The following is a 72,089-nucleotide window of genomic DNA, read 5'->3' as shown; positions in this document are numbered from 1 at the left end:
TTGCAGATGACATACTGTTCATCTTAACCAACCCAGAACAAGCTCTCCCAAGCCTAAAAAACACCTTGGAAACCTTTGGATATTTTTCCAATTTCAAAGTGAATACAGCAAAATCAACTATATTGAATGTAACGCTACCTTTGGAAATGATTAAAAAACTCCAAAGGACCTCCAATTTCCCTTGGTCAGAGACACGCATAGATTACCTGGGGGTTAAAATAACTAAAAATCTTGGAAATCTCTATGAAAGTAACTTTGTTCCACTCCTTAAAGACATTACTTTAGCATTGAAAACTTATGACCTCCCAGTGCTCTCTTGGTTCGGTCGCAGAAACCTTATACAAACATATTTGGTGCCCAAGATTTTATATAAAATGCAAATGTTACCAATATTCCTCCCAGACTCTTTCTTTAAACAGATTAGGATAATGTTTTCAAGATTCATATGGAAATATATGAGACCCCGCCTGGCGCACAACCTCCTAGTACAGAGAAGAGAGCATGGAGGGATCAACCTACCTGATATTTCCCATTATTACAAATCAATCCAACTAACCAAATGGCTAGAATTAACTTTCCCATCGAAAAACAAAATAGTGAGGAGCCTGGCACAAGCTGCGTACGGAAATCATTTCCTGAAGGATATGTGGCTACCTCCGCAAAAACTCTTCAGGAAAGCCTCCTTTGACCCCCTCTTGAAAGGAGTATGCACGACCTGGGACGCCCTCCGTGCTGAGTTAGCTCCCCATCCATCCCCAGCTGCCCCCTTAAATCTAATCCCGAGTCTCCTAGGGTTAAAACTTGATACACACACAGAAAAAATGTGGACATATTTTGAAAATCTATCTATTGCAGACCTTTGGCAGACACGCATATCTAAAAACAAACAATACATGGAGAATCTTATCTCGCAAACCGCAATTCCGCCCCTCAACTCCCTCTCTTATTTACACCTAGACAAAACCCTGGAAAAATTCAATCAAACATACCCATCCTCTCGCCAATACTCAGAGCTTGAGCGCGCCATGCTAACATCTAACAGTTTCAGTAGAAAACTATCTCTGATTAAAAAGAAGTTTATCATGTCCTAAACGAGAGTAAAACCAGCCTTTATCCTCTCATGGGAAAAGGAACTAAATATAAAACTATCCGAAGAGGAGCTGAGGAGTGTTTTGAGCAGTTCACATGGACACTCGAAATGTGTCAGGCTACAGGAAAACCATTATAAATTGCTGACAAGATGGTATAAGTCTCCAGAGTGGCTTTTTGCCTACAATTTAGCTGACTCAAACCTCTGTTGGCGCTGTGGTAACCAGGTGGGCTCCCTATTACATATTTGGTGGTCCTGCTCAGCAATAAGACCCTTCTGGGACCAGGTAGAACTAAAGATACAAGAAGTTTCAGATAGCAAATTTAGGCTATCACCAGAACAGGTAATTTTAGCTATGCCTTCCTCTAATTATAAACCCTCCAAGTCCAACCTAATCACTCACCTCATAATGGCTGCCAAAGCATTGATCCCTACAAAATGGCTACAACCCGATCCTCCGACAGCAAGACAGTGGCTAGCTAAGGCAAACGAACTCTGTAGATTCGAAGAACTAACAAGCTGGGCCTCCAGATCACATCACAAATTTTCATCAATATGGAAACCGTGGCAGACTAAAATCATGCCCTAGCGTCTGAGGTGTAATGTGACTCCCAGGTCGACCCCAAGACTTTCATGAAAGAATCAATACTTGGAAACTTTGCGGTTGGGACGGATGCCTATTTAGGTGTGTCGCTCCTTCCTTCCTTCCTTCAAGAAAACAGAATTTCTGCCTAACCCTCCCCACTCCCACCACCCTCACCATCCATCCCTATACTCCAATTTCCTATCCCGCCCCCCCCCCCTCCCCCAATCCTTTCCTCTCCCCTATCCCCTACCATAACATTATAAAACCTTGGTTTTTGTTACAACATTGTTACGTGCTTTTTGGGAAATGTACATGCTCTGTAACCAAGTTTTCTGCCTTTCCTAATGCTTTCCTCATGTATGTTATATTTCCTTATATTTTTAATAAAGAAAGTATTAACAAAAAAAAAAAAAAATGACACATTTGCAAAAATATGAAATTTTATTTTTTCTCCTCTAAATTGAATTAATTCCTGAAAAAAAACTGTGGGGTCAAAATACTCATGACACCCCTCAGTGGATCCATTAAGGGGTGTAGTTTTTAAAATGTGGTCATTTGGGGGGGTATCTATCATTCGGACACTCATGAGCCTTTGCAAACTTGGCTTGGTGCAGGAAAACAAAGTGCTCCTCAAAATGCTGAAAAGTAATGTTAAATTTGTACGTCATCTAAATGGTTAAAAAAAAACACAAGTTTTTCAAACATGCACTCAAAATAAAGTAAGCAGATGGAAATATATATCCTATCAAAAATGTGTACAGTATGTTTGGACATATTTGAGATATTACAGTTGAAAATGTGAAAAAATGACAATATTTTCAACATTTTTCCAATATTGGTACTTTTAATAAATATACACAAATGACCGGTCTATTTTTACTACCTAAATGAAGTACAACATGTGGCGAAAAAACAATGTCAGAATCACTGGGATATGCAAAACCTTTACGAAGTTATGCTATGTTGAACGAATTTCCAGAATTTGGCTCCGTCACTAAGGCGCAAACAGGCTTTGTCACTAAGGGGTTAAAGACAATGGGGTGGGGGTGATACAGGAGGTACAAGGGGGAAGAACGATAAGGCATGGGGGAAAACAAGCAGTATAGGAGTTACATGTGGGAAACAGTAATTACAAAGCAAATGGGGAGGTGCAGGGGTAGGGGTTGTATGAGATAAGCAGAGTGGAAGTTGTGGGTGGCCTTGAACAGTAGACTTTTAGTAGATCAGCTACATGCATGTTAAACACTGCTCTATTCAATATCCTCTAAAACATGTGTCTACGTGGAATGGATACACTGTAATTTTTCCACCACTAAATTGTAGGCAGAAAATCTGCCATGTGTACAGTAGCAGCATTCACGGCTGCTGGGGCTCAGCGGCGACTTCTGCTGCTGTTCCCGACTCTGTAGTACTGAGCTATCAGCAGCGGGGATTTTAAAATCCCCGCCTGCTGGTAGCTCTGATTGTGATTGGCTGAGCAGTTCAGCCAATCACAATCAGAGCTACCAGCAGGCGGAGATTTTAAATCCCCGGCTGCTGATAGTTCAGAACTACAGAGCCGGGGACAGCTGCAGAAGCTGCGGCTGAGCCCCCGCTGGTGAGTATAATTTTTTTTTTTACAAGGTGCTATTCTGACCCATTATTTCCATACAGGATAGCATATGGAACATGTATGTCTCCATCCCTGCCTATATCACATTTTGTATCCAGCCAGAGGTAGGCCAACAGGGTACTGGTACCTTCAAGTGCTAAGTTTTCTCCAAAAAATATCCTTTTGCTTACATCAACATTACAATCACACATAAAAAGTTTCATTCAAGTCTGATGACTTTTAAGTGCTTGAGTTTTTTTGACAATGAAGGTATTAATGTGCACAATTCTCAATTAAATCTACTTGGCTTCAAAAAGAAATTCCAAAATAAAGTAGAAGCAGAAGGCATTATAGAAGTATCCAAGGAGTGGAGGAAGCTGTTGAAGGAAAATAGGTTTAAAATGTTAGCATATTGAGTGGACATATTTGAAATCACAAAAAAGTTAAAATGTTGCCAAAGGATGTCATTGATCTTCCTTTCGACTGCTCATTGATACTGATGCCAATAATGAATGAACATATCACCAGTCCAGCAATGAGAGCAATCAGTGTAAAGCCCTGGATGGCCTATTTGAATAACTATGACTACAGAAGACATGTCTCTATAATAGAACTACAACGTCTCATATAAGAATACAGGGCCATCTTCACACTGCGGTTTACTACCCCCCACCCCATCATTTACCTCATAGAGCCACTACTTCTATGCTCTCTCTGGTTTCTGTGTCTTTCCTTTGGAATAAGAAATTGATCACACTCTGAAGACCCTTGGACATCTGACTCCGAAGTTTGACTGTTCTGTAGATCAGGTACGAGGAATGTAGACCTGGAAGACTTCCCAAGGCAATTCTTAACCATAGGGGTTTCTCACAATAATATAGTTGCTGAGTTAAATGGCTAATTAAATATAAAGTGTTATATATAAAAGTGGCAGAAACTAATTTCATCACTGAGTAATAAGATTCCAAATTGATGGATAAATGACTGCTCATCTTCATCTTTGTTATGTGCTGATATAATGAGGAGAAGAGAAGTACTGAGGAGATGCAATAGAAAAGAAATGGGGAAAATTGTCCCATAATAAAACTATAGATAAAATTCCCCTTAATGCAATTCATAGATAGAATATACATGGTTGCATTGTACATTGCAGTTTTGGTCCCCACAGTGACACTTATCAAGCAGGCTATCAGGTAATTAAACACAGAAAGAAGTACTGCAGCTCCAATGAAATAAACAGTCCTGTGTGCTATCATCCCCCTCAGATACAGGAACAGTCTGCTGTGGAAGTTGGAGATCTTCAGGCAGAAGACAATGGAGAGCAGAGATGTTAGCCAAAAATTGGCATTTGAAAGTACAGTATAAATCACGCCTATAGTAATCAGAGTCATAGGTGAATCCAGGTTGCTCAGGGAAAATATATCCCGAATCACAAAAAGAGTATCAGCACCTTGAATGCACATTCTTGCAATCGCAAGAGCAGTTACAACGTAGTCAACAGGAGTCACTGATCTTCCTTTCCACCAGTCCGTGACATTGACTCCTATAATAAATGAATGTATCACCAGTCCAGCTATGAGAGCAATCAGAAACAGGACCAAGAAACCCAGATACAGGATGTCAGTGTCACCATCTGTAGAACCAGCCATCTCTGCTGTGCTGTGAACCTCGCAGTGAAACAAAGTGTCTTTACTGAAGGTTAAATTACATCAAGTTTTCCGTATAGTCAAATTTTGATATATTTACATTTGGAATACAAACTACATCACAGACTCTCAGCAGAAGCAGAACATTACACCGGTATAACTACGCTTCTGCACTGCAGTGTTAACAAATGGTATAAGTTATCAGATTTACTGCTTTATAAAACACTAGAGTAAGATGGAAATGTCAGTGTTATAGCAGCTGATGTTATTGTCAGGAATACGGAGGAGATATGTTCATAATGTTGATAATTTACATAAATTAGTTGATTTCATGTATAATAACTATAGTCTCATTACTGATCAGTCACTGATGAATGCAACATGTGTTGCAGAAAATTCCACAAAGTGGTGAAGTTTGTACACATACTATTTTGGGGTGCATATATGTTATTTCTGCAGATGACCCCGTCCATATATCCTGTGACATATTAGCATCATTGAGGGTGGGATCCTCATTGTGAGACAGAATAGAGAGATGCTCCATAGAACCAAATCCCATTCTGTCTGACTAGAGAGGTCCTTGTATTACAAGCACGGTCATTAAACTAAATGACCTCCATCAGTAGCGGGTTTCTTATCACCCTTCAGACCTACCAGGGCAGGTTTTTTAAATGTGCCAATCATTTAATTTCAATTCATTTTCCAGTCGCATTCCAAGAGCCATAAACTTTTTCATTTTTTCATTGACATAGACATATGAGGGCTTCTTTTTTGTGGGACAAGTTGTATTTTTTAATGGCATCATTTTTGAGTATTTATAATTAGAGATGAGCGAACGTACTCGTCCGAGCTTGATGCTCGGGCGAATATTAGGGTGTTCGGGATGCTCATTACTCGTAACGAGTACCACGCGATGTTCGAGTTACTTTCACTTTCATCTCTGAGACGTTAGCGCGCTTTTCTGGCCAATTGAAAGACAGGGAAGGCATTACAACTTCCCCCTGTGATGTTCCAGCCCTATACCACCCCCCTGCAGTGAGTGGCTGGGGAGATCAGGTGTCACCCGAGTATAAAATGCGACCCCTCCCGCGGCTCTCCTCAGATGCGTTGTGAGTCACTTGTGACAGAGATCAGGGACAGTGGTATCGTGTTGGAGCTGCTGTAGGGAGAGCGTTAGGAGTTAGTGTAGGCTTCAAGAACCCCAACGGTCCTTCTTAGGGCCACATCTAACAGTGTGCAGTACTGTGGAGGCTGCCTTTTGCAGTGGTGCACATTTTTTTTTTTTCCAAATCGGCCGTGCAGAGCATTGCGCCCTGCAGTAATACTACAGGGACAGAAGTGGTGGTTAGGCAGGGAGAGTGTTAGGAGTTAGTGTAGGCTTCAAGAACCCCAACGGTCCTTCTTAGGGCCTCATCTAACCGTGTGCAGTACTGTGAAGGCTGCTGTTAGCAGTGTTGCACATTTTTTTTTTCCAAATCGGCCGTGCAGAGCATTGCGCCCTGCAGTAATACTCCAGGGACAGAATTGTGTAGGCAGGGCCAGAAGACATATTTTATTGATTGAATATAGGCAGTGGGCCTTTCCTTTAAAAAAAAAAAGGGCAAAAATTCTATTTGGCCTGCCTCTGACAGTCCTCAGCGTTCTGGGTACGTGTGTGCTGGGTGGAGAACGTAAACAAAAATCATACGCAGCCAGCTACGTTTAACAGCAGGCTTGCGCCAATTTATTTCCTGCCTGGGAAATCAAATCACTGGTAATACAGCATGCTGAGGGGTAGGGGTAGGCCTGGAGGACGTGGACGCGGCCCAGGACGCGGAGGTCCAAGTCAGGGTGTGGGCACAGGCCGAACTCCTGATCCAGGTGTATCGCAGCCGACTGCTGTGCGATTAGGAGAGAGGCACGTTTCTGGCGTCCCCACATTCATCGCACAATTAATGGGTCCACGCGGGAGACCTTTATTAGAAAATGAGCAGTGTGAGCAGGTCCTGTCGTGGATGGCAGAAAGTGCTTCAAGCAACCTATCGTCCACCCACAGTTCTGCGCCGTCCAGTGCTGCAAATCCGAATCCTCTGGCTGCTGCTCCTCCTTCCTCCCAGCCTCCTCACTCCACTACAATGACACATGCTCAGGAGCGGGAAGACTCCCAGGAACTGTTCTCGGGCCCCTGCTCAGATTGGGCAGCAGTGGTTCCTCTCCCACCAGAGGAGTTTATCGTCACTGATGCCCAACCATTGGAAAGTTCCCGGGGTCCGGGGGATGAGGCTGGGGACTTCCGGCAACTGTCTCAAGACCTTTCAGTGGGTGAGGAGGACGATGACGATGAGACACAGTTGTCTATCGGTCAGGTAGTAGTAAGGGCAGTAAGTCCGAGGGAGGAGCGCACAGAGGATTCGGAGGAAGAGCAGCAGGACGATGAGGTGACTGACCCCACCTGGTTTGCAGCGCCTACTCAGGACAGGTCTTCAGAGGGGGAGGCAAGGGCAGCAGCAGGGCAGGTTGCAAGAGGCAGTGCGGTGTCCGGGGTAGAGGCAGGGCCAGACCGAATAATCCACCAACTGTTTCCCAAAGCGCACCCTCGCGCCATGCCACCCTGCAGAGGCCAAGGTGTTCTAAGGTCTGGCAGTTTTTCACAGAGACGCCTGACGACCAACGAACAGTGGTGTGCAACCTTTGTCGCGCCAAGATCAGCCGGGGAGCCACCACCAACAGCCTCACCACCACCAGCATGCGCAGACATATGATGGCCAAGCACCCCACAAGGTGGGACGAAGGCCGTTCACCGCCTCCGGTTTGCACTGCTGCCTCTCCCCCTGTGCCCCAACCTGCCACTGAGATCCAACCCCCCTCTCAGGACACAGGCACTACCGTCTCCTGGCCTGCACCCACACCCTCACCTCCGCTGTCCTCGGCCCCATCCACCAATGTCTCGCACCGCACCGTCCAGCCGTCGCTAGCGCAAGTGTTTGAGCGCAAGCGCAAGTACGCCACCACGCACCCGCACGCTCAAGCGTTAACCGTCCACATAGCCAAATTTATCAGCCTTAAGATGCTGCCGTATAGGGTTGTGGAAACGGAGTCCTTCAAAAGTATGATGGCGGCGGCGGCCCCGCGCTACTCAGTTCCCAGTCGCCACTACTTTTCCCGATGTGCCATCCCAGCCCTGCATGACCACGTCTCCCGCAACATTGTACGCGCCCTCACCAACGCGGTTACTGCCAAGGTCCACTTAACAACGGACACGTGGACAAGCACAGGCGGGCAGGGCCACTACATCTCCCTGACGGCACATTGGGTGAATTTAGTGGAGGCTGGGACAGAGTCAGAGCCTGGGACCGCTCACGTCCTACCCACCCCCAGAATTGCGGGCCACAGCTCAGTGGTGGTATCTTCGGCGGTGTATGCTTCCTCCACTAAAGCACCCTCCTCCTCCTCCTCCGCAACCTCTGTCTCGCAATCTAGATGTGTCAGCAGCAGCAGGACGTCGCCAGCAGTCGGTGTCGTGCGGCGTGGCAGCACAGCGGTGGGCAAGCGTCAGCAGGCCGTGCTGAAACTACTCAGCTTAGGAGATAAGAGGCACACGGCCCACGAACTGCTGCGGGGTCTAACAGAGCAGACCGACCGTTGGCTTGCGCCGCTGAGCCTCCAACCGGGCATGGTCGTGTGTGACAACGGCCGTAACCTGGTGGCGGCTCTGCAGCTCGGCAGCCTCACGCACGTGCCATGCCTGGCCCACGTCTTTAATTTGGTGGTTCAGCGCTTTCTGAAAAGCTACCCGCGCTTGTCAGACCTGCTCGGAAAGGTGCGCCGACTCTGCGCACATTTCCGCAAGTCCCACACGGACGCTGCCACCCTGCGCACCCTGCAACATCGGTTTCATCTGCCAGTGCACCGACTGCTGTGCGACGTGCCCACACAGTGGAACTCTATGCTCCACATGTTGGCCAGGCTCTATGAGCAGCGTAGAGCTATAGTGGAATACCAACTCCAACATGGGCGACGCAGTGGGAGTCAGCCTCCTCAATTATTTTCAGAAGAGTGGGCCTGGTTGGCAGACATCTGCCAGGTCCTTGGAAAGTTTGAGGAGTCTACCCAGGTGGTGAGCGGCGATGCTGCAATCATTAGCGTCATCATTCCTCTGCTATGCCTCTTGAGAAGTTCCCTGCAAAGCATAAAGGCAGATGCTTTGCGCTCGGAAATGGAGGCGGGGGAAGACAGTATGTCGCTGGATAGTCAGAGCACCCTACTGTCTATATCTCAGTGCGTTGAGGAGGAGGAGGAGTAGCATGAGGAGGATGAGGAGGAGGGGGAAGAGACAGCTTGGCCCACTGCTGACGGTACCCATGCTGCTTGCCTGTCATCCTTTCAGCGTGTATGGCCTGAGGAGGAGGAGGAGGAGGAGGATCCTGAAAGTGATCTTCCTAGTGAAGACAGCCATGTGTTGCGTACAGGTACCCTGGCACACATGGCTGACTTCATGTTAGGATGCCTTTCTCGTGACCCTCCCGTTGCACGCATTCTGGCCACTACGGATTACTGGGTGTACACACTGCTCGATCCACGGTATAAGGAGAACCTTTCCACTCTCATACCTGATGAGGAAAGGGGTTCGAGAGTGTTGCTATACCACAGGACCCTGGCGGACAAGCTGATGGTAAAATTCCCATCCGACAGGGCTAGTGGCAGAAGGCGCAGTTCCGAGGGGCAGGTAGCAGGGGAGGTGCGGAGATCGAGCAGCATGTACAGCGCAGGCAGTGCAACACTCTTTAAGGCCCTGGACAGCTTTATGGCTCCCCACCAAGACTGTGTCACCGCTCCCCAGTCAAGGCTGAGTCGGCGGGAGCACTGTAAAAGGATGGTGAGGGAGTACGTAGCCGATCGCACGACCGTCCTCAGTGACGCCTCTGCCACCTACAACTACTGGGTGTCGAAGCTGGACACGTGGCCTGAACTCGCGCTGTATGCCCTGGAGGTGCTTGCTTGTCCTGCGGCTAGCGTCTTGTCAGAGAGGGTGTTTAGTGCGGCTGGGGGAATCATCACAGATAAGCGTACACGCCTGTCAACCGACAGTGCCGACAGGCTTACACTCATCAAGATGAACAAAGCCTGGATTTCCCCAGACTTCTCTTCTCCACCAGCGGACAGCAGCGATACCTAAGCAATACGTAGGCTGCACCCGCGGATGGAAGCATCGTTCTCTATCACCATCCAAAACGGGGACATTTCAGCTTCATCAATCTGTGTATAATATTCCTCCTGCTCCTCCTCCTGAAACCTCACGTAATCACGCCAAACGGGCAATTTTTCTTAGGCCCACAAGGCTCAGTCATATTACTTTTGTAAACAATGTTCATACGTTTCAATTCTCATTAAAGCGTTGAAACTTGCACCTGAACCAATTTTTATTTTAACTGGGCTGCCTCCAGGCCTAGTTACCACTTAAGCCACATTAACCAAAGCGATTAATGGGTTTCACCTGCCATCTTGGTTGGGCATGGCCAATTTTTTCTGAGGTACATTAGTACTGTTGGTACACCAATTTTTTTGGGCCCTCACCTACAGTGTAATCATTGTAATTTCTATGTTCTTCGCCTGCACTCATGGTACAGAAAGGTGTGTGGGGTTGGCCTACACTTTAGCTACATAAATGTAACTGGGGCCTTGTCTATACTGCAGCTACTGAAATGTGAAAGAGACTGTTATCTCCCTAAACTGCTGCAATGGGAATGTTACTGGGGCCTGTCTTGAGTGCTACTATTACTGAAATGGAACTAAGACTGCGCTCCCCCTATACTGCTGCTAGTGATATGTTAGTGGGGCCTGTCCCTAATGCTACCGCTGAAATGTTAATAATTCTGGGCTCTGCCTATACCGTTGCTAATGGTATGTCACTGGGGTGTGGAAACAGAGGCTTCACAAAGACATGATGGCGGCGAGGCCATTTCCCACCAACGCTGTTACTGTTAAGGTGCATATAACCACGGACATGTGTAGAGGACACATAGTGCCTCCAAAACATCCCCCTCCTCCTCCAACAATGAAAACATTCTTGGCAAATACCTTTGCATTGGTCCGTCTGGTGGCAGTCCAAGAATTTCACCTTTAACGACACAACAAGAGAGCACCACCACCATCCCCCCGCCACGGCCCACTTAATCCTGGCCACATTCCGAAAACCAACTACGTAAAACCGCGCTAGCAGGTCCGCAGTCACCACCACATTACCACCAACGAGGTTACTGTTAAGGTACATATTACCAGTCTGACTGGGGCATGCAGTGTGGGCCGAAGCCCACCTGTATTGTATCTGACGTTAGCTCTGCTGAGTAGGGCACTGCAATGGGATATATTTATGTACCGCCGGTGGTTTCCAGGGAGCCACCCATGCTGTGGGTCCACACGGAGTTGTAACTGCATCTGTCCACTTGTAAAGAACCCCAGTCAGACTGGGGCATGCAGTGTGGGCCGAAGCCCACCTGTATTAAGCACGACATTACTACCTCAGCTGTGATGGGCAATGCAATGGGATATTTTTATGTACCACCGGTGGGTTCCAGGGAGCCACCCATGCTGTAGGTGCACACGGAGTTTAACCTACATCTGTCCACTTGTAAAGAACCCCAGCCAGACTGGGGCATGTACTGTGGGCCGAAGCCCACCTGCATTAAACATGACGCTACCTCAGCTATGCTGGGCACTGCAATGGGATATATTTTTGTACCGCCGGTGGGTTCCAGGGAGCCACCCATGCTGTGGGTCCACAGGGAGTTGTAACTGCATGTGTCCACTTCTAAAGAACCCCAGTCTGACTGGGGCATGCAGTGTGGGCCGAAGCCCACCTGCATTTAACATGACATTACCTCAGCTGTGATGGGCAATGCAATGGGATTTATTTATGTACCGCCGGTGGCTTCCTGGCACCCACCCATGCTGTGGGTCCACAGGGAGTTGTAACTGCATGTGTCCACTTGTAAAGAACCCCAGTCTGACTGGGGCATGCAGTGTGGGCCGAAGCCCACCTGCATTAACCACGACATTACCTCAGCTGTGATGGGCAATGCAATGGCATTTATTTATGTACCGCCGGTGGCTTCCTGGCACCCACCCATGCTGTGGGTCCACAGGGAGTTGTTACTACATCTGTCCACTTGTAAAGAACCCCAGTCTGACTGGGGCATGCAGTGTGGGCCGAAGCCCACCTGTATTAAGCATGACATTACCTCAGCTGTGATGGGCAATGCAATGGGATATTTTTATGTACCACCGGTGGGTTCCAGGGAGCCACCCATGCTGTGGGTGCACACGGAATTCCCATTGCGGAGTTGGACCTGGCTGTGACTATTTATAAAAAACCGCGGTCTGACAGGGGCATGCAGACACCTTGACAGAATGAATAGTGTGTGGCACATAGGTTCCCCATTGCTATGCCCACGTGTGCAGCTCCAGATGGAGGTGGCACAGGATTGGATTTCTCATTGCTTCTGTACAGCATTGTGGACTATCGGCCTGCCCCTTTTATGGGGGGGTCGCTGCCTAGCCATGCCAACCCTCTGCAGTGTGTGCCTGCTTTTCCTCTGGCAGACGCACTTATAAATAGACATGAGGGTGGCGTGGCATGAGGGCAGCTGAAGGCTGGGCAGGGACAATTTGGTGTACGCTGTGGACACTGTCGTGCGCGGGGGGGGCGGGGGTTGGGCAGCATGTAACCCAGGAGAAGTGGCAGCGGAGTGTCATGCAGGCAGTGATTGTGCTTTGTTGGAGGTAGTGTGGTGCTTAGCTAAGGTATGCCATGCTAATGAGGGCTTTTCAGAAGTAAAAGTTGTTGGGAGGGGGGGACCCCACTCTTGCCGGTATTGTGGCTTAATAGTGGGACCTGGGAACTTGAGATGCAGCCCAACATGTAGCCCCTCGCCTGCCCTATCCGTTGCTGTGTCGTTCCCATCACTTTCTTGAATTTCACAAATGGAAACCTTAGCGAGCATCGGCGAAATACAAAAATGCTCGGGTCGCCCATTGACTTCAATGGGGTTCGTTACTCGAAACGAACCCTCGAGCATCGCGATAATTTCGTCCCGAGTAACGAGCACCCGAGCATTTTGGTGCTCGCTCATCTCTATTTATAATGTATTGCGTAACTTTTGTAAAGATATTTGCAGGGAGATTGGGGAAAAAAATAAATTCAGCCATTTGTTTTTTGTATTTCATTTTTAACATTATTATAATATTATTTTCTGAGTCAGCACGATTCCGGCGATACCAAGTTTATACAGTTTTTTTTTTATGGTTTGCTATTTTTGTAGCTAACCAAGTACTACATTTATTGTCATATTCATAAATCCCACCCTTCATTCTATCTCTCAGACCTAAGTATGCCTGGTCTAGTATCTCCAAGATCTGCTGGCGGAGTAATGAAGTTTTTGCATCTAAAAGTAGGCTCGCGTTTAATTTATTAGCCTGCTCCAATTTGTCTAATTGATCAAGAAAAGACATCAACCTGCCTTTCCCCGCCTTTTTAAGTCTAGCTCCATGGGATATAAAAACTCCCCATAGGACACATTTAACCCCTTAGTGACGGCGCTATGAACTTTCTATGTCCTGCTGTTGCAGACCGTGTATGGAGGGAGGTAGTGCTGCTATCTCCCTACATACAGCGCGGGTGTCAGCTGTTTATTACAGCTGATACCCGCGGGCAATAGCCGCGATCCGCTGAAGGGCCGATCGTGGCTACTACCCCTTTAAATGCCGCTGTCACTTCTGACAGTGGCATTTAAATCCCCCGAACACTGTTCGGGGGCCCCGCATGCCCCCCCCCCCTCCGCGGTGACATCAGGGGATCTGTGCAGGTGCCATGGCAGCCGGGGGCCTTTAGATAGCCTTAGCAGACTGCCTATCAAGCCATCCCCGTGGGGTGGCTTGATAGACTGCCTGTGAAAAAGCAGTATGACGTAATGCTATAGCATTACGTCATACTGCAGGAGCGATCAAAGCATCGCATGTTAAAGTCCCCCAAGGGGACTTCAAAGTAAAGTAAAAAAAAATAGGTGAGTGAGTGCTGCCTCTGATTGGCTCTGCGCTGAGCCAATCAGAGGCAGCACTCACTCACCCATTCATGAATTCATGAATGGGTGTGAGTGAGAGCTGCCTCTGATTGGTCAGGCTGTGACCAATCAGAGGCAGCTCATTCAGCAGGCGGGGATTTTAAATCCCCGGCTGCTGAATACTACTCAGAGCAGTTCAGGAGAACTGCCGCCGGCCGCGGCTGAACTCTGTCTGCTGGGACCGGGTGAGTATATATATTTTTTTTGTTTTTACACATTTCTGGATGAATTTCAGAGAAGGGCTTATATTTTTAAGCCCTTCCCGAAAATTCATCCCGTGCTCGCCGGCAGCCCATTGCTTTCAATGGAGCCGGCTGTATTGCCGGCTCCATTGAATTCAATGGGCTAACATCGTTCTTCTCTGCCATAGCTGTTACAGCTGTGGCAGGGGAGAACGATCTTTATGCTGACAGTGTGGGGGGGGGGGTCTCACTCTTGCCGCTATTGTGGCTGAATAGTGGGACCTGGGAACCTGAAATGCAGCCCAGCATGTTGCCCCTCGCCTGCCCTATCCGTTTCTGTGTCGTTTCCAGCACTTTCTTGGATTTTGCAGATTTTCACCAATGAAAATCTTAGCGAGCATCGGCGATATACAAAAATGCTCGAGTCGCTCATTGACTTCAATGGGGTTCGTTACTCGAAACGAACTCTCGAGCATCACTGAAAGTTCGACTCGAGTAACGAGCACTCGAGCATTTTGGTGCTCGCTCATCTCTAATTAGCTACTGTTATGACAAAATGCCCTAATTCCAATTTAAGAAATATGTATCTACCCTCGGGATCTATTCTTGCCGCTATAACTTGATGTAGCAGGCTTCTATGAATTGCCACTAACACACCACAGACTTTTCTCAGGGTGAGTGCATGATACCATTTAGTAAAATTCGAGAGCTCTACTCAAGTAATGGACCCCATTGACTACAATGGGAGACTCGAGCATTTTTGTATGTGGGACGCCGGGTCCTGATCTTTTTTTTCTTGGTTCGTGTGTTTCCCTCAAACGAGCATCAAGCTTGACAGAGTATGTTCGCTCAACTCTAGTCATTATCAATAAATTAATAAGCTAGAATATTGCTAAATACTGCTCCTCACCACAGAACCTGGCAACTCTCCAGGAAGACCCCAGTGAAGTGAGCTTGTCGGGAGGGTCCCCGGGTGGTTCTTCGTCCTATATAACCACTTCTTCTAATGTGTAGACCTCTGGTAAAGAGACACAATGGACTCACAAAATGGTGTCGGCTCTGAAACACCAGACACAGCCCCAAGTCTCACCATCAACCAGTCCATTTAACCAACGTCCCAAACTGTCAGATAAACAATCTGAAAGTACATATATACCTCCTACAAATGACGTGATCTCCTCTATGCCCACAACAAAACTACCTGCAACTGAAGCCTTTAAAAAAAAGATGGTGGTCGCTTTAAGAAATTCTCTTCAATCCAGCTTTGACTCCTAATCACACTTCTTAAAGGCAAATTTGGTGGAGCTAGATGAGAGGGCAACACATATTGAAAAGGGAGAGATCATGCACTCCCACAATGAACTGATTGACTCTCACTATGCTCTGACAGAGGAGGTGGATTCGCTTAAGATTAAAATGGCAAATATAGAAGATAGAAACCACCGCAACAATATCAAGTTTAGAGGAATCCTGGAAAATATCCTGGCAGCAGGCATTATCAAATATCTCCAAGAACTAATTTCGGCCGTACTTCCTGAGGCCACCCCATGGACTTGACAATCGACAGAGCACACAGGCTGCCCAAGCCCAAATTTATTCTGGATTCCGTTCCCAGAGACTTACTCGCTCGGGTACATTTCTTCCATATAAAAGAAGTGATCATACAATCAGCTCACAGGTTAAACCAGCTACCAGCTCCCTACTCAGAAATCCATCTTTACATGGACCTATCCCAAGCCACACTTTAGGCCAGAAAGAAGTTCTACGCAATCACTAATGCCCTACGGCAAGCAAAAATCCCGTATAAGTGGGGATTTCCTCCAAAACCTATAATCTATAAGGATGGCATTAATCATATTTTCTCCAAACCAGAGGATGCAACCTCCACTCTGAAGCTATGGAACATCACCCTCGCTGTGGAGTCGCCTACACTCCCGTCCAGGAGATCCAGGGCTCCAGAAAAGAGTCGTCCAACAAACAACCCAAACCTCTGAGACATCGAAAGTAACTAGAGATGAGCGAGCGTACTTGGAAAAGCACTACTCGCTCGAGTAATGTGCTTTATCCGAGTATCGCTGTGCTCGGGTCTGAAGATTCGGGTGCCGCTGCGGCTGGCAGGTGAGTCGCAGCGGGGAGCAGGGGAGAGCGGGCGGGAGAGAGGGAGAGAAAGATCTTACCTCCGTTCCTCCCCGCTCTCCCCTGCAGCTCCCCGCTCCGTGCCGGCACCCGAATCTTCAGACCCGAGCACAGCGATACTTGGATAAAGCAAATTACTTGAGCGAGTAGTGCTTTTCCGAGTACGCTCGCTCATCTCTAAAAGCAACCTATCCAAGGAAAAAATTAGAGCCTGGATGCCGCTCTCACCCAGGCAAACCTCCCCCCCCCCCCCCCCCGATGAACAAGCCCGCATACTGCAAGGACTTGTTGCACTACTTCCTTTTCTTAGCTCATGCAATAATCTTGCTGATTAAGTTGATATATTTGTTTTTTCCCCTTACTGTTTTGAGAAGACATACTTCAGATTCCCAAACATATTGTAGCAAACCACGTGCTTTAAATAATGGGTAAACTTTTGTCTATAAATGCTAACAGGCTAAACTCTCCATTTAAGCGCTCGTTTCTATGGAGAGAGGCTTAGTCCAACCATGCTGATATTTTATGTGTTCAAGAAACCTACTTTGCTGCCTCCGCATGTCCAAAAATTTCACAAAAAATTCCCGAATATATATTTGGCATGTGCACAAAACAAAAAGACAGGATTATTGATTGCCTTTAGGGACACTATCCACTTGGAAATTAATTCTCAGGAACTCGATTCCAAAGGGAGATAAATAATTCTCACAGGTAAACTATATTCTTCAACCTTTACAACTAACTCTGCGCAAATTCATTTCTTAAACAAAACCATAAAAAAGATGCGGAGACGTGAAGTGGGTAAACTAATTATTTGTGGCGATTTTAATCTTACACCGGACAGACAAATGGACACCTCAGCTACTCTAACGAGAAATTCCCATTCCTTACTGCCCTGGCTCCAGAAGGAGGCAGTATATCACACGTTTAGATGCTTGAATGCCTCTTCCAAAGAAAACACCTTTTATTTAGCGTGCCATAGATCTTTTTCACATATAGATCTGATATTAGTCGAAAGAGCGACCTTATCTGTTACAGCAGCAAAAATCAATACGGCAACTTGGTCTGATCATGCTCCAATTTTCGCCACCCTTTTGTGTGGACACCCTAGGGAGGGGGCTAAATCACGGAGAAACAATCTTTTCTTAATGGGCTTGCCCCACAGCTCTAAAAATATTTCAGATTCCCTGAAGGAGTACTTCGAGATTAACGCAAATCCAGAGATATCCTCGCTATCTATATGGAATGCACATAAAGCTTTTATCAGAGACATTCTTATTCAGATAGGCGCCAGACACAAAAGGAAAAGAACGGCTGAGCTCACTAATATTCTTTCACAAATCACCACCACTGAACGTATACTTCAGGATAGACCCTTAAACAAAAATCACGAAACCCTTTTCTGTTTAAGATAAAAGCTACGTACTCTTCTCATGGAAAATTTTGACAGAACAATGAAGAACAAGATCCCATACAAATACGGGTTTCCGCCTAAATTGATTGTTACAAGAAACGACAAAGTCCACATTGTCCAAAACCCAGAAGAAGGACAACAACTCATAACTAAATGGGACATCCAAATGGCAAACCTAAACAGTCCAACACGACTCCCCACAGAGTGGGACAAAGTCCCTATTCGCTGACCCTGAACTTGCAATCAGGCCAACTATTACACTCCTTCTCAAGAAGTTAAAGTTTCAAGCCAGTTAAATTAAGGTTTCTCCTACTAGCACGACACAAGAAAAGCCAGAATCTTGCAATGGCTAGACAATTCCCCCCCCCCCCCCCCCCCCAGAGCAAAACGGTGTCCTTCTGCTGTCGTATCTACAATCAGGGAAGGAGGCTGATGTCTTACCAATTTTAAGTTTGTTCCCCCTAACCTGTTTAGGTGTTTTTTCTCTCCTATGTCAAACTTCCCTTCTTCGGAGGTATACCCTGTCTGCCAACCCCCTATCTGAAATACAGCAACACAACACAGAAGATGACCTGAAGAAAAGCCCTCTCCACCGGATCAGCTGTAACCACCTGAAAATGGTAGCTATACACGCACACTTAATGCATTGGAAAAGTTTTACACTATGGTGGTGAAACTGATGTCTTTAAAGGGGTTGTCCCGCGAAAGCAAGTGGGTCTATACACTTCTGTATGGCCATATTAATGCACTTTGTAATGTACATTGTGCATTAATTATGAGCCATACAGAAGTTATTAGAAGTTATTCACTTACCTGTTCCGTTGCTGGCGTCCTCGTCTCCATGGTGCCGTCTAATTTTCAGCGTCTAATCGCCCGATTAGACGCGCTTGCGCAGTCCGGGTCTTCTTCTTTTCTGAATGGGGCCGCTCGTGCCGGAGAGCGGCTCCGTGTAGCTCCGTCCCGTCACGTGCCGATTCCAGCCAATCAGGAGGCTGGAATCGGCAATGGACCGCACAGAAGAGCTGCGGTCCACCGAGGGAGAAGATCCCGGCGGCCATCTTCAACCGGTAAGTAAGAAGTCACCGGAGCGCGGGGATTCAGGTAAGCGCTGTGCGGATTTTTTTTTAGGTCCCTGCATCGGGTTTGTCTCGCGCCGAATGGGGGGGCTGTTGAAAAAAAAAAAAAAAACGTTTCGGCGCGGGACAACCCCTTTAAAAGTAAAAGGGCTTAACTCTCCCTACAAGAGGTCCACCTTGTGGAAAAATGCAATAACTGCACGTGCAGATATCTTATGTCTGCAAGAGACTCACTTTATAAAGGAGAAACATCCAAAGTTCTCTCACCCTAAATTTCCTGTGATATTTATGTCAAACACAGAAAAGAAAAAAGCAGGAGTTCTCATAGCGATTAGAGACTCTGTTGATTTCAAACTATTGAACTTTGAAATTGATGAAAACGGCAGATATATCGTTTTAGTGTGTGAGATTAATGGTTTCCCTATAACGCTAGCCAATATTTACGCACCAAACAATGCTCAGATAAGATTTCTTAACAAAACAATGAGAAAAATTAAAAAAATCCAAAGGGGCCAACTTTTATTGTGCGGAGATTTCAATATAATATCTGACAAAGCCTTAGACACTAAGGCCTTAGTCACACGGGTGTTTTTTCCCGCGATTTGCGGATCGCATGACGAATGCGCATCCGCAAATCGCGTGGCCGGGGCCAAAAATATCGCCCAAAAAATCTGCTCCTAGCCGCGTTTCATTAGAAATGGGCCGGAGCTGTCCAGCGCATTGAATTCAATGGAGTCGGCAATACAGCCGTCTCCATTGAAAGCAATTCACTGCGGGCGAGCGCGGGATGAATTGTCGGGAAGGGCTTAAATATATAAGCCCTTCCCTGCAATTCATGCAGAAATGTGTTAAAATTAAAAAAAAATGTATACTCACCTTTCCGCTGCAGCCGGAGTTCTGCTGCGGCCGGCGGCAATTCTCCTGAACTGCTTCTCTGTACTATTCAGCCGGCGGGGCTTTAAAATCCCCGCCTGCTGAATGAGCTGCCTCTGATTGGTCACAGACTGACCAATCAGAGGCAGCTCTCACTCACACACCCATTCATGAATTCATGAATGGGTTAGTGACTGCCGCCTACATTTTTTTTTTTATTTTAACACATTTCTGGATGAATTGCAGGGAAGGGCTTATATATTTAAGCCCTTGCCGACAATTCATCCCGCGCACGCCGTTAGCCCATTGCTTTCAATGGAGCCGGCTGTATTGCCGGCTCCATTGAATTCAATGGGCAAACATCGTTCTTCTCTGCCACAGCTGTTACAGCTGTGGCAGAGAAGAATGATTTGTCTTCTATATTTTCTCAATGGGGTCGGCGCTGCTGCCGCCGGCCCCATTGAGCACATATAGAGAAGAGAACAGGAATCGCAGATCGCAGATAGGTGCGATCTGCGATTTCTGTTCTATAATTTATCGGACGAGCGCATAAAAAGCGCTCATGTGTCCGATACCATTGCAAAGCAATGGTTTTAAAAAATCGCCGGACGCATGCGCATGCGCAAATCGCTCGAAAAAACGCCCATCTGACTAAGCTCTAATAGTAAAAAAAGATCAAATACTCCTACACTAGGACCATGGCTCCTGAAGGAGGAACTCTATGATACATTTAGATGTATTAACGCAAACGCGAAAGAGTACTCCTTCTATTCCACGAGACACAGAACCTTTACTAGAATCAATATGTTTCTAGTGGACTTTTTTCTACTTCCAAGAATGAAGGAGGCCACAATTGGAAACACGTCCTGGTCGGATCACGCCCCAGTGTTTTTGACAATGGGACTGTCACAATCCGAATACATTCCAAAAACTTGGCGAAACAACCCATACTTAATGAAAGTTGACCCCTATAAAAGTCAAATAGGGGCTGCAATCCAGGAATATTTTAGAATTAACGGTTTACCCGACATAAACCCGTTCATGGTATGGAATGCACACAAGTCGGTTATCAGAGGTGTAATGATACAACAGGGATCCTGGTACAAAAAAGAAAAAACAAACACCTAACGGAACTTCTAACACAAACAAAAGATCTAGAATTGCTAGTACAAAAAAACCCGACAGATGCCATCCACCGCAAACTATTGAGTACAAGGCAACAAATAAGAGACCATCTAACACTAGAACATGAAAAACTCCTAAAGGCCCACAAAACCACTTACTAAACAGATAATAACAAGTTCAGTAAATATATGGCACATAGAGTGAAACAAATAAGAATTAAATCTAAAATACCGTATATTAAAGAACCAGGGTCTGAATATAAATTTAGCAACCCAAAAGATATAGCCGAGACTTTCAACAGGTTCTACACAAAGCTCTATAACCTAAAAGATGATAATTCAACAATCCAACCTAACGAGGAAAACATAAAGAAGTTTTTAGGCAACATTAAACTCCCGCTAATTAGTCAGAGCCACTTGGAATCGCTCAACGCTCCAATCACCAAACAAGAGACTCTTAATATAATAAAAACTCTTAAAAAAGATAAAGCCCCAGGTCCCGACGGGTACTCCAATGAGTACTTCCAAATTTTTGGAGAGGAATTGGTCGGAAATCTTACCAAAATATTCAATGAAGCTAAACGACAGGGAAAACTACCTGCGGAGATGCTCCACCTCTCCGGCAAACTTCAGGCCAATCTCGTTATTAAACAGTGATACAAAAATATACGCAAAAATCTTAGCCCAGAGACTAATGAAAATAATCCCCCTTTTAGTACATAGTGACCAAGTGGGTTTTACCCTAGGCCGCCAAGCGTCAGATGGAACAAGGAGAATAATGGACCTACTGGCTGGAGCAACGGAGGTGTGAACGCCTTCTCTGCTCCTTACCTTGGATGCAGAGAAGGCGTTTGACAGAATCCACTGGGGATACGCATTTGCGGTGACAGAAAAATTTGGATTCAAGGGAGAAATCCTTGGAGCCATTCAGGCTTTATACGCTTCTCCATCGGTAAAAGTATTAGTTAATGGCACCCTATCTAGCAGCTTCCAAATCACCAACGGTACGCGCCAGGGATGCCCACTCTCACCCTTGTTATTTGTTCTGATAATGGAACCATTTGCTGAAAAAATTAGGACGGACCCGGACATTAGAGGTATTCCCCTACCGTTTTGCCAACACAAAGTAGGTCTTTTTGCGGATGATGTGGCGCTGCTTATGACTCATCCACTACCATCTCTGAGAGCAGTATCAAGAATTATATATACATTTGGCCAAGTTTCGTACTATAAAATTAATGCCCATAAATCTCAATTACTGGGACTCAACGTACCAAAAAAACTGAAGGAGAGCATTAAGAGAGAGTTTTCCTTCTCGTGGGAGACAGGGGCAATCCCGTATTTGGGGATAAAACTCAATCTCCCCCTAAGCAACATGCCGGCAATAAACCTGAAACCTTTACACAGCTCAATACAGAAAGATCTCGATAAATTTGACAAAACAGAACCCTCGTGGTTAGGAAGAATAGTACTATATAAAATGATAATTAGAGATGAGCGAACGTACTCGTCCGAGCTTGATATTCGTGCGAATATTAGGGTGTTCGGGATGCTCGTTACTCGTAACGAGTACCACGCGGTGTTCCGGTTACTTTCAGTTTCCTCTCTGAGACGTTAGCGCGCTTTTCTGGCCAATTGAAAGACAGGGAAGGCATTACAACTTCCCCCTGTGACGTTCAAGCCCTATACCACCCCCCTGCTGTGAGTGGCTGGAAAGATCAGATGTCACCCGAGCATAAAAGTCGGCCCCTCCCGCGGCTCGGCTCAGATGTCTTGTGAGTTAGTGAGGGACAGTGCTGCTGGTGCCTGAGCTGCTGTAGGGAGAGCGTTAGGAGTTAGTGTAGGCTTCAAGAACCCCAAAGGTCCTTCTTAGGGCCACATCTACCTGTGTGCAGGCTGCTGCTAGCAGTGTTTTTTTTTTTTTTTTTTTCTCAAAATCGGCAGTGCAGAGCATTGCACCCGGCATTAGGGACAGAAGTGGTGCTTAGGCAGGGAGAGTGTTAGGAGTGAGTGTAGCCTTCAAGAACCTCAACGGTCCTTGCGCCATTGTCTTTCCTGACTGGCAAATACCTGCTCTGCCAGAGTTAATAACTCTGCTACACTAAAGTTGTGTGACACTTTTTCAGGGCCACACCACAGTTATTAAACGTATTGTTCATTGAATATCCGCAGTGGGGCCTTCCCTTTGCAAAAAAGCGAATTAATTATATTTGGCCTGCCTGTGTCAGTCCTAAGGTCTCCGTGTACGTGTGTGCTGCGTGGAGAACGTACAAAAATCAGACGCAACCAGCTACGGTTTACTGCAGGCTTGCGCCATTGTCTTTCCTGACTGGCAAATACCTGCTCTGCCAGAGTTAATAACTCTGCTACACTAAAGTTGTGTGACACTTTTTCAGGGCCACACCACAGTTATTAAACGTATTGTTCATTGAATATACGCAGTGGGGCCTTCCCTTTGCAGAAAAGCGAATTAATTATATTTGGCCTGCCTGTGTCAGTCCTAAGGTCTCCGTGTACGTGTGTGCTGCGTGGAGAACGTACAAAAATCAGACGCAACCAGCTACGGTTTACTGCAGGCTTGCGCCATTGTCTTTCCTGACTGGCAAATACCTGCTCTGCCAGAGTTAATAACTCTGCTACACTAAAGTTGTGTGACACTTTTTCAGGGCCACACCACAGTTATTAAACGTATTGTTCATTGAATATACGCAGTGGGGCCTTCCCTTTGCAAAAAAGCGAATTAATTATATTTGGCCTGCCTGTGTCAGTCCTAAGGTCTCCGTGTACGTGTGTGCTGCGTGGAGAACGTACAAAAATCAGACGCAACCAGCTACGGTTTACTGCAGGCTTGCGCCATTGTCTTTCCTGACTGGCAAATACCTGACCTGCTCTGCCAGAGTTAATAACTCTGCTACACTAAAGTTGTGTGACACTTTTTCAGGGCCACACCACAGTTATTAAACGTATTGTTCATTGAATATACGCAGTGGGGCCTTCCCTTTGCAAAAAAGCGAATTAATTATATTTGGCCTGCAGTCTTGCGCCAATTTATTTCCTGCCTGGGAAATCAAATCACTGGTAATACAGCATGCTGAGGGGTAGGGGTAGGCCTAGAGGACGTGGACGCGGCCGAGGACGCGGAGGGCCAAGTCAGGGTGTGGGCACAGGCCGAGCTCCTGATCCAGGTGTGTCGCAGCCGACTGCTGCGCGATTAGGAGAGAGGCACGTTTCTGGCGTCCCCACATTCATCGCCCAATTAATGGGTCCACGCGGGAGACCTTTATTAGAAAATGAGCAGTGTGAGCAAGTCCTGTCCTGGATGGCAGAAAGTGCTTCGAGCAACCTATGGTCCAGCCACAGTTCTGCGCCGTCCACTGCTGCAAATCCGAATCCTCTGTCTGCTGCTCCTCCTTCCTCCCAGCCTCCTCACTCCACTACAATGACACATGCTCAGGAGCGGGAACACTCCCAGGAACTTTTCTCGGGCCCCTGCTCAGATTGGGCAGCAGTGGTTCCTCTACCACCAGAGGAGTTTATCGTCACTGATGCCCAACCATTGGAAAGTTCCCGGGGTCCGGGGGATGAGGCTGGGGACTTCCGGCAACTGTCTCAAGACCTTTCAGTGGGTGAGGAGGACGATGACGATGAGACACAGTTGTCTTGCAGTGAGGTAGTAGTAAGGGCAGTAAGTCCGAGGGAGCAGCGCACAGAGGATTCGGAGGAAGAGCAGCAGGACGATGAGGTGACTGACCCCACCTGGTGTGCAACGCCTACACAGGACAGGTCTTCAGAGGGGGAGGCAAGGGCGCAGCAGGGCAGGTTGCAAGAGGCAGTGCGGTGGCCAGGGGTAGAGGCAGGGCCAGACCGAATAATCCACCAAGTGTTACCCAAAGCGCCCCCTCGCGCCATGCCACCCTGCAGAGGCCGAGGTGCTCTAAGGTCTGGCAGTTTTTCACCGAGACGCCTGACGACCGACGAACAGTGGTGTGCAACCTTTGTCGCGCCAAGATCAGCCGGGGAGCCACCACCAACAGCCTCACCACCACCAGCATGCGCAGACATATGATGGCCAAGCACCCCACAAGGTGAGACGAAGGCCGTTCACCACCTCCGGTTTGCACCGCTGCCTCTCCCCCTGTGCCCCAACCTGCCACTGAGATACAACCCCCCTCTCAGGACACAGACACGACCGTCTCCTGGCCTGCACCCACACCCTCACCTCCGCTGTCCTCGGCCCCATCCACCAATGTCTCGCACCGCACAGTCCAGCCGTCGCTAGCGCAAGTGTTGGAGCGCAAGCGCAAGTACGCCGCCACGCACCCGCACGCTCAATCGTTAACCGTCCACATAGCCAAATTTATCAGCCTTGAGATGCTGCCGTATAGGGTTGTGGAAACGGAGTCCTTCAAAGCTATGATGGTGGCGGCGGCCCCGCGCTACTCAGTTCCCAGTCGCCACTACTTTTCCCGATGTGCCGTCCCAGCCCTGCACGACCACGTCTCCCGCAACATTGTACGCGCCCTCACCAATGCGGTTAGTGGCAAGGTCCACTTAACTACGGACACGTGGACAAGCACAGGCGGGCATTGCCACTACATCTCCCTGACGGCACATTGGGTGAATTTAGTGGAGGCTGGGACAGAGTCAGAGCTTGGGACCGCTCACGTCCTACCCACCCCCAGAATTGCGGGCCGCAGCTCGGTGGTGGTATCTGCGGCGGTGTATGCTTCTTCCACTAAAGCACCCTCCTCCTCCTCCTCAACCTCTGTCTCGCAATCTAGATGTGTCAGCAGCAGCAGGACGTCGCCAGCAGTCGGTGTCGCGCGGCGTGGCAGCACAGCGGTGGGCAAGCGTCAGCAGGCTGTGCTGAAACTACTCAGCTTAGGAGATAGGAGGCACACGGCCCACGAACTGCTGCAGGGTCTGACAGAGCAGACCGACCGTTGGCTTGCGCCGCTGAGCCTCCAACCGGGCATGGTCGTGTGTGACAACGGCCGTAACCTGGTGGCGGCTCTGCAGCTCGGCAGCCTCACGCACGTGCCATGCCTGGCCCACGTCTTTAATTTGGTGGTTCAGCGCTTTCTGAAAAGCTACCCACGCTTGTCAGACCTGCTCGTAAAGGTGCGCCGGCTCTGCGCACATTTCCGCAAGTCCCACACGGACGCTGCCACCCTGCGCACCCTGCAACATCGGTTTAATCTGCCAGTGCACCGACTGCTGTGCGACGTGCCCACACGGTGGAACTCTACGCTCCACATGTTGGCTAGGCTCTATGAGCAGCGTAGAGCTATAGTGGAATACCAACTCCAACATGGGCGGCGCAGTGGGAGTCAGCCTCCTCAATTCTTTTCAGAAGAGTGGGCCTGGTTGGCAGACATCTGCCAGGTCCTTCGAAACTTTGAGGAGTCTACCCAGGTGGTGAGCGGCGATGCTGCAATCATTAGCGTCACCATTCCTCTGCTATGCATCTTGAGAACTTCCCTGCAAACCATAAAGGCAGCCGCTTTGCGCTTGGAAACAGAGCCGGGGGAAGACAGTATGTCGCTGGATAGTCAGAGCACCCTCCTGTCTATATCTCAGCGCGTTCAGGAGGAGGAGCATGAGGAGGATGAGGAGGAGGGGGAAGAGACAGCTTGGCCCACTGCTGACGGTACCCATGCTGCTTGCCTGTCATCCTTTCAGCGTGTATGGCCTGAGGAGGAGGAGGAGGAGGAGGAGGAGGATCCTGAAAGTGATCTTCCTAGTGCGGACAGCCATGTGTTGCGTACAGGTACCCTGGCACACATGGCTGACTTCATGTTAGGATGCCTTTCTCGTGACCCTCGCATTCAACGCATTCTGGCCACTACGGATTACTGGGTGTACACACTGCTCGACCCACGCTATAAGGAGAACCTTCCCAGTCTCATTCCCGAAGAGGAAAGGGGTTCGAGAGTGTTGCTATACCACAGGACCCTAGCGGACAAGCTGATGGTAAAATTCCCATCCGACAGCGGTAGTGGCAGAAGGCGCAGTTCCGAGGGCCAGGTAGCAGGGGAGGTGCGTAGATCGAGCAGCATGTACAGCCCAGGCAGTGCAACAGTCTTTAAGGGCCTGGCCAGCTTTATGGCTCCCCAGCAAGACTGTGTCACCGCTCCCCAGTCAAGGCTGAGTCAGCGGGAGCACTGTAAAAGGATGGTGAGGGAGTACGCAGCCGATCGCACGACCATCCGCGGTGACGCCTCTGCCCCCTACAACTACTGGGTGTCGAAGCTGGACACGTGGCCTGAACTAGCGCTGTATGCCCTGGAGGTGCTTGCTTGTCCTGCGGCTAGCGTCTTGTCGGAAAGGGTGTTTAGTGCGGCTGGGGGAATCATCACAGATAAGCGTACCCGCCTGTCAACCGACAGTGCCGACAGGCTAACACTCATCAAGATGAACAAAGCCTGGATTTCCCCAGACTTATCTTCTCCACCAGCGGACAGCAGCGATACGTAAGCAATACGTAGGCTGCACCCGCGGATGGAAGATACGTTCTCTCTCACCATCCAAAACGGGGACATTTCTGCTTCATCAATCTGTGTCTAATATTCCTCCTCCTCCTCCTGCTCCTCCTCCTGAAACCTCACGTAATCACGCTGAACGGGCAATTTTTCTTAGGGCCACAAGGCTCACTCATAATTTTTCTAAACAATTTTTATATGTTTCAATGCTCTTAAAAGCGTTGAAACTTTAACTTTAACCAATTTTTAGTTAAACTGGGCTGCCTCCAGGCCTAGTTACCACTTAAGCCACATTAACCAAAGCGATTAATGGGTTTCACCTGCCATCTTGGTTGGGCATGGCCAATTTTTACTGAGGTACATTAGTACTGTTGGTACACCAATTTTTTGGGGCCCTACAGTGTAATCATAGCAATTTGTATGTTCTTCGCCTGCACTCATGGTACAGAAGTGTGTGTGGGGTTGGCCTACACTTTAGCTACATAAATGTAACTTGGGCCTTGGCTATACTGCAGCTACTGAAATGGAACTAAGACTGCGCTCCCACTATACTGCTGCTTCGGAATTGTTACTGGGGCCTGTCTTGAGTACTACTATTACTGACATGGAACGAAGACTGCGCTCCCGCTATACTGCTGCTTCGGAATTGTTACTGGGGCCTGTCTTGAGTGCTACTATTACTGACATGGAACGAAGACTGCGCTCCCACTATACTGCTGCTTCGGAATTGTTACTGGGGCCTGTCTTGAGTGCTACTATTGCTGACATGGAACGAAGACTGCGCTCCCGCTATACTGCTGCTTCGGAATTGTTACTGGGGCCTGTCTTGAGTGCTACTATTGGTGACATTGAACGAAGACTGCGCTCCTCCTATAATGCTGCTAGTGATATGTTAGTGGGGCCTGTCCTAATGCTACGGCTGAAATGTTACGAATTATGGGCTCTGCCTATACCGCTGCTAATGGTATGTCTCTGGGGTGTGGAAACAGAGGCTTCCCAAAGACATGATGGCGGCGAGGCCATTTCCCACCAACGCAGTTACTGTTAAGGTGCATATAACCACGGACACGTGGAGAGGACACGTAGTGCCTCAAAAACATCCCCCTCCTCCTCCAATAGGGAAAACATTCTTGGCAAATGCCTTTGCATTGGTTCGTCTGGTGGCAGTCCAAGAATTTCACCTTTACCGACACTACAAGAGAGCCCCCCCACCATCCCCCCGCCACGGCCCACTTAATCCTGGCCACATTCCGAAAACCAACAAAATAAAACCGCGCTACTAGGTCCGCAGTCACCACCACATTACCACCAACGCGGTTACTGTTAAGGTGCATATAACCACGGACACGTGGAGAGGACACGTAGTGCCTCAAAAACATCCCCCCGCCACGGGCCACTTAATCCTGGCCACATTCCGAAAACCAACAAAATAAAACCGCGCTACTAGGTCCGCAGTCACCACCACATTACCACCAACGCGGTTACTGTTAAGGTACATATTACCAGTCTGACTGGGGCATGCAGACACCTTGACAGAATGAATAGTGTGTGGCACATAGGTTCCCCATTGCTATGCCCACGTGTGCAGCTCCTGATGGCGGTAGCACAGGATTATATTTCTCATTGCTTCTGTACAGCATTGTGGGCTATCGCCCCGCCCTTTTTAAAGAGGGTCGCTGCCTAGCCGTGCCAACCCTCTGCAGTGTGTGCCTGCGGTTCCTCGTCATGGCAGACGCACTTCTAAATAGACATGAGGGTGGTGTGGCATGAGGGCAGCTGAAGGCTGCGCAGGGACACTTTGGTGTGCGCTGTGGGGGGGAGGGGGGGGGGTTGGGCAGCATGTAACCCAGGAGAAGTGGCAGCGGAGTGTCATGCAGGCAGTGATTGTGCTTTGTTGGAGGTAGTGTGGTGCTTAGCAAAGGTATGCCATGCTAATGAGGGCTTTTCAGAAGTAAAAGTTTTTGGGAGGGGGGGGCACTCTTGCCGCTATTGTGGCTTAATAGTGGGACCTGTGAACTTGAGATGCAGCCCAACATGTAGCCCCTCGCCTGCCCTATCCGTTGCTGTGTCGTTCCCATCACTTTCTTGAATTGCCCAGATTTTCACAAATGAAAACCTTAGCGAGCATCGGCGATATACAAAAATGCTCGGGTCGCCCATTGACTTCAATGGGGTTAGTTACTCGAAACGAACCCTCGAGCATCGCGATAATTTCGTCCCGAGTAACGAGCACCCGAGCATTTTGGTGCTCGCTCATCTCTAATGATAATACTACCAAAAATCCTTTACATCTTTAGGACTATGATAATACCAATCCCACAGAAATACCTCAAACTTTTACAAACCCAAATGTTGACATTTATTTGGAAAAGAAAGAAATCAAGAGTAGCAGCCTCTATATTATATTCCTCTAGAGGAAAGGGTGGTATGGGAGTCCCCAATCTAACAGCTTATTATAGAGCTACTATAATACAACAGTTGAGAGCCTGGTGCACCCAACAAAATGATATTAGTTGGCCAGAAATAGAAAAACATTTAGGAGGGGGTGGAAACCTTTGCACAATGCTGCTTGCAGCCTCAGTTGATCCGAACATTGAGACCCCAAATTGCCCGACTATTAAAGCCTCAATGAGAACATGGCTATACTTGCTTAAGATTTCTAACTCTCACTCCCCGAGGAAACGAGTACCTCTACCTATTGATATCTTGGAAATTTTAATTCCTAATTTATCTATAAAAAATTGGAGAAAAAAGGGAATCAACTTCCTATCTGACATACAAGAAAATACTAAAATCAAGCCCTTTGATAAGCTATGCGAAGAGCAGAAACTAACTAGTGGAGATATTTTTCAATACTTACAAATAAAAAGCTTCCTGTCACTCAAAACAAACCTCACATTAACATTATCTACATACTTGTATAACCTACTATATGTACAGGAAACTCCAAAAAGTAAATTGAAATTTTGGTACGATAAACTTAATGGAGAAGCGGTGGAGGAACCGAATAAACAGAAAAAAATACACATCCTTAATTGGGAAAGGGACCGGAAGATCTCATACGACTTGGACTACTGGAATAAAGCCTGTAATTGGGTTCACAAATGCACATTAAGTGCTAATCTCCTGGAAGCCCATCAAAAAGTACTGACAAGATGGTACTACTCTCCTTTAAAAATGGCTCAACTATTTCCAGGCTCCCAAGGAGCCTGTTGGAGAGGCTGTGGTGAAGCCAGATCACTCCTACACATATTCTGGGAGTGCCCATGCGTGCAGCCTCTGTGGAACTCAGTCCCTACAATCATCTACAAGATACTGGGGATCACTCTAAAACTAAAACCACATACAGCAATCTTGCTGTTGGGTGTGGAGAATTTTCCCCGCCAAAGCAGGAAGCTTATCACCCATGTGCTGCTTTGTACCAAACTATTGATTGTTAGGGAATGGAAATCAAATAGAATACCTACAGCACAAAACCTTATTAATATGCTATCCGAGCATAGTGCACTTGAAAAACTATTTGCTATAAGGCAAAATAGAACTACTAGCTTCAAAGAAACTTGGCAACCCTGGATAGATGGGGTAACAAAAGGGCTTGTTCCATAGAGGTTGGACCATTCTTAATATTCTTAGTATCAACAAATCATAAAAACCTCGAAATCATAAGTAGATCTTCGACGTGTTCCGCTGTAATGCCAGTAGAAGAAAGTCAGATCAGACTGACAAGCTAGAATAGAGAGACGAAACATCTGTATACCTCCTTAAATCCTTGTTTCCCTCCCCTGCCCTTCCCTCCCTCCTTACCTTTGTTTCTATCCCCAAATTACCATTGTTCATATGAATATATGTCAAAGTGTTGGAAATGTGAAAACAAAAAAAAAAGGAAAATGTGATGTATAGGTTAATATTCTGTATTGTAAAACGCAGCTACTATGTTATGATGCCTAACTTCACAATAAAAACTTATTGAAAATAAAAACACCATTACGTTCCTACGACTTACCAGCATTATGTTGGTTCGGTAGGAAAAATGTTCTAAAGTTATATGTGCTTCCTATAGTGATATACAAGCTCCGTATGCTACCTATACACCTACCTACGTCCTTCAGGACCCTATGCATGGCTTTCTCGGGGTTCGTGTGGAGGCAGAGGAGACCCAGACTAGCCTATAGCCTGATGATTAAAAGGAGGGCCGAGGGAGGAATAGACCTTCCATCCATCCAGGACTTCTACAGAGCAGTTCAACTCAGATATTGGATAGATTTAATTACCCCATAGAAAGACCCACTACTACATGCTCTTGCTGAAGAAGTACATGGAGATTCCTTTTTGGAAGATCTATGGTTCCCAATTAAGAATACATATAGGGCAAAAAATTTCAATCCCTTGCTTAGAGGCCCCTGCGAGATCTGGGACGGGCTCAGTGAATCCTTAGCTCCAAAACCCTCACCAAAAGCTCCACTTCAGACCTTGCACAAACTGTTGGGTCTCCCTCGGAAGATCTGCAAGCCTTAATCCACAAAACTCCTGAAGAAATGAGACAGACTCTTCTCCCCCACCAAACCTTCTCTTTTTTGCAGATAAAGCATATCCACAAGACCTTCAGTGAATTCCAGGCAAAATATAAATCTTCCCGCCCCAAATCTCAATTTGAAAGAATTCTCAACGAAAACAACTCTAAAATGCATACAAGTTCATATTTGAGAAAACACTTTATTTCCCCACAGAGATTTACCAGACCCACCTTTCTCACATCGTGGGAAAAAGAACTGGGAATATCAATATCAAATGTGGATGCCAATCTCATACTGAGGATGGCCTATTGCCTATCTCCATGCATTCTCATGCAAGAGAGCCGTTATAAGTTGCTAGTTAGATGGTACAAAACTCCACAATGGCTATTCAGCTATAAACTAGCACCCCACAACAGATGCTGGAGATGTGACTCCGGTATCGGTTCCTACTCCCACACCTGGTGGGACTGCCCAGACATTATACCCTACTGGAGAGAAGTCGAGAAAGTTCTTAGATTGATCCATCCAAACCTAACCATAAGAGCAGATATGATCTTTTTATGGAAACCTTCACCTATCTTCCACCCTCTGAAAAACAGACTGACTGCCTTCCTTTTTGACACCGCCAAAGCCCTGATTCCATTACACTGGTTGCAAAAGACACCCCCTACCATATCCCAATGGAAGGAAAAAGCAGACTTGCTGTGTAACATGGAGGAGCTTTCGAGCTGGTCAAAAGGCTCCCATGACAAATTCCTCCAGATTTGGACCCCATGCTTGAAACTGAGACACAATTCCTAGCCCAAGGGACGCCTAAAAAACGTCTAAGACAAACAGGAGCGCAAATCGCTATGACTCCCTTCCCCTGGGGACCAGCTCTGGCTGGACATCACCTCTAAGCTACCGGGCTCATGGATACCTCGGACATTGGACCTCGGCCTTTGACTACAGTCGGATTTGGTGCCCTCGCCGCCCCGGAAGGGGTAAGAACCGCAGGACACACATTTGGGAGCTTGACTCCTCATCTATTTACGCCCCCTCCCCCTTTTTTCCTATACCCACCCCCATACTTTGTTTCCCCCTCCCCTCCCTACTACCTCTCTTTCTATAGTTACTCTTCGTTACAAACTTCGATCTCTATTCCTAGTTTATGTACCTACAGTTTGCAGGTATAATTGTTATTAAGAGCATGATTTACAGATGCTCTTGTTAGTTTTTAATTAACCTGAGTTTCAGCAAGCAATGTACACCACTATTGATTATAATTGTAAAACTGCTGATAGAACATTTGTTAAAATGAGTAATTTTCTCTATCTCAGCTCCTTTAATGCAACTCTTCTTGTATGGAACATTTATGAAAATTCAACAAAAATTGATTTAAAAAATAAAGGGATTATTGTGCCGAGTTTCGACGTTGGGCAGCAGAAACTCAGTGGAATGACCCTGCTTTAAAGAGCCAGTTACCTTATGGCCTGTCCAATAAGATCAAGGACGTACTGGTAGGATATCCAGTACCCCGCAGTCTAGATGAGGCTATTAGAGATGAGCGAACGTACTCGTCCGAGCTTGATGCTTGTTCGAGTATTAGCGTGTTCGAGATGCTCGTTATTCGAAACGAGCACCACGCGATGTTCGAGTTACTTTCACTTTCATCTCTGAGACGTTAGCGCGCTTTTCTGGCCAATAGAAAGACAGGGAAGGCATTAGAACTTCCCCCTGCGACGTTCAAGCCCTATACCACCCCCCTGCAGTGAGTGGCTGGCGAGATCAGGTGTCACCCGAGTATATAAATCGGCCCCTCCCGCGGCTCGCCACAGATGCGTTCTGACAGAGATCAGGGAAAGTGCTGTCTTGCTGGAGTTGCTATAGGGAGAGTGTTAGGAGTATTTTAGGCTTCAAGAACCCCAACGGTCCTTCTTAGGGCCACATCTACCCATGTGCAGTAGTGTGGAGGCTGCTTTTTGCAGTGTTGCACTTTTTTTTTTTTTTGTATATCGGCCGTGCAGAGCATTGCGCCCTGCAGTAATTATACATAGTCCAGGGCCAGTAGTGGTGGTGAAGCAGGGACAGAAGACATATTTATTGAATATAGGCAGTGGGCCTTTCCAAAAACATTTGGGGAAAAAAATCTATTTGGGCAGCCTGTGACCGTCCTCAGTGTACTGGGTCTGTGCTGGGGGTAGTTGTCCTAATTCATACGCAGCCAGCTAAGTGTTACAGCAGGCTTGCGCAAAATTATTTCCTTGCTCTGTGTTGGCTGTTACATCACCGCTGTATTCCAGTCCATAGTGCAACAGTTTACAGTTATTTTACATAGTCCAGGGCCAGTAGTGGTGACGCAGAGAGAGAAGACATATACAGTGTATATAGGCAGTGGGCCTTTCCAAAAACATTTGGGAAAAAAAATCTATTTGGGCTGCCTGTGACTGTCCTCAGTGTACTGGGTCTGTGCTGGGGGTAGTTGTCCTAATTCATACGCAGCCAGCTAAGTGTTACAGCAGGCTTGCGCAAAATTATTTCCTGGCTCTGTGTTGGCTGTTACATCACCGCTGTATTCCAGTCCACAGTGCAACAGTTTGCAGTTATTTTACATACTCCAGGGCCAGTAGTGGTGACGCAGAGAGAGAAGACATATACAGTGTATATAGGCAGTGGGCCTTTCCAAAAACATTTTGGGAAAAAAATCTATTTGGGCTGCCTGTGACCGTCCTCAGTGTACTGGGTCTGTGCTGGGGGTAGTTGTCCTAATTCATACGCAGCCAGCTAAGTGTTACAGCAGGCTTGCACAAAATTATTTCCTGGCTCTGTGTTGGCTGTTACATCACCGCTGTATTCCAGTCCACAGTGCAACAGTTTACAGTTATTTTACATAGTCCAGGGCCAGTAGTGTTGACGCAGAGAGAGAAGACATATACAGTGTATATAGGCAGTGGGCCTTTCCAAAAACATTTGGGAAAAAAAATCTATTTGGGCTGCCTGTGACCGTCCTCAGTGTACTGGGTCTGTGCTGGGGGTAGTTGTCCTAATTCATACGCAGCCAGCTAAGTGTTACAGAAGGCTTGCGCAAAATTATTTCCTGGCTCTGCTGTGCGTTCCGTAAGCGAAGTCAGCCTCCAACCACAGGCCAATAAGTGGCACATTTAATTACAGCGTTCTGTTTCTGCACTACTGGTAATACAGCTTGCTGAGGGGTAGGGGTAGGCCTAGAGGACATGGACGCGGGTGAGGACGCGGAGGCCCAAGTCAGGGTGTGGGCACAGGCCAAGCCAGTGCGGTGGCCAGGGGAAGAGGCAGGGCCAGACCGAATAATCCACCAACTGTTTCCCAAAGCGCCCCCTCGCGCCATGCCACCCTGCAGAGGTCAAGGTGCTCTATGGTGTGGCAGTTTTTCACAGAGAAGTCTGACGACCGACGAACAGTGGTGTGCAACCTTTGTCGCGCCAAGATCAGCTGGGGAGCCACCACCACCAGCATTCGCAGGCATATGATGGCCAAGCACCCCACAAGGTGGGACGAAGGCCGTTCACCGCCTCCGGTTTGCACCACTGCCTCTCCCCCTGTGCCCCAACCTGCCACTGAGATCCAACCCCCCTCTGAGGACACAGGCACTACCGTCTCCTGGCCTGCACCCACACCCTCACCTCCGCTGTCCTCGGCCCCATCCAGCAATGTCTCTCAGCGCAGCGTCCAGACGTCGCTAGCGCCACTGTTTGAGCGCGAGCGCAAGTACGCCGCCACGCACCCGCACGCTCAAGCGTTAAACGTGCACATTGCCAAATTGATCAGCCTGGAGATGCTGCCGTATAGGCTTGTGGAAACGGAGGCTTTCAAAAGCATGATGGCGGCGGCCGCCCCGCGCTACTCGGTTCCCAGTTGCCACTACTTTTCCCGATGTGCCATCCCAGCCCTGCACGACCACGTCTCCCGCAACATTGTACGCGCCCTCACCAATGCGGTTACTGCCAAGGTCCACTTAACAACGGACACGTGGACAAGTACAGGCGGGCAGGGCCACTATATCTCCCTGACGGCACATTGGGTGAATTTGGTGGAGGCTGGGACCGAGTCAGAGCCTGGCACCGCTCACGTCCTACCCACCCCCAGAATTGCGGGCCCCAGCTCGGTGCTGGTATCTGCAGCGGTGTATGCTTACTCCACTAAACCACCCTACTCCTCCTCCTCCTCCTCCAACGCAACCTCTGTCTCGCAATCAAGATGTGTCAGCAGCATCAGCACGTCGCCAGCAGTCGCTGTCGCGCGGCGTGGCAGCACAGCGGTGGGCAAGAGTCAGCAGGCTGTGCTGAAACTACTCAGCTTAGGAGAGAAGAGGCACATGGCCCACGAACTGCTGCAGGGTCTGACAGAGCAGACCGACCGCTGGCTTTCGCCGCTGAGCCTCCAACCGGGCATGGTCGTGTGTGACAACGGCCGTAACCTGGTGGCGGTTCTGCAGCTCGGCAGCCTCACGCACGTGCCATGCCTGGCCCATGTCTTTAATTTGGTGGTTCAGCGCTTTCTGAAAAGCTACCCACACTTGTCATACCTGCTCGGAAAGGTGCGCCGGGTCAGCACACATTTCCACAACTCCAAGACGGACGCTGCCACCCTGCGGACCCTGCAACATCGGTTTAATCTGCCAGTGCACCGACTGCTGTGCGACGTGCCCACACGGTGGAACTCTACGCTACACATGTTGGCCAGACTTTATGAGCAGCGTAGAGCTATAGTGGAATACCAACTCCAACATGGGCGGCGTAGTGTGAGTCAGCCGCCTCAATTCTTTACAGAAGAGTGGGCCTGGTTGGCAGCCATCTGCCAGGTCCTTGGAAACTTTGAGGAGTCTACCCAGATGGTGAGCGGGGATGCTGCAATCATTAGCGTCACCATTCCTCTGCTATGCCTCTTGAGAAGTTCCCTGCAAAGCATAAAGGCAGACGCTTTGCACTCGGAAACGGAGGCGGGGGAAGACAGTATGTCGCTGGATAGACAGAGCACCCTCATGTCTATATCTCAGCGCATTGAGGAGGAGGAGGAGGGGGAGGAGCATGAGGAGGAGGGGGAAGAGACAGCTTGGCCCACTGCTGAGGGTACCCATGCTGCTTGCCTGTCATCCTTTCAGCGTGTATGGCCGGAGGAGTATCCTGAAAGTGATCTTCCTAGTGAGGACAGCCATGTGTTGCGTACAGGTACCCTGGCACACATGGCTGACTTCATGTTAGGATGCCTTTCTCGTGACCCTCGCGTTACACACATTCTGGCCACTATGGATTACTGGGTGTACACACTGCTCGACCCACGGTATAAGGAGAACCTTTCCACTCTCATACCCGAAGAGGAAAGGGGTTCGAGAGTGATGCTATACCACAGGACCCTGGCGGACAAACTGATGGTAACATTCCCATCCGACAGCGCTAATGTAAGAAGGCGCAGTTCCGAGGGCCAGGTAGCAGGGGAGGCGCAGAGATCAGGCAGCATGTACAGTGCAGGCAGGGGAACATTCTTCAAGGTCTTTGCCAGCTTTATGGCTCCTCAGCAAGACTGTGTCACCGCTCCCCAGTCAAGGCTGAGTTGGCGGGAGCACTGTAAAAGGATGGTGAGGGAGTACGTAGCCGATCGCACGACCGTCCTCGGTGACGCCTCTGCCCCCTACAACTACTGGGTGTCGAAGCTGGGCACGTGGCCTGAACTCGCGCTGTATGCCCTGGAGGTGCTTGCTTGTCCTGCGGCTAGCGTCTTGTCAGAGAGGGTGTTTAGTGCGGCTGGGGGAATCATCACGGATAAGCGTACCCGCCTGTCAACCGATAGTGCCGACAGGCTTACACTCATCAAGATGAACAAAGCCTGGATTTCCCCAGACTTCTCTTCTCCACCAGCGGACAGCAGCGATACCTAAGCAATACGTAGGCTGCACCCGCGGATGGAAGCATTGTTCTCTATCACCATCAAAAACGGGGATATTTTTGCTTCATCAATCTGTGTATAATATTCCTCCTCCTCCTCCTGCTCCTCCTCCTGAAACCTCACGTAATCACGCCGAACGGGCAATTTTTCTTAGGCCCACAAGGCTCACTCATATAATTTTTCTAAACAATTTTTATACGTTTCAATGCTCATTAAAGCGTTGAAACTTGTACCTGAACCAATTTTTATTTTAACTGGGCTGCCACCAGGCCTAGTTACCAATTAAGCCACATTAACCAAAGCAATTAATGGGTTTCACCTGCCCTCTTGGTTGGGCATGGGCAATTTTTCTGAGGTACATTAGTACTGTTGGTACACCAATTTTTTGGGGCCCTCGCCTACAGTGTAATCCTAGTAATTTTTTGCCCACCTGCATTACAGCTGACGTTACATCAGCTGTGCTGGGCACTGCAATTTGATATATTTATGTACCGCCGGTGGGTTCCAGGGAGCCACCCATGCTGTCGGTCCACACGGAGTTGTAACTACATGTGTCCACTTCTAAAGAACCCCAGTCTGACTGGGGCATGCAGTGTGGGCCGAAGCCCACCTGCATTAAACATGACATTACCTCAGCTGTTATGGGCACTGCAATGGGATATATTTATGTGCCGCCGGTGGCTTCCTGGCACCCACCCATGCTGTCGGTCCACAGGACTTCACAATAGGGAGTTGTACCTGCCTGTGTCTATGAATTAAAAAGCCCGGTCAGGTTGGGGCATGCAGTGTGGGCCGAAGCCCACCTGCATTTAATCTGACGTTAGCTCTGCTGTCCAGGGCACTGCAATGGGATACATTTATGTACAGCCGGTGGGTACCAGGGAGCCACCCATGCTGTGGGTGCACACGGAATTCCCATTGCGGACTTGGGGATTCCCAGTTGTACCTGCCTGTGACTATTTATAAAAAAACACGGTCTGACTGGGGCATGCAGACACCTTGACAGAATGAATAGTGTGTGGCACATAGGTTCCCAATTGCTATGCCCACGTGTGCAGCTCCTGATGGCGGTGGCACAGGATTATATTTCTCATTGCTTCTGTACAGCATTGTGGGCTATCGCCCCGCCCCTTTTAAAGAGGGTCGCTGCCTAGCCGTGCCAACCCTCTGCAGTGTGTGCCTGCGGTTCCTCCTCATGGCAGACGCACTTATAAATAGACATGAGGGTGGTGTGGCATGAGGCCAGCGTGTGGCATGAGGGCAGTTGAAGGCTGTGCAGGGACACTTTGGTGTGCGCTGTGGACACTGGGTCATGCGGGGGGGGGGGGGGGCGTTGGGCAGTATGTAACCCAGGAGAAGTGGCAGCGGAGTGTCATGCAGGCAGTGATTGTGCTTTGTTGGAGGTAGTGTGGTGCTTAGCTAAGATATTCATTGCTAATGAGGGCTTTTCAGAAGTAAAAATTGTTGGGAGGGGGGGGGGCACTCTTGCCGCTATTGTGGCTTAATAGTGGGACCTGGGAACTTGAGATGCAGCCCAACATGTAGCCCCTCGCCTGCCCTATCCATTGCTGTGTCATTCCCATCACTTTCTTGAATTGCCCAGATTTTTACAAATGGAAACCTTAGCGAGCATCGGCGATATACAAAAATGCTCGGGTCGCCCATTGACTTCAATGGGGTTCGTTATTCGAAACGAACCCTCGAGCATCGCGAAATTTTCGTCCCGAGTAACGAGCACCCGAGCATTTTGGTGCTCGCTCATCTCTAGTCTTAGTTCATTGAAGTATTTCATCTCCTTCTGTTATAATTTGAAACACCTAAATATACCTGGAGCGTAGGTTTTGCGCTAACAAATGTGACCCCTAACATGAGGCATGACTAAAATCTTACTCCAGATCCAGTGATTTTCTCTCCTCTGGGAAGCACTCTATAAATATAAGAGATAAGAAACCTTATTCTTATAACCATATCTGTCCCTCCTTGAGGTTATGATTGTTCCTCTCTGCTGTACGAGGACGGCACCACTGTCATGCTTTAAAATCTGTGTGAAAAATCAGGCAGAGGAATATTGTGGGTGTGTCTGTATGATTGCTGTGTGTAAGAATGATCAGTCACTGTTACAATATGATGATAGAGAGATAGATAGAAGAAACTTATGTCTTTCATCTCTGAATGTCAACTGGTGTAATCTATCTGTAGGTTCTGTTATATTGTCATGAGAGGAACACAAAACATTGATGTTTGAGAGATATTATTATCTAAGTCGCTGACACCAATCCTCTCAATACTACCAAGGTTGAAGTGCACTGACTTTTCCGATTGTGACCAGACAGGACTTGGAACCTATGTTAAAGATTGTGAGATAAGCCTAAAGTGAAATACTATTGGGAAAGGAAATGGCGCCAAGGGCAGTGCATAGAAAACTGCTAAGAAGCTGGTTGAGGGGAGAAAAGGTGAAATTGCAGTGCAAGGATGTCAAGCAATGTTAAAAGAGATATAATGTGTGGTTTTCTCAGCATTGAAGAATGAATAACACTGTAAGTTTGGGGTCTACTCTTCTGTCTGTTCTTCATATGACTGTTGATAAAGGTATTCTGAGATCAAAGGAAGGGATATCCAACTGCTCAGAACCCTTAAAAGAAGTTACCAGTGAAGGGTGGTTAAGAGCCTTGTAATAATAATAACCTTTATTTGTATAGCGCCAACTTATTCTGCAGTGCTTTTAGGCATGGGAAAACACAGACAATACAACAATTACATGTGATATACAATCAGTTTAAAGACAAAGGGGTGGGGGTGATATGGGAGGTACAAGGGGGAAGGAAGATAAGGCATGGGGGAACACAAACAGTATAGGAGTTACATTGGGAAAACAGTTATTACAAAGGAAACGGGTGGGGCAGTAAGGAGGTGCAGGGGTAGGGGTTGTATGAGATAAGCAGAGTGGAAGTTGTGGGTGGCCTTGAACAGTAGACTTTTAGTAGATCAGCTACATGCATGTTAAACACTGCTCTATTCAATATCCTCTAAAACATGTGTCTACATGGAATGGATACACTGTAATTTTTCCACCACTAAATTGTAGGCAGAAAATCTGCCATGTGTACAGTAGCAGCATTCACGGCTGCCGGGGCTCAGCAGCGACTTCTGCCGCTGTCCCCGACTCTGTAGTACTGAGCTATCAGCAGCCAGGAATTTAAAATCCCTGCCTGCTGGTAGCTCTGATTGCGATTGGCTAAGCAGTTCAGCCAATCACAATCAGAGCTACCAGCAGGCGGGGATTTTAAGTCCCCGGCTGCTGATAGTTCAGAACTACAGAGCCGGGGACTGCTGCAGAAGCCGCGGCTGAGCCCCCACAGGTGAGTATAATTTTTTTTATTTTGTACACTATTTTAAAGGGCTTTTCAGGAAAGGGCTTATGAAGCCCTTCCTGGAAAAGCCATTGACAGCTACCGGGGCTCAGCGGCGACTCCTGACGCTGTCCCCGACTCTGCAGTGCTGCTGAGCTATCAGCAGCCGGAAATTTAAAATCCCCACCTGCTGGTAGCTCTGATTGTGATTGGCTAAAGCACTTCAGCCAACCACAATCAAAGCTACCAGCAGGGGGGGATTTTAAATCCCTAGCTGCTGATAGTTCAGAACTACAGAGCTGGGGACAGCTGCAGAAGCCGCGGCTTAGCCCTGGCAGCTGAAGGGATGTATTTTTTTTTTTTTTTATGCACTTTTTTAAATGGCTTTTCAGGGAAGGGCTTATAAAGCCCTTCCCTGAAAAGCCATTGACGGGATGCCGGCAGCAGGATTCTCAGCCGCAGCTGTCATGTGTGACAGCTGCGGTTGAGAATTGAAGAACTCCCTTTGCTGCATCTGCCACAGATGTAGCAGCAGGGAATTCTTTTAACTAGCGGGGGTGAAGGAAACATCTGCCGCATGCGGTAGATGTGTTCTGCATGCCCGTGGGGGTCACGGCAGCGGCAGAGAGGTAAGTTTTTTTTATTTTTTTTTTGTTTTCCACTAAAATGTTTCTTATTCAGGGAAGGGCTTATATGTAAAGCCCTTCCCTGAAAAAGAATTGAGAGGGTCGGCAGAGCATTGTTTTTAATGGAGCCCCCGGCAGTAGCCTCGGCTCCATTGACAACAAGCACGCAGCTGTGTTCACGCGTGTTTTGCTCGTACATACGTCCGCACCTAAGTACGCACAAAAACACGCTCATGTGAACGCACCCTTAATGTTACATCAACCGACCCTTATAGTGTTCAGTCAGCAAGCAGTGTGTAACAGTGATTGTGAAATAGTTGCGCAATCAGTTTTGTTATTCTTTTTATTAAGTAAGGTTAATGGCGAGCCTACTGGATTAATTGTATAGACGGATTTCCAAAAAAGAGAATGCATAGGATTACATTTTTCCCCATAACTGGAAAACCTTACCTGGCAGAAAAAATAATGGATATCATATTTGAATTCAGCACACTAAAATTACTATAAGCCGCCTATCTGCTTATCTGTGATAAAAATTGTATTGCACAGTGTTATTTATACTAGGTCTAGATGTTTGGCCATTTATCTAATTTTTAATAATACCACTTTTTATATGTACATGTGTTATTTATTAATTTTTTAAAGTTAGGAGTTGTGGATAGCGATGCCAGTCATGTAGGCAGCCGTTGACAACAGTTATAGGTTGAAACATGATACCTATTTGGAAGTTTACAGTAGGAGTTTTTATATGTCTGTTTGAGCTTTAAAAAGTTCATTTGATAAAGTTATTTTAAATTTGAAATGCACATAGCGTTCCATAACTCAGCCATGTGATTGATCACACTCAAGAGGGTAAATCCCTCCTCTAGAATGACGTCACAGTGTGTCACGATATACCCGAGACGCACGCCTCATTGTGACTAATTTTAAATGTATTTACATCTGTTTGTGTCGGATTGTGTTATGGTTGAGAAAGGCATTGTTTTTCAAAATGCCGAAATGCGTTGCAATAAACCTATGGTTCTGACTTCCTATGGAGACTCCATAATGTACATTTATGGTATCATCCCCTTGTCCCCAAATAGCATGTTTTTTTTACTTTGTTGACTGCATTTCTACTGTAAGCTCCTGGTCAGCAAGGCCAGACCCCTGGGTCGCAGACTAAGGGTATATCTATATGCTTACTTGGACTGCGGGTGTTGGTAGGATTTCCATTACCAGTATTAACCCACCGTGCACCAGGTGAGTTTATTTATTTCACGCTACCTATAGTGTTTGTCTCTCACAAGGTGCTATTCTGACCCACTTTTTCCATACAGGATAGCATATGGAACATGTATGTCTCCATCCCTGCCTATATCACATTCTGTATCCAGCCAGAGGCAGGCCAGCAGAGTACTGGAACCTTCAAGTGCTAAGTTTCCTCAATAAAATATCATTTTGCTTATATCTACATTACAATCACACATAAAAAGTTTCATTCAAGTCTGATGACTTTTAGGTGCTTGAGTTTTTTTTTGACAATGAAGGTATTAATGTGCACAATTCTCAATTAAATCTACTTGGCTTCAAAAAGAAATTCCAAAATAAAGTAGAAGCAGAAGGCATTATAGAAGTATCCAAGGAGTGGAGGAAGATGTTGAAGGAAAACAGGTTTAAAATGTTAGCATATTGAGTGGACAGATTCGAAATTGCAAAAAAGTTACAATGTTGTCAAAAGAGGACATTGATCTTCCTTTCGACTGCTCATTGATACTGATGCCAATAATGAATGAACATATCACCAGTCCAGCAATGAGAGCAATCAGTGTAAAGCCCTGGATGGCCTATTTGAATAACTATGACTACAGAAGACATGTCTCCATAATAGAACTACAACGTCTCATATAAGAATACAGGACCATCTTCACACCGCGGTTTACAACCCCCCACCCCATCATTTACCTCATAGAGCCACTACTTCTATGTTCTCTATGGTTTCCGTGTCTTTCCTTTGGAATAAGAAATTAATCACATTCTGGAGACCCTTGGACATCTGACTCCTGAGTTTGACTGTTCTGTAGATCAGATAGGAGGAATGTAGACCTGGAAGACTTCCCAAGGCAATTATAAACCATAGCGGTTCCTCACAATAAAAATAGTAATATAATTGCTGAGTTAAATGGCTAATTAAATATAAAGTGTTATACATAAAAGTGGCAGAAACTAATTTCATCACTGAGTAATAAGATTCCAAATTGATGGTTAAATTCCTGCTCATCTTCATCTTTGTTATGTGCTGATATAACGAGGAGAAGAGAAGTACTGAGGAGACACAATAGAAAAGAAATGGGAAAAATTGTCCCATAATCAAACCATACATAAAATTCCCATTAATGCAATTCATGGATAGATTATGCATGGTTGTATTGTACATTGCAGTTTTGGTCACCTTAGGGACACTTATCAAGCAGGTTATCAAGTAATTGAACACAGAGATAAGCACTGAGGCTACAATGAAATAAACAGTCCTGTGTGCTATCATCCCCCTCAGATACAGGAACAGTCTGGTGTGGAAGTTGGAGATCTTCAGACAGAGGACAATGGAGAGCAGAGATGTTAGCCAAACATTGGCATTTGAAAATACAACATAAATCATACCTATAGTAATCAGAGTCATAGGTGAATCTAGGTTGCTCAGGAAAAAATATATCCCGAATCACAAAAAGAGTATGAGCACCTTGAATGCACATTCTTGCAATCGCAAGAGAAGTTACAACGTAGTCAACAGGAGTGACTGATGTTCCTTTCCACCAGTCGGTGACATTGACTCCTATAATAAATGAATGTATCACCAGTCCAGCTATGAGAGCAATCAGAAACAGGACCAGGAGACCCAGATACTGGACATCAGTGTCACCTTCTGCAGAATCAGCCATCTCTGCTGTACTGTGAACCTCCTAATGAAACAAAGTGTCTTTACTGAAGGTTAAATTACATAAAGTTTTCCTTATAGTCAAATTTTGAGAGATGTACATTCAGAATGCAAACTACATCACAGACTCTCAGCAGAAGCAGAACATTACACCGGTATAACTACGCTTCTGCACTGCGGTGTTAACAAATGGTATAAGTTATCAGATTTACTGCTTTATAAAACACTAGAGTAAGATGGAAATGTCAGTGTTATAGCAGCTGATGTTATTATCAGGAATACTGAGGAGATATGTTCATAATGTTGATAATTTACATAAATTAGTTGATTTCATGTATAATAACTATAGTCTCATTACTGATCAGTCACTGATGAATGCAACATGTGTTGCAGAAAATTCCACAAAATGGTGAAGTTTGTATACATACTATTTTGGGGTGCATATATGTTATTTCTGTAGATGACCCCGTCCATTTATCCTGTGTCATATTAGCATCATTGAGGGTGGCTCCACTTGAGATCCTCACTGTGAGACAGAATAGAGAGATGCTCCATAGAACCAAATCCCATTCTGTCTGACTAGAGAGGTCCTTGTATTACAAGCACGGCCATTAATCTAAATGACCTCCATCAGTAGCGGGTTTCTTATCACCCTTCAGACCTACCAGGGCAGGTTTTTTAAATGTGCCAATCATTTAATTTCAATTCATCTTCCAGTCGCATTCCAAGAGCCATAACCTTTTTCATTTTTTCATTGACACAGCCATATGAGGGCTTCTTTTTTAATTGCATCATTTTTGAATATATATAATGTACTAGCTGATATACCCAGCTTCGCCCGAGTTCATTTGGTACTGGTGTTTATCTGGTGTTCACACGGAAAATCTTATGAAGTCGTGGTTACTTTAGAGATACTGAGGAAAAACATATGTTCACAATTTTGCATAGTTCTCTGCGTTACCCAGGAAACACCACGTGGAGGTTACCATGCGACGTTTCCTTCATATAAAATGACATCAGGAAGTGAGAGAATTAGATTATGTACGTAAAATTTGGACACTAATTCTTTTGCGCTTAGAATTGAATAATCGAGTTGGGACCCATTAAAGGGGTTGTCCCGCGAAACAAAGTTGGGGTATACACTTCTGTATGGCCATATTAATGCACTTTGTAATGTACATTGTGCATTAATTATGAGCCATACAGAAGTTATTCACTTACCTGTTCCGTTGCTGGCGTCCCCGTCTCCATGGTGCCGTCTAATTTTCAGTGTCTAATCGCCCGATTAGACGCGCTTGCGCAGTCCGGTCTTCTCCGTGTTGAATGGGGCTGCTCGTGCTGGAGAGGTGCTCCTCGTAGCTCCGCCCCGTCACGTGTGCCGATTCCAGCCAATCAGGAGGCTGGAATCGGCAATGGACCGCACAGAAGACCTGCGGTCCACCGAGGGTGAAGATCCCGGCGGCCATCTTCGCAAGGTAAGTAAGAAGTCACCGGAGCGCGGGGATTCGGGTAAGTACTATCCGTTTTTTTTTTTCAACACATGCATCGGGTTTGTCTCGACAATCCCTTTAACTTTTCATACTTATGACACAATCAATGCTTATACCAAATTTCATGTTTTTATGTCATTGGGAAGTGAGAGATTTAGATTATGCGCGTAAAATTTGGACGCTAATTCTTTTGCGCATAGAATTGAATAATGGAGTTGGGACCCATTAGCTTTCCCTATTTATGACATAATCAATGCTCGTGCCAAATTTCCCGTTTCTATGACACCAGAAAGTGAGAAAATTACATTCCGCACGAAAAATTTGGACGCTAATTCTTTTGCGCATAGAATTGAATAATGGAGTTGGGACCCATTAGCTTTTACTATTTATGACATAATCAATGCTCGTGCCAAATTTCCTGTTTCTATTACACCGGAAAGTGAAAAAATTACATTCCGCACGTAAAATTTTGACGCTAATTCTTTTGCGCTAGAATTGAATAATGGAGTTGGGACCTATTAACTTTTCCTATTTATGACATAATCAATGCTCGTGCCAAATTTCCCATTTCTATGACACCGGAAAGTGAAAAAATTACATTCCGTACGTAAAATTTCGACGCCAATTCTTTGGCGCTTAGAATTGAATAATCGAGTTGGGACCCATTAGCTTTTCCTATTTATGACATAATCAATGCTCGTGCCAAATTTCCCGTTTCTATGACACCGGAAAGTGAGAAAATTACATTCCGCACGTAAAATTTTGACGCCAATTCTTTTGCACTAGAATTGAATAATCGCGTTGGGACCCATTCGCTTTTCCTATTTATGACATAATCAATGCTCGTGCCAAATTTCACGTTTCTATGACATTGGGAAGTGAGTGACTTAGATTATGTACGTTAAATTTCGACGCCAATTCTTTTGTGCTAGAATTGAATAATCGAGTTGGGACCCAATTTCTTTTCCTATTTTGGAGATAATCTATGCTTGCGCCAAATTTCATGTTTCTACGACATTGGGAAGTTGGAGAACTTTTGGCGAGTCAGTCAGTGAGTCAGTCAGTGAGTCAGTCAGTCAGTCAGTCAGTGAGGGCTTACAGCTTTATATATATATATAGATTGCGTAACTTTTGAAAAAACATTTGCAGGGAGATTGGGGAAAAAAATTAATTCTGCAATTTGTTTTTTGTATTTCATTTTTATGGCATTCAGCTTGCAGAATAACTAATATGATAACATTATTCTCTGAGTCAGCACGATTCCGGCGATACCAAGTTTATACTTTTTTTTTTTTTATGGTTTGCTATTTTTGTAGCTAATCAACTACTACATTTATTGTCATATTCATAAATCCCACCCTTCATTCTATCTCTCAGACCTAAGTATGCCTGGTCTAGTATCTCCAAGATCTGCTGGTGGAGTAGTGAAGTTTTTGCATCTAAAAGGAGGCTCGCGTTTAATTTATTAGCCTGCTCCAATTTGTCTAATTGATCAAGAAAAGACATCAACCTGCCATTCCCAGCCTTTTTAAGTCTAGCTCCATGGGATATAAAAACTCCCCTGAGGACACATTTAAGAGCTTCCCTCTTAGGCCTTAGTCAGACGGGCGTTTTTTCGCGTGATTTGCGGATCGCATGACGGATGCGCATCCGCAAATCGCGTGACCGGGGCCCGAAAATCGCCTGAAAATCTGCTCCTAGCCGCGTTTCATTAGAAATGGGCCGGAGCTGTCCAGCGCATTGCATTCAATGGAGTTGGCAATACAGCCGGCTCCATTGAAAGCAATGCGCTGTGGGCGAGTGTGGGATGAATTGTCGGGAAGGGCTTAAATATATAAGCCCTTCCCTGCAATTCATCCAGAAATGTGTTAAAATAAAAAAAAATATATATACTCACCTTGTCCCGGCAGCCGGAGTTCTGCGCGGCCGGCCTGCAGTGGGTGTGAAGGGGGTGTGAGTCAGGCCTGCCCCTGATTGGCTCAGCACTTAGTAAATTGTCATTCAGTCTCCATATATTGTTCCCTGTCACAATACTATGTCCTAGTAAAAAGCTCCATAGATGGGTACATGGTCCGACCACAGAAAGCGGCCAATAGAACCCGTAGGGCAAGATCCAGAAGGCCATGGGATATAAATAAGTAATCCAAACTCCCATAACTACTGTGTTTCCCCGAAAATAAGACTGTGTCTTATATTAATTTTTGTTCAAAAAGGTTTAACTTTTTTACATGTATAGCTGCCTGGACACTATTTAAATTTACTTTTAAAAATAACTGTTAGCAGGGCTTAATTTTGGTGTAGGGCTTATATTTCAAACATCCTCAAAAAGCCTGAAAAATCATTTTGCATCCTCAAAAATTCTGGAAAATCATGCTATGTCTTACTTTCAGGGTATGTCTTATTTTCAGGGAAACAGGGTATTACGGACAGTTGAATGGTAACCATAATTCCTGGTCCCAGGATGGAGTACTCTCCACAGATCTAAAAGCTGCAATTCAATTAATCATCTGCATATTCTACATAAGGCAGCCAGGGAGGTACTGGACTTACCTGAGGAAGCATTCAGCCTTGGATCCAAAGTCAGGTTAAAGTTCCCTCCCAGTTTAATGCTCGATCCCGCAGCAAACTGTGCCAGTTCCTCCAGGAGACGGAATACAAATGCAACTCGACCTATATTGGGGGATTAAAGATTAGCTACTGTTATGACACAAAGCCCTGATTCCAATTTAAGAAATATGTATCTACCCTCGGGATCTATTCTTGCCGCTATAACTTGATACAGCAGGCTTCTATGAATTGCCGCTGACACACCATATACTTTTCTCAGGGTGAGCGCTATGATACCATTTAGTAAAATATTTATTATATCCTTTAGGGAAGTGGTTGCATTTACAATATGTCTCCTGGAGGAGAGCGACTAAAACACACTTTTTATGCATATGTGCCAAAATCTAACCCTCTAAGCTGGGCTATTCAGGCCCCTTGCATTAAAGGTCCAAAATGCGAGGTTAATCATGGGGGATACCAACAACCATTAAATATTTAATGCTGGGGTGATCAAGGCCAGAGACATAAAAAGGAAAAGAAAAAAAAAAGCCCCTAAAACTATAAAAACAGAAAAAAAGAAAATTCTGTTAATTAGGATATAAAGACCCAATTTTCTAGAATGGGATCCTGACCATAGTCAGGAACAGACCACCACATTGTGACATCAACCCAGTGGGGCAAAAAAAAAAAAAAAACTACGGATGTCAGGGGGGACACCGACACTATACAGGTCATTATTAGAGATGAGCGAGCACCCAAATGCTCGGGTCCGCATTATTCGAGTCGAGCTTTTCATAAAATTCGAGAGCTCTACTCGAGTAACGGACCCCATTGACTACAATTGAAGACTCAAGCATTTTTGTATGTGGGACTCCAGGTCCCGATCTTTTTTTTTTTCTTGGTGCTCGTGTTTCCCTCAAACGAGCATCAAGCTCGACAGAGTATGTTCGCTCAACTCTAGTCATTATCAATAAATTAATAAGCTAGAATATTGCTAAATACTGCTCACTACAGTACCTGGTAACTCTCCAGGAAGACCCCAGTGAAGTGAGCTTGTCGGGAAGGTCCCCGGGTGGTTCTTCGTCCTATATAACCACTTCTTCTAATGTGTAGACCTCTGGTAAAGAGACAGAATGGACTCACAAAAAGGTGTCGGCTCTGAAACACTAGACACAGCCCCAAGTCTCACCATCATGCAGTCCATTTAAACAATGTCCCAAACTGTCAGATGAACAATCTGAAAGTACATATATACCTCCTACAAATGACGTGATCTCCTCTATGCCCACAACAAAACAACCTGCAACTGAAGCCTTTATAAAAGAGATGGTGGTCGCTTTAAGAAATTCTCTTCAATCCAGCTTTGACTCCTAATCACCCTCCTTAAAGGCAAATTTGGTGGAGCTAGATGAGAGGGCAACACATATTGAAAAGAAAATGGGAGAGATGAGAGATCACACACTCCCACAATGAACTGATTGACTCTCACTATGCTCTGACAGAGGAGGTGGATTCGCTTAAGATTAAAATGGCAGATATAGAAGATAGAAACCACCGCAACAATATCAAGTTTAGAGGAATCCCGGAAAATATCCCGGCAGCAGACATTATCAAATATCTCCAACAACTAATTTTGGCTGTACTTCCTGAGGTCACCCCCATGGACTTGACAATCGACAGAGCACACAGGCTGCCCAAGCCCAAATTTATTCCAGATTCCGTTCCCAGAGACTTACTCGCTCAGGTACATTTCTTCCATATAAAAGAAGTGATCATGCAATCAGCTCACAGGTTAAACCAGCTACCAGCTCCCTACTCAGAAATCCGTCCTTACACGGACCTATCCCAAGCCACACTTCAGGCCAGAAAGAAGTTCTACGGAATCACTAATGCCCTACGGCAAGCAAAAATCCTGTATAAGTGGGGATTTCCTCCAAAACCTATAATCTATAAGGATGGCATTATTCATATTTTCTCCAAACCAGAGGATGCAACCCCCACTCTGAAGCTATGGAACATCACCCTCGCTGTGGAGTCGCCTACACTCCCGTCCAGGAGATCCAGGGCTCCAGAAAAGAGTCGTCCAACAAACAACCCAAACCGCTGAAACATCGAAAGCAACCTATCCAAGGAAAAAATTAGAGCCTGGATGCCGCTCTCACCCAGGCGAACTCCCCCCCCCCCCTCCCCCCGATGAACAAGCTCGCATACTGCAAGGACTTGTTGCTCTACTTCCTTTTCTTACCTCATGCAATAATCTTTCTGATTAAGTTGACATACTTGTTTTTTCCCCTTACTGTTTTGAGAAGACATACTTCAGATTCCCAAACATATTGTAGCAAACCATGTGTTTTAAATAATGGTTAAACTTTTGTCTATAAATGCTAACGGGCTAAACTCTGTTTAAGCGCTCGTTTCTATGGAGAGAGGCTTTGTCCAACCAGGCTGATATTTTATTTGTTCAAGAAAGCTACTTTGCTGCCTCCGCATGTCCAAAAATTTCACATAAAAAATTCCCGAATATATATTTGGCATGTGCACAAAACAAAAAGACAGGATTATTGATTGTCTTTTGGGACACTATCCACTTGGAAATTAATTCTCAGGAACTCGATTCCAAAGGGAGATAAATAATTCTCACAGGTAAACTATATTCTTCTCCCTTTACAATTTTAAACATTTACGCACCTAACTCCGCGCAAATTCATTTCTTAAACAAAACCATAAAAAATATGCGGAGACGTGAAGTGGGTAAACTAATTATTTGTGGCGATTTCAATCTTACACCGGACAGACAAATGGACATCTCAGCTACTCTAACGAGAAATTCCCCTTCCTTACTGCCCTGGCTTCAGAAGGAGGCAGTATATGACACGTTTAGATGCTTGAATGACTCTTCCAAAGAATACACCCTTTTATCAGTGCGCCATAGATCTTTTTCACGTATAGATCTGATGTTAGTCGACAGAGCGACCTTACCGTCTGTTACAGCAGCAAAAATCAATACGGCAACTTGGTCTGATCATGCTCCAATTTCCGCTACCCTTTTGTGGGGACACCCTGGGGAGGGAGCTAAATCACGGGGAAACAATCTTTTCTTAATGGGCTTGCCCCATAACTCTAAAAATATTTGAGATTCCCTGAAGGAGTACTTCGAGATTGACGCAAATCCAGAGATATCCTCGCTATCTATATGGAATGCACATAAAGATTTTATCAGAGGCATTCTTATTCAGATAAGCGCCAGACACAAAAGGAAAAGAACAGCTGAGCTCACTAATATTCTTTCACAAATCACCACCACTGAACGTATACTTCAGGATAGACCCTCAAACAAAAATCACGAAATCCTTTTCTGTTTAACCCCTTAGTGACCAAGCCTGTTTGCGCCTTAATGACCAGGCCAAATTTTGCAAATCTGACATGTGTCGCTTTAACATGGAAAAACACCAGAAAGGTTTTGCATATCCAAGCGATTCTGACATTGTTTTTTCGCCACATGTTGTGCTTCATTTAGGCGGAAAAAATAGACCGATAGAAATTGTGTTTATTTATTAAAAGCGCCAAAATTGGGAAAATTTTGAAAAAATCGTCATTTTTTCACATTTCCAACTGCAATATCTTAAATATGTGCAAACATAATATAGAAATTTTTGCTAAGATTTATATTTCCACCCGTTTACTTTATTTTGGGCGCACATTGGAAAAACTTTCGTTTTTTTTAACCATTTAGGAGACGTACAAATTTAACATTACTTTTTAGCATTTTAAGGAACACTTTGTTTTCCTATACCAAGCCAAGATTGGAAAGGCTCATGAGTGTCAGAATAATAGATACCCCCCAAATGACCTCATTTTAAAAACTACACCCCTTAGTGTATTCACTGAGGGGTGTCATGAGTATTTTGACCCCACAGTTTTTTTTCAGGAATTAATTCAATTTAGAGGAGAAAAAGTAAAATTTCATATTTTTGCAAATCTGTCATTTTAAAGACATATTTTTTTCCTATGGTTTACATGAAAATGAGGATTTACACCCCAAAATGGATACCCCTATTTCTCCCGTGTTCAGAAATATACCCATTGTGGCCCTATTGTTATATCTGAGTCCACAACGGGGCCCAAAATGAAAGGAGTAGTCAGTGTCTTTCAAAACAGAAATTTTGCTTGAAGTCCTTTTAGGCCCCATAGCACACATGTAGAGTTCTTGAGCGCCCAAAACCATAGAAAACCCCCAAACAAATGACCCCATTTTGAAAACTAGACCCCTTAAGGAATTTATCTAGGGGAGTACTGCATATTTTGACCCCACAGTTTTTGAATGAATTCAAACCAAGCAAAAGGAAAAAATTGTGATTTTCGTTTTTTTCGGCAATTCTGTCATTTTAAAAACAGCTTTTTTTGTACAGCACACATATGAAGGAAGACTTGCACCCAAAAATGGATACCCCTGTTTGTCCCGTGTTCAGAGACATACCCATTGTGGCCCTAATCTTATGTCTGGATACACAACGGAGCCCAAAATGAAAGGAGCGACCGGTGGCTTTCGGAACACAAATTTTGCTTGAAGTCCTTTTAGGCCCCATTGCCCACTTGTAGAGTTCTTGAGCGCCCAAAACCATAGAGAACCCCCACAAATGACCCCATTTTGAAAACTAGACTCCTTAACGAATTTATCTAGGGGTGTACTGCGTATTTTGACCCCACAGTTTTTGAATAAATTCAAGCAAAGCAAAAGGAAAAAATTTGGATTTTTGTTTTTTTGGCAATTCTGTCATTTTAAAAACAGCTTTTTTTGTACAGCACACATATGAAGGAAGACTTACACCCCAAAATGGATACCCCTGTTTGTGCTGTTTTCAGAAGTATACCCATTGTGGCCCTAATCTTATGTCCGCATGCACAACGGGGCCCAAAATAAAAGGAGTAATCGGTGGCTTTCAGAACATAGATTTTGCTTGAAGTCCTTTTAGGCCCCATTGCCCACTTGTAGAGTTTTTTACACTTTTTTTTCACTTTACATGATCACTGTCATCCATTGGATGACAGTGATCATGTCCCCGGTATAATCTCTCTGCTCCTAGCTACACATGGCAGCCAGGAGCAGAGGGATTTTAAATTTCCCGGGGCTCGAGCCCGTCTGTGCACGCGCCCGATGTCAATCATCAGGCGCGCATGCGCAGACGGGGATTCGGGTCCCGGGACATCGGGACACCGCTGAGGACTGGGGGTGAGTATTTTCACCTCCCCTCATGGATCCGATCCATGAGGGGAGGTGAAACTGACTTTTTAAAAACTTTTTTTTAACTTTTTCGCGATCGCGCTATCCATTGGATAACGACGATCGCGGTACCGGGGACCGCTCACCTCAGTCCCCGCTGACATCTCCTGCCTCCCGGCTACCTACAGGAGCCGGGAGCCAGGAGATTTTAAATCTTCCGCGCCGCCGGGCCTTCTGCGCATGCGGCTCTCCGCTGCAACCCCCGCTCACCCACAGCGCACCCGAGTACTTTTCACCCGAGTAGTGAAGTACTCGAAAATCGCGGTGCTCGATTGCGAAATCGCCCTTACCGAGTACGTTCGCTCATCTCTAATACTTATGCCTTCCTCTTTCTGATCTAGCTGCCGCAAACTACACTTCACTACTAAAAGATATACAATATGACCTAGATAATTTTAAGAAGCAACAAATTTCCTGGTTGGGACGTATTATTATATATAAGATGATGATCCTTCCTAAAGTAATGTATTATTTCCGAACACTGCCAATACCGATACCTATTATAATCTATTATACAAAAATTTCAAAAACAATTATCAAACTACATTTGGGAGGGGAAGCCTACCAGAATCTCCCTATCTACTTTAGCGCTTCATAAATCTCAAGGTGGAGTGGCCCTCCCAAATCCTAAAGCATACCGGTGCACAACCACCTTAAATCAATCTTTGTCCTAGTTTGGAGGATCTTCGGTTATCAGCTGGCCGAGTCTAGAGGCAGAACAAATTGGATCAAAATCTTTAACCTCCATGATCTATGCAAAAGTCCTTACAGCTATACTACCTCCATTAAAGTCGAGCATTCAACCAAAGTTAACCATTCCAATGCAAAGACCAGTAGAGACGTGGGGCAACTTAGCTTTAATATCTGAAAAATCAATATTTTTTAAACTAAAAAAGATACCTATCGACACTCTTGATTATTACATTCCAGGGGCTCAACTGTCCCAATGGTTGGGAAAGAGGCTAAAATACATTTCGGACCTATTCACTGACGACATATTCAAAACATTTACTTCTTTAGTAAGTGAATTCAAGATCCCTACTAAAGATACATTTAAATACCTCCAGATCAAATCCTTTCTCCAAACATTTCAAATGCATAAAATACAGGTACCAGAGGCAATTTATCAAGGTCTCACAAGACCAGCGCAAAATGACAAATCAAAAACCCGCTTCTTCTACAATTTTATAGCAGGCAAATGATAAGAAATGCCACGTGTTGAATTGGGAAAGAGATCTGGGAATAAATATATCAACTGAGAGTTGGATAGAGTCCTTTGACTGGGCCAACCGAGCAACTAGATGTGCAAACATGGTAGCAACCCACTTGAAGGTACTCACAAGATGGTATTTCACACCATGCCAACTCAAAGCCCGACACCTTTCCGTGGATGCATACTGCTGGAGAGGATGCATGCAGGAAGGCTCGCTTTTGCACATTTATTGGAGGTCTCCCTCTATAGTACCTTTCTGGAAGGAGGTATTCTCTTTATTAAAATCTGTAACAGGAATAAATGTTGGTTCTCTCCTGACACAGCCCTTTTGCTTTTAAACTGAAAGGTGCTTCACCCCCCGACCAAACAGCTGATAGGTCATATACTCTTGGGGGCAAAAATACTTATTGCAAGAAAGTGGCGCACACCTAATCGAAGATCTAATTCATATGGTCTCTGAACATAGCATATACGAAAAGGTTTTGGCCCTTAGACAAAACAGGTTAGACAAATATGAACACATGTGGAATCTGTGGATTAAAAATTTCCAGCATGATGTCTTCACTCCCGTTTCACCCAGTTTTAATGTTCTTTAAATGTTTAAACCTGCTTCTTTACACACATCCTACTCATAGGAAAAACTTGTAGGATGCACTGCAAAAAGTCGTATCTAGAGATGAGCAAGCACCAAAATGCTCGAGTGCTTGTTACTCGAGTCGAACTTTCAGTGATGCTCGAGAGTTCGTTTCGAGTAACGAACCCCATTGAAGTCAATGGGCGACTCGAGCATTTTTGTATATCGCCGATGCTCGCTAAGGTTTTCATTTGTGAAAACCTGGGAAATTCAAGAAAGTGATGGGAACGACACAGAAACGGATAGGGCAGGCGAGGGGCTACATGTTGGGCTGCATCGCAAGTTCTCAGGTCCCACTATTAAGCCACAATAGTGGCAAGAGTGAGACCCCCCCCCCCCCCCCCGCACTGTCTGCGTAAAGATTGTTCTCCTCTGCCACAGCTGTAGCAGCTGTGGAAGAGAAGAACGATGTTAGCCCATTGAATTCAATGGAGCCGGCAATACAGCCGGCTCCATTGAAAGCAATGGGCTGCCGGCGATCGCGGGATGAATTGTCTGGAAGGGCTTAAATATATAAGCCCTTCCCTGCAATTCATCCAGAAATGTGTAAAAATAAAAAAATATATATATACTCACCTGGTCCCGGCAGACGGCGTTCAGTGCGGCCGGCGGCAGTCTTCCTGAACTGCTCTGAACAGCTGTGAGTAGTATTCAGCAGCCGGGGATTTAAAATCCCCGCCTGCTGAATGAGCTGCCTCTGATTGGTCACAGCCTGACCAATCAGAGGCAGATCTCACTCACCCATTCATGAATTCATGAATGGGTGAGTGAGTGCTGCCTCTGATTGGCTCAGGGGCAGCTCTCAGCTGAATGTCATTCAGGCTGTGACCAATCAGAGGCAGCTCATTCAGCAGATGGGGATTTTAAATCCCCGGCTGCTGAATACTATTCACAGCTGGTCAGAGCAGTTCAGGAGGACTGCCGCCGGCCGCGCTGAACTCCGTCTGCCAGAACCAGGTTAGTATATATATATTTTTTTATTTTTACACATTTCTGGATGAATTGCAGGGAAGGGCTTATATATTTAAGCCCTTCCCGACAACTCATCCCGCGATCGCCGGCAGCCCATTGCTTTCTATGGAGCCGGCTTTATTGCCAGCTCCATTGAATTCAATGGTCAGTGCTCGTTTAATCGAGACGAGTACCGCGTGGTGCTCGTCTCGAGCAACGAGCATCTCGAGCAACCTAATACTCGAACGAGCATCAAGCTCGGACAAGTATGGTCGCTCATCTCTAGTCGTATCATAATGAACATACGAATAGCTGATATGATGTATATATGCATTAAAAACAATCTGTATTACTAATTCTGTTTACATTTTATCAAAATGACTATATGAGTAGATGACATGATGATTGATGATTGTATATTTTCAAGGCTTTACATCATTGACTCTGTGAAACCCTGCCATATGGCATTATGTATGTTATTCATGTGATACCAATAAAAATCGATTGATTAAAAAAAAAAGATTGCCTTTGTAGTAATATATACGGCACAAAACACCTGTTGGTCTCCCTTCAGATCTAGGGTGCAGAGCCCTATGAATCCGATCTATTTCAACTGGTATAACAGTGTCACGCTGCAACAAAGAACTGAAGAAATTCTGCGCCCATTCGTCTAATTGTGAGGGAGCGATTTCTTCAGGGAAACCTCTCTATCTCATGTTATTGCATCTATGATGATTTTCCAAATCATCTAAATGTGACATTACCTCTGCTAATGGCAGAGCTTGAGCATTTATAACTAGAGATGAGCGAACGTACTCGTCCGAGCTTGATACTCGTTCGAGTATTAGCGTGTTCGAGATGCTCGTTACTCGAGACGAGTACCACGCGATGTTCGAGTTACTTTCACTTTCATCTCTGAGCCGTTAGCGCGCTTTTCTGGCCAATAGAAAGACAGGGAAGGCATTACAACTTCCCCCTGCGACGTTAAAGCCCTATACCACCCCCCTGCAGTGAGTGGCTGGCGAGATCAGGTGTCACCCGAGTATATAAATCAGCCCCTCCCGTGGCTCACCACAGATGCATTCTGACAGAGATCAGGGACAGTGCTGCTGGTGCCGGAGCTGCTATAGGGAGAGCGTTAGGAGTTATTTTAGGCTTCAAGAACCCCAACGGTCCTTCTTAGGGCCACATCTAACCGTGTGCAGTAGTGTGGAGGCTGCTTTTTGCAGTGTTGCACATTTTTTTTTTTTGTATATCGGCCGTGCAGAGCATTGCGTCCTGCAGTAATTTTACATTGTCCAGGGCCAGAAGTGGTGGTGAGGCAGGGACAGAAGACATATTTAGTGTATATGGGCAGTGGGCCTTTCCAAAAACATTTGGGAAAAAAAAATCTATTTTGGCTGCCTGTGACCGTCCTCAGTGTACTGGGTCTCTGCTGGGGGTAGTTGTCCTAATTCATACGCAGCCAGCTAAGTGTTACAGCAGGCTTGCGCAAAATTCTTTTCTGCCTCTGTGTTGCCTCTTACATCACCGCTGCATTCCTGTCCACAAGTGTACTGGGTCTCTGCTGGGGGTAGTTGTCCTAATTCATACGCAGCCAGCTAAGTGTTACAGCAGACTTGCGCAAAATTCTTTTCTGCCTCTGTGTTGCCTCTTACATCACCGCTGCATTCCTGTCCACAAGTGTACTGGGTCTCTGCTGGGGGTAGTTGTCCTAATTCATACGCAGCCAGCTAAGTGTAACAGCAGGCTTGCGCAAAATTCTTTTCTGCCTCTGTGTTGCCTCTTACATCACCGCTGTATTCCTGTCCACAAGTGTACTGGGTCTCTGCTGGGGGTAGTTGTCCTAATCCATACGCAGCCAGCTAAGTGTTACAGCAGGCTTGCGCAAAATTCTTTTCTGCCTCTGTGTTGCCTCTTACATCACCGCTGTATTCCTGTCCACAAGTGTACTGGGTCTCTGCTGGGGGTAGTTGTCCTAATTCATACGCAGCCAGCTAAGTGTTACAGCAGGCTTGCGCAAAATTCTTTCCTGCCTCTGCTGTGCGTTCCGTAAGTGAAGTCAGCCTCCAACCACAGGCCAATAAGCGGCACATTTAATTACAGCGTTCTGTTTCTGCACTACTGGTAATACACCATGCTGAGGGGTAGGGGTAGGCCTAGAGGACGTGGACGCGGCCGAGGACGCGGAGGCCCAAGTCAGGGTGTGGGCACAGGCCGAGCTCCTGATCCAGGTGTATCGCAGCCGACTGCTGCGGGATTAGGAGAGAGGCACGTTTCTGGCGTCCCCACATTCATCTCACAATTAATGGGTCCACGCGGTAGACCTTTATTAGAAAATGAGCAGTGTGAGCAGGTCCTGTCGTGGATGGCAGAAAGTGCATCCAGCAATCTATCGACCTCCCAGAGTTCTGTGCCGTCCACTGCTGCAACTCTGAATCCTCTGGCTGCTGCTCCTCCTTCCTCCCAGCCTCCTCACTCCATTACAATGACACATTCTGAGTAGCAGGCAGACTCCCAGGTACTGTTCCCGGGCCCCTGCCCAGAATGGCCAGCAATGGTTCCTCTCCCACCGGAGGAGTTTGTCGTGACCGATGCCCAACCTTTGGAAAGTTCCCGGGGTCTGGGGGATGAGGCTGGGGACTTCCGGCAACTGTCTCAAGACCTTTCAGTGGGTGAGGAGGACGATGACGATGAGACACAGTTGTCTATCACTCAGGTAGTAGTAAGGGCAGTAAGTCCGAGGGAGGAGCGCACAGAGGATTCGGAGGAAGAGCAGCAGGACGATGAGGTGACTGACCCCACCTGGTTTGCTAGGCCTACTGAGGACAGGTCTTCAGAGGGGGAGGCAAGGGCAGCAGCAGGGCAGGTTGGAAGAGGCAGTGCGGTGGCCAGGGGTAGAGGCAGGGCCAGACCGAATAATCCACCAACTGTTTCCCAAAGCGCCCCCTCGCGCCATGCCACCCGGCAAAGGCCGAGGTGCTCAAAGGTCTGGCAGTTTTTCACTGAGAGTGCAGACGACCGACGAACAGTGGTGTGCAACCTGTGTCGCGCCAAGATCAGCCGGGAAGCCACCACCACCAGCCTCACCACCACCAGCATGAGCAGACATATGATGGCCAAGCACCCCACAAGGTGGGACGAAGGCCGTTCACCGCCTCCGGTTTGCACCGCTGCCTCTCCCCCTGTGCCCCAACCTGCCACTGAGATCCAACCCCCCTCTCAGGACGCAAGCACTACTGTCTCCTGGCCTGCACCCACACCCTCACCTCCACTGTGCTCGGCCCCATCCACCAATGTCTCTCAGCGCACCGTCCAGCCGTCGCTAGCGCAAGTGTTGGAGCGCAAGCGCAAGTACGCTGCCACGCACCCGCACGCTCAAGCGTTAAACATGCACATAGCCAAATTGATCAGCCTGGAGATGCTGCCGTATAGGCTTGTGGAAACGGAGGCTTTCAAAGGCATGATGGCAGCGGCGGCCCCGCGCTACTCGGTTCCCAGTCGCCACTACTTTTCCGGATGTGCCGTCCCAGCCCTGCAAGACCACGTCTCCCGCAACATTGTACGCGCCCTCACCAACGCGGTTACTGCCAAGGTCCACTTAACAACGGACACGTGGACAAGCACAGGCGGGCAGGGCCACTATATCTCCCTGATGGCACATCGGATGAATTTAGTGGAGGCTGGGACAAAGTCAGAGCCTGGGACCGCTCACGTCCTACCCACCCCCAGAATTGTGGGCCCCAGCTCGGTGGTGGTATCTGCGGCGGTGTATGCTTCCTCCACTCAACCACCCTCCTCCTCCTCCTCCTACGCAACCTCTGTCTCGCAATCAAGATGTGTCAGCAGCAGCACGTCGCCAGCAGTCGGTGTCGCGCGGCGTGGCAGCACAGCGGTGGGCAAGCGCCAGCAGGCCGTGCTGAAACTACTCAGCTTAGGAGAGAAGAGGCACACGGCCCACGAACTGCTGCAGGGTCTGACAGAGCAGACCGACCGCTGGCTTGCGCCGCTGAGCCTCCAACCGGGCATGGTCGTGTGTGACAACGGCCGTAACCTGGTGGCGGCTCTGCAGCTCGGCAGCCTCACGCACGTGCCATGCCTGGCCCACGTCTTTAATTTGGTGGTTCAGCGCTTTCTGAAAAGCTACCCACGCTTGTCAGACCTGTTCGGAAAGGTGCGCCGGCTCTGCGCACATTTCCGCAAGTCCCACACGGACGCTGCCACCCTGCGCACCCTGCAACATTGGTCATTCATCTGCCTGTGTTGGGCACTGCAATGGGATATATTTATGTACCGCCGGTGGGTTCCTGGCACCCACCCATGCTGTCGGTCCACACGGAGTTGTAACTGCATATGTCCACTTCTAAAGAACCCCAGTCTGACTGGGGCATGCAGTGTGGGCCGAAGCCCACCTGCATTAAACATGACATTACCTCAGCTGTGCTGGGCACTGCAATGGGATATATTTATGTACCGCCAGTGGGTTCCAGGGAGCCACCCATGCTGTGGGTCCACAGGGACTTCACAATAGGGAGTTGTACCTGCCTGTGTCTATGAATTAAAAACCCCGGTCAGGTTGGGGCATGCAGTGTGGGCCGAAGCCCACCTGCATTTAATCTGACGTTAGCTCTGCTGTCCAGGGCACTTCAATGGGATACATTTATTTACAGCCGGTGTGTTCCAGGGAGCCACCCATGCTGTGGGTGCACACGGAATTCCCATTGCGGAGTTGTACCTGCCTGTGACTATTTATAAAAAAACGCGGTCTGACTGGGGCCTCCAGACACCTTGACAGAATGAATAGTGTGTGGCACATAGGTTCCCCATTGCTATGCCCACGTGTGCAGCTCCTGATGGTGGTGGCACAGGATTATATTTCTCATTGCTTCTGTACAGCATTGTACGCTATCGCCCCGCCCCTTTTAAAGAGGGTCGCTGCCTAGCCGTGCCAACCCTCTGCAGTGTGTGCCTGCGGTTCCTCCTCATGGCAGACGCACTTATAAATAGACATGAGGGTGGTGTGGCATGAGTGCAGCTGAAGGCTGCACAAGGACACTTTGGTGTGCGCTGTGGACACTGGGTCATGCGGGGGGGTTGGGCAGCATGTAACCCAGGAGAAGTGGCAGCGGAGTGTCATGCAGGCAGTGATTGTACTAATTTTTTTTTTGGGGGGGGGGAGGAGGGCACCCGAAACAGCTCCCATTTTTGGGGGAGGCCTTATATTTCAAGCCTTCCCTGAAAACCCAATAGGTCTTACTATCGGGGTAGGACCTATTTTCTGTGAAACACAGTAGTATTGCGCAACCTGCACCTGAGAAATACGTGTAGCAGCTACAGCAGCTCTTGTGGCTCCTGTTTCATCTTACGATAGCCACAGTATGGATTGGAGCGGAACTGGAAAAGCCATCTGAGAGCATTGCCAACAAAGAGAGACTTTCAATGTCTGGAGGCCTCACATAAAGAGGCAATATCTTTTATGCAACAGGAGGTTAAACATATGGGTAATCACTTGGCCTTGGTAGAAGAGTCTCAAGAAGAGGTATATTTAGTATTAGAGGCTCAAACTCGGGTTTAAATAGAGATGAGCGAGCACCAAAATGCTCGGGTGCTCGTTACTCGGGATGAAATTATCGCGATGCTCGAGGGTTCGTTTCGAGTAACGAACCCCATTGAAGTCAATGGGCGACCCGAGCATTTTTGTATTTTGCCGATGCTCGCTAAGGTTTTCATGTGTGAAAATCTGGGCAATTCAAGAAAGTGATGGGAACGACACAGCAACGGATAGGGCAGGCGAGGGGCTACATGTTGGGCTGCATCTCAAGTTCACAGGTCCCACTATTAAGCCACAATAGCGGCAAGAGCGCCCCCCCCCCTCCCAACAATTTTTACTTCTGAAAAGCCCTCATTAGCTACCTCCAACAAAGCACAATCACTGCCTGCATGACACTCCGCTGCCACTTCTCCTGGGTTACATGCTGCCCAACCCCCCCCCCCCCCCCACGACCCAGTGTCCGCAGCGCACACCAAACTGTCCCTGCCCAGCCTTCAGCTGCCCTCATGCCACGCCACCCTCATGTCTATTTATAAGTGCGTCTGCCATGACGAGGAACCGCAGGCACACACTGCAGAGGGTTGGCACGGCTAGGCAGCGACCCTCTTTAAAAGGGGCGGGGCGATAGCCCACAATGCTGTACAGAAGCAATGAGAAATATAATCCTGTGCCACCACCATCAGGAGCTGCACACGTGGGCATAGCAATGGGGAACCTATGTGCCACACACTATTCATTCTGTCAAGGTGTCTGCATGCCCCAGTCAGACCGCGGTTTTTAATTCATAGACACAGGCAGGTACAACTCCCTATTGTGAAGTCCCTGTGGACCGACAGCATGGGTGGCTCCCTGGAACCCACCGGCGGTACATAAAAATATCCCATTGCATTGCCCAACACAGCTGAGGTAGTAATGTCGTGCTTAATGCAGGTGGGCTTCGGCCCACACTGCATGCCCCAGTCAGACTGGGGTTCTTTAGAAGTGGAAACAGATGCATTTATAATTCCCTGTGGACCCACAGCATGGGTGGCTCCCTGGAACCCACCGGCGGTACATAAAAATATCCCATTGCATTGCCCAACATAGCTGAGGTAGTAATGTCGTGCTTAATGCAGGTGGGCTTCGGCCCACACTGCATGCCCCAGTCAGACTGGGGTTCTTTAGAAGTGGAAACAGATGCATTTATAATTCCCTGTGGACCCACACATGGGTGGCTCCCTGGAACCCACCGGCGGTACATAAAAATATCCCATTGCATTGCCCAACACAGCTGAGGTAGTAATGTTGTGCTTAATGCAGGTGGGCTTCGGCCCACACTGCATGCCCCAGTCTGACTGGGGTTCTTTAGAAGTGGAAACAGATGCATTTATAATTCCCTGTGGACCCACAGCATGGGTGGCTCCCTGGAACCCACCGGCGGTACATAAAAATATCCCATTGCATTGCCCAACACAGCTGAGGTAGTAATGTCGTGCTTAATGCAGGTGGGCTTCGGCCCACACTGCATGCCCCAGTCAGACTGGGGTTCTTTAGAAGTGGAAACAGATGCATTTATAATTCCCTGTGGACCCACAGCATGGGTGGCTCCCTGGAACCCACTGGCGGTACATAAAAATATCCCATTGCATTGCCCAACACAGCGGATGTAACGTCAGCTGTAATGCAGGTGGGCTAAAAATTCATTTGATTACACTGTAGGCGAGGGCCCACAAAAATTGCTGTATCAACAGTACTAATGTACATCCAAAAAATTGGCCATGGCCAACCAAGAGGGCAGGTGAAACCCATTAATCGCTTTGGTTAATGTGGCTTAAGTGGTAACTAGGCCTGGAGGCAGCCCAGTTTAACGAAAAATTGGTTCAAGTTAAAGTTTCAACGCTTTTAAGAGCATTGAAACGTATAAAAATTGTTTAGAAAAATTATATGAGTGAGCCTTGTGGCCCTAAGAAAAATTGCCCGTTCGGCGTGATTACGTGAGGTTTCAGGAGGAGGAGCAGGAGGAGGAGGAGGAGGAATATTATACACAGATTGATGAAGCAGAAATGTCCCCGTTTTGTATGGTGAGAGAGAACGATGCTTCCATCCGCGGGTGCAGCCTACGTATTGCTTAGGTATCGCTGCTGTCCGCTGGTGGAGAAGAGAAGTCTGGGGAAATCCAGGCTTTGTTCATCTTGATGAGTGTAAGCCTGTCGGCACTGTCGGTTGACAGGTGGGTACGCTTGTCCATGATGATTCCCCCAGCCACACTAAACACACTCTCTGACAAGACGCTAGCCGCAGGACAAGCAAGCACCTCCAGGGCATACAGCGCGAGTTCAGGCCACGTGTCCAGCTTCGACACCCAGTAGTTGTAGGTGGCAGAGGCGTCACGGAGGACGGTCGTGCGATTGGCTACGTACTCCCTCACCATCCTTTTACAGTGCTCCCGCCAACTCAGCCTTGACTGGGGAGCGGTGACACAGTCTTGCTGGGGAGCCATAAAGCTGGCAAAGGCCTTGGAGAATGTTCCCCTGCCTGCGCTGTACATGCTGCCTGATCTCTGCGCCTCCCCTGCTACCTGGCCCTCGGAACTGCGCCTTCTGTCACTAGCGCTGTCGGATGGGAAGTTTACCATCAGTTTTTCCACCAGCGCCCTGTGGTATAGCATCATTCTCGAACCCCTTTCCTCTTCGGGAATGAGAGTGCAAAGGCTCTCCTTATACCGTGGATCGAGCAGTGTGTACACCCAGTAATCCGTAGTGGCCAGAATGCGTGTAACGCGAGGGTCACGAGAAAGGCATCCTAACATGAAGTCAGCCATTTGTGCCAGGGTACCTGTACGCAACACATGGCTGTCTTCACTAGGAAGATCACTTTCAGGATCCTCTTCCTCCTCCTCCTCTTCCTCCTCCTCAGGCCATACACGCTGAAAGGATGACAGGCAAGCAGCATGGGTACCGTCAGCAGTGGGCCAAGCTGTCTCTTCCCCCTCCTCCTCATCCTCCTCATGCTCCTCCTCCTCCTGAACGCGCTGAGATATAGACAGGAGGGTGTTCTGACTATCCAGCGACATACTGTCTTCCCCCGGCTCTGCTTCCGAGCGCAAAGCGTCTGCCTTTATGCTTTGCAGGGAACTTCTCAAGATGCATAGCAGAGGAATGGTGACGCTAATGATTGCAGCATCGCCGCTCACCACCTGGGTAGACTCCACAAATTTTCCAAGGACCTGGCAGATGGCTGCCAACCAGGCCCACTCTTCTGTAAATAATTGAGGAGGCTGACTCCCACTGCGCCGCGCAAGTTGGAGTTGGTATTCCACTATAGCTCTACGCTGCTCATAGAGTCTGGCCAACATGTGGAGCGTAGAGTTCCACTGTGTGGGCACGTCGCACAGCAGTCGGTGCACTGGCAGATTAAACCGATGTTGCAGGGTCCGCAGGGTGGCAGCGTGCGTGTGTGATTTGCGGAAATGTGCGCAGATCCGGTGCACCTTTCCAAGCAGGTATGACAAGTGGGGGTAGCTTTTCAGAAAGCGCTGAACCACCAAATTAAACACATGGGCCAGGCATGGCACGTGCGTGAGGCTGCCGAGCTGCAGAGCCGCCACCAGCTTACGGCCGTTGTCACACACGACCATGCCCGGTTGGAGGCTCAGCGGCGCAAGCCAACGGTCCGTCTGCTCTGTCAGACCCTGCAGCAGTTTGTGGGCCGTGTGCCTCTTCTCTCCTAAGCTGAGTAGTTTCAGCACGGCCTGCTGACGCTTGCCCACCGCTGTGCTGCCACGCCGCGTGACACCGACTGCAGGCGACGTGCTGCTGCTGACACATCTTGATTGCGAGACAGAGGTTGCGTAGGAGGAGGAGGAGGGTGGTTTAGTGGAGGAAGCATACACCCCCGCAGATACCACCACCGAGCTGGGGCACGCAATTCGGGGGGGTGGGTAGGACGTGAGCGGTCCCAGGCTCTGACTCTGTCCCAGCCTCCACTAAATTCACCCAATGTGCCGTCAGGGAGATATAGTGGCCCTGCCCGCCTGTGCTTGTCCACGTGTCTGTTGTTAAGTGGACCTTGGCAGTAACCGCGTTGGTGAGGGCGCGTACAATGTTGCGGGAGACGTGGTCGTGCAGGCCTGGGACGGCACATCGGGAAAAGTAGTGGCGACTGGGAACCGAGTAGCGCAGGGCCGCCGCCGCCATCATGCTTTTGAAAGCCTCCGTTTCCACAAGCCTGTATGGCAGCATCTCTAGGCTGATCAATTTTGCAATGTGCACGTTTAACGCTTGAGCGTGCGGGTGCGTGGCGTCGTACTTGCGCTTGCGCTCAAACTGTGGCGCTAGCGACGTCTGGACGCTACGCTGAGAGACATTGCTGGATGGGGCTGAGGACAGCGGAGGTGAGGGTGTGGGTGCAGGCCAGGAGACGGTAGTGCCTGTGTCCTCAGAGGGGGGTTGGATCTCAGTGGCAGGTTGGGGCACAGGGGGAGAGGCAGTGGTGCAAACCGGAGGCGGTGAACGGGCATCGTCCCACCTTGTGGGGTGCTTGGCCATCATATGCCTGCGCATGCTGTTGGTGGTGCCTCCCCAGCTGATCTTGGCGCGACAAAGGTTGCACACCACTGTTCGTCGGTCGTCAGGCGTCTCTGTGAAAAACTGCCACACCGTAGAGCACCTTGACCTGTGCAGGGTGGCATGGCGCGAGGGGGCGCTTTGGGAAACAGTTGGTGGATTATTCGGTCTGGCCCTGCCTCTACCCCTGGCCACCGCACTGGCTCGGCCTGTGCCCACACCCTGACTTGGGCCTCCGCGTCCTCGCCCGCGTCCACGTCCTATAGGCCTACCCCTACCCCTCAGCATGGTGTATTACCAGTGATTTGATTTCCCAGGCAGGAAATAAATTGGCGCAAGCCTGCTGTTAAACGTAGCTGGCTGCGTATGATTTGTTTACTATCTCCACCCACCACACACGTACACAGAACGCTGAGGACTGACAGAGGCAGGGCACATAGAATTTTTCCCTTTTTTTAAAAAGAAAAGGCCCACTGACTATATTCAATCAGATAAGAAATCTGTTCCACAGAAATGCAGTTATATGAAGTGCAGCAGAGCGGTGATTTTTCCCAGGAAGGCAGGAAATAAATTGGCGCAAGCCTACTGTTATACGCAGCCAGCTACGTAGGATTTGTTTACTATCTCCACCCACCACACACGTACACAGAACGCTGAGGACTGACAGAGGCAGGGCACATAGAATTTTTCCCTTTTTTTAAAAAGAAAAGGCCCACTGACTATATTCAATCAGATAAGAAATCTGTTCCACAGAAATGCAGTTATATGAAGTGCAGCAGAGCGGTGATTTTTCCCAGGAAGGCAGGAAATAAATTGGCGCAAGCCTGCTGTTAAACGTAGCTGGCTGCGTAGGATTTGTTTACTATCTCCACCCACCACACACGTACACAGAACGCTGAGGACTGACAGAGGCAGGGCACATAGAATTTTTCCCTTTTTTTTAAAAAGAAAAGGCCCACTGACTATATTCAATCAGATAAGAAATCTGTTCCACAGAAATGCAGTTATATGAAGTGCAGCAGAGCGGTGATTTTTCCCAGGAAGGCAGGAAATAAATTGGCGCAAGCCTGCTGTTAAACGTAGCTGGCTGCGTATGATTTGTTTACTATCTCCACCCACCACACACGTACACAGAACGCTGAGGACTGACAGAGGCAGGGCACATAGAATTTTTCCCTTTTTTTAAAAAGAAAAGGCCCACTGACTATATTCAATCAATAATATATGTCTTCTGGCCCTGCCTACACAATTCTGTCCCTGTAGTATTACTGCAGGGCGCAATGCTCTGCACAGCCGATTTTGACAAAAAAAAATGCAACACTGCTAACAGCAGCCTGCACAGTACTGCACACGGTTAAATGTGGCCCTAAGAAGGACCGTTGGGGTTCTTGAAGCCTACACTCACTCCTAACACTCTCCCTGCCTAACCACCACTTCTGTCCCTGGACTATTACTGCAGGGAGCAATGCTCTGCAGACAGCCGATTTTGAAAAAAAAAAAAAAAAGTGTGCAACACTGCTAACAGCACCCTCCACAGTACTGCACACGGATAGATGTGGCCCTGAGAAGGACCGTTGGGGTTCTTGAAGCCTACACTCACTCCTAACACTCTCCCTACAGCAGCAGCAGCAGCAGCACTTTCCCTCAGCTAACTCAGTCACAAGGCATCTGAGGCGAGCCGCGGGAGGGGCCGACTTTTATACTCGGGTGACATCTGATCTCCCCAGCCACTCACAGCAGGGGGGTGGTATAGGGCTTGAACGTCACAGGGGGAAGTTGTAATGCCTTCCCTGTCTTTCAATTGGCCAGAAAAGCGCGCTAACGTCTCAGAGAGGAAACTGAAAGTAACCGGAACATCGCGTGGTACTCGTTACGAGTAACGAGCATCCCGAACACGCTAATATTCGCCCGAGCATCAAGCTCGGACGAGTACGTTCGCTCATCTCTAATTAAGAGAAAATTATACATTTTAAATACATATGCTAACAACATAGAAAGTGCATTTGACATTTTTTTTACGGTTACATTGTAAGAGTTCTAAATTGATGGAAGAATTCCTGGCAGGTCATGCGTTGTGAAGAGAATCATGTGGTGACTTCATGAGATCGTTTTCTTTTGGCTTGCCTCTCGTAAGTGATTTCTGGAACAACCCTACATAGACCAGCAGTAATCTGTACGCATTGTTTCATTCCAACAGCCCTGATATCTTTGTTCCATTACAGAAATATCCTGGTGGAATCTTTCTCTGTGTTCATCTCTGATAGCTCCACAACTAGGAGGGAAAAAATGTAGATGGGAGTGGAGAAAATGGATTGCATCTGAGTTGATGGTATTTTTCCAAAAGTCCTGTCACCAACTGAGTGTAGTTATCATCTCTTTTGTTGCCTAAGTTTCCATGAATAACTCCCTTTAAGGTTTGCCAAGCTTCCTTTTCCTTTCCCTCCAAAACTTGGTCAAACGCAGGATCCTTTACAAGTTGTCAAATTTGTGGCCTAACAAAAATACCTTCCTTAACCTTTGCATCACTCAATCTAGGAAATGTGATCCTATCCCTACTGTCTCACATACATAAAAAGCAACAATATTTAGTGTACCCCATTCTTAAGAGTATAGCGGTGATTGTTTTTCTTCTCAAAAAAAGGAAGCCGATCCCTCTGACATTCTCTGTAGTGTGAGACCCTGACATCACTGTGGAGAAGATTCCATTGCTGTAGTCTTGATCCTAGAAGTTCTGCCTTCTCCTTTGACAAGTCAAGGTCTTGAATGAGATCACTCAATTCTGCCTGACTCAGTCTGTGTGGTGTATCATCTTTTACCTCAAAGTCAGGGTCATGGGATGTGGAAGGCTTGTTGGGTTCTTCTTTTTCCACACTTCAAGCTCATAATGTTGGGGTGGAGTAGGAACTGGTAAACTATCTGAATGTGAAATAAGTTGAATAGCGGATGGAAGATTCAGGTATTGAACTGTTCCTGTTTTCTTCATTGACAATCCTGCCTTAATAGGTGGAGTCAAGCAGAAATAGCAGTCATCTGTATTGTTTGTAGGCTCCCGCCAAACCATAAGCGCAGCAAAAACCATAAATCGTTTTGTTTTTTTTCAGCCATTCTCATAGTTCAACTGAACAAGAGTTGCAACATATATGTGGAGCCCATGACTTATCCTGGTCCCCGACCTCCATACCAAAATAATGATAATAGTCAGTTTTCACAAGAGGCATCAGATTGCGTTCCTGTGACAAAATTGTTATTTCACCAAAATATAACAAAAATTATTCACTAAATTTATACATTTTCGTTGCATTTTGAGATAGCAAATTTTACACTCCAAGAGCACGCCAAAATTCTGAAATAAAGAAAACAGAAACAATATGAAACTCAGTCATAGCAGCATGTATGATGTTTATAACCTAAAAACATATGGAGAACATCAGGTTATGTCAGTCGAGAGGTGTGACAACTCCCCCCTCCCCCCCCCCCCAAAATAAAATTCCACAAAATAAAAATGTTAACTCTAAAAAATGACATGTCACTGTATCTCCAAAGCAAGAGCCAATCGGTCATTTTTATGGTGATTTTTGAATTTAGCAGATGGAAATACATAAGATTATGTTAATTTTGAGCCCGAAACAAAATCATGGTTGTTATTATTGGGACTGGTGGCCTATAAAAGGCACATTGTTAAATAGTGAGAGTATAAAGGGGGCATAATTTCACAGTGAGTTCATAAAGGGGGCATTTTTAAACAGCATGTGCATAAATGGGGCATTATTACTGGGTGGGGCATAAAAAGGTAAACTTTTACTGTCTATGGGACTTTTAAAGTGCCACTTACAATGCAGGGCCTATAGGGGGTTCAAAAAGGGAGGTACTATCTGTGTGTGGGGCACTGCGGAACGCAATATTACAATCCAGAGCATTATTAATTTTAAAAATTATGCAGAGGTGTGAAAAACATGGGGAGGGTTCTGGCATAAAAAAGAGGCAAAGATGTCTGTATGTCAAATTCTGCAGAAACAAGTTGTTACTGGCAGAAGTCTCATGTTGGTCTGTGCTGCATTGAGGAGAAAAGGGAAAGTGAACAACTCGTCAGAAAGAACGTCTCTTCTGACCACTGGATATAACTAGAGATGAGCGAACGTACTCGTCCGAGCTTGATGCTCGGGCGAATATTAGGGTGTTCGGGATGCTCGTTACTCGTAACGAGCACCACGTGATGTTCGGGTTACTTTCACTTTCATCTCTGAGACGTTAGCGCGCTTTTCTGGCCAATTGAAAGACAGGGAAGGCATTACAACTTCCCCCTGTGATGTTCCAGCTCTATACCACCCCCCTGCTGTGAGTGGCTGGGGAGATCAGGTGTCACCCGAGTATAAAAGTCAGCCCCTCCCGCGGCTCGCCTCAGATGCGTTGTGACAGAGATCAGGGACAGTGGTATCGTGTTGAAGCTGCTGTAGGGAGAGTGTTAGGAGTTAGTGTAGGCTTCAAGAACCCCAACGGTCCTTCTTAGGGCCACATCTAACCGTGTGCAGTACTGTGGAGGCTGCCTTTTGCAGTGGTGCACTTTTTTTTTTTTTTCCAAATCAGCCGTGCAGAGCATTGCGCCCTGCAGTAATACTACAGGGACAGAAGTGGTGGTTAGGCAGGGAGAGTGTTAGGAGTGAGTGTAGGCTTCAAGAACCCCAACGGTCCTTCTTAGGGCCACATCTAACCGTGTGCAGTATTGTGGAGGCTGCTGTTAGCAGTGTTGCACATTTTTTTTTTTCCAAATCGGCCGTGCAGAGCATTGCGCCCTGCAGTAATACTCCAGGGACAGAATTGTGTAGGCAGGGCCAGAAGACATATTTTATTGATTGAATATAGTCAGTGGGCCTTTCCTTTAAAAAAAAAAGGGCAAAAATTCTATTTGGCCTGCAGGCTTGCGCCAATTTATTTCCTGGCTGGGAAATCACCGCTCTGCTGCAGTTAATAACAGTGCAACACTGCAGTTCTGTGACACACAGCAGGGCCACAACACATTTATTATTGATTGAATATAGTCAGTGGGCCTTTCCTTTAAAAAAAAAGGGCAAAAATTCTATTTGGCCTGCCTCTGACAGTCCTCAGCGTTCTGGGTACGTGTGTGCTGGGTGGAGAACGTAAAAAAAATCATACGCAGCCAGCTAAGTTTAACAGCAGGCTTGCGCCAATTTATTTCCTGGCTGGGAAATCACCGCTCTGCTGCAGTTAATAGCAGTGCAACACTGCAGTTCTGTGACACACAGCAGGGCCACAACACATTTAT

Source organism: Eleutherodactylus coqui, chromosome 1 (assembly GCF_035609145.1).
Source record: "Eleutherodactylus coqui strain aEleCoq1 chromosome 1, aEleCoq1.hap1, whole genome shotgun sequence".
NCBI classification, from domain to species: Eukaryota; Metazoa; Chordata; class Amphibia; order Anura; family Eleutherodactylidae; genus Eleutherodactylus; species Eleutherodactylus coqui.
The sequence above is the reverse complement of the archived record's forward strand: the minus strand, read 5'-3'. Positions refer to the sequence as shown.